This window comes from Bison bison, unplaced genomic scaffold (assembly GCF_000754665.1).
Source record: "Bison bison bison isolate TAMUID 2011002044 unplaced genomic scaffold, Bison_UMD1.0 scf7180017858770, whole genome shotgun sequence".
NCBI lineage: Eukaryota > Metazoa > Chordata > Mammalia > Artiodactyla > Bovidae > Bison > Bison bison.
The window spans coordinates 133,320-205,408 of NW_011489342.1; the positions used below are offsets into that span (position 1 = coordinate 133,320).

At 39.1% G+C, this 72,089-nt stretch overlaps 2 protein-coding genes across 4 annotated transcripts in view; one reads left to right on the plus strand and one right to left on the minus strand.

The window, feature by feature from the left end:
* The first annotated feature begins 2,641 nt into the window (after window positions 1-2,641).
* Window positions 2,642-41,911, plus strand: NT5C3A (5'-nucleotidase, cytosolic IIIA). 3 transcript variants are annotated; one of them, XM_010828997.1, is made up of 10 exons: window positions 2,788-2,870; window positions 26,580-26,634; window positions 32,469-32,567; window positions 33,548-33,617; window positions 34,600-34,646; window positions 35,603-35,688; window positions 38,263-38,352; window positions 39,468-39,630; window positions 40,289-40,489; window positions 41,048-41,905. In XM_010828997.1, the coding sequence occupies exons 2-10, from the start codon at window positions 26,599-26,601 to the stop codon at window positions 41,147-41,149; spliced, it is 894 nt and encodes a 297-aa protein (XP_010827299.1). In that variant the 5' UTR covers window positions 2,788-2,870; window positions 26,580-26,598; the 3' UTR covers window positions 41,150-41,905. The 3 variants fall into 3 exon arrangements, with proteins under 3 accessions (XP_010827286.1, XP_010827299.1, XP_010827293.1); XM_010828991.1 differs by lacking the exon at window positions 2,788-2,870 and adding an exon at window positions 21,241-22,634 and having other exon boundaries at window positions 41,048-41,911; XM_010828984.1 differs by lacking the exon at window positions 26,580-26,634 and having other exon boundaries at window positions 2,642-2,870.
* A 3,551-nt stretch (window positions 41,912-45,462) lies between these two features.
* Window positions 45,463-72,089, minus strand: part of FKBP9 (FK506 binding protein 9, 63 kDa) — a 29,523-nt gene continuing 2,896 nt past the window's right edge. Inside the window, exons 4-9 of the mRNA XM_010829004.1 lie at window positions 68,455-68,644; window positions 64,205-64,350; window positions 56,141-56,327; window positions 52,204-52,349; window positions 50,517-50,680; window positions 45,463-47,112 (exon numbers count right to left, since the gene is read on the minus strand). Coding sequence (XP_010827306.1) covers window positions 46,936-47,112; window positions 50,517-50,680; window positions 52,204-52,349; window positions 56,141-56,327; window positions 64,205-64,350; window positions 68,455-68,644 — 1,010 coding nt within the window. The 3' untranslated portion in view covers window positions 45,463-46,935. The remainder of the gene's footprint in view (window positions 47,113-50,516; window positions 50,681-52,203; window positions 52,350-56,140; window positions 56,328-64,204; window positions 64,351-68,454; window positions 68,645-72,089) is intronic.

The following is a 72,089-nucleotide window of genomic DNA, read 5'->3' on the forward strand; positions in this document are numbered from 1 at the left end:
GCATTGCCTTTCTTTGGGACTGGAATGAAAACTGACCTTTTCCAGTCCTTGTGGCCACTGCTGAGTTTTCCAAATTTTCTGGCATGTTGAGTGCACCACTTTCACAGCATCATCTTTCAGGATATGAAATAGCTCAACTGGAATTCCGTCACCTCCACTAGCTTTGTTCGTAGTGATGCTTTCTAAGGCCCACTTGACTTCACATTCCAGGATGTCTGGCTCTAAGTGAGTGATCACACCATTGTGATTATCTTGGTAGTGAAGATCTTTTTTGTACAGTTCTTCTGTGTATTCTTGCCACCTCTTCTTAATATCTTCTGCTTCTGTTAGGTCCATACCATTTCTGTCTTTTATCGACCCCGTCTTTGCATAAAGTGTTCCCTTGGTATCTCTAATTTTCTTGAAGAGATCTCTAGTCTTTCCCATTCTATTGTTTTCCTCTATTTCTTTGCATTGATTCCTGAGGAAGTCTTTCTTGTCTCTTCTTGCTATTCTTTGGAACTCTGCATTCAGATGCTTATATCTTTCCTTTTTGCTTCTCTCATTTTCACAGCTATTTGTAAGGCCTCCCCAGACAGCCATTTTACTCTTTTGCATTTCTTTTCCATGGGGATGGTCTTGATCCCTGTCTCCTGTACAATGTCATGAATCTCAGTCCATAGTTCATCAGGCACTCTATCAGATCTATTCCCTTAAATATATTTCTCACTTCCACTGTATAATCATAAGGGATTTGATTTAGGTCATACCTGAATGGTCTAGTGGCTTTCCCTACTTTCTTCAGTCTAAGTCTGAATTTGGCAATAAGGATCTCATGATCTGAGCCACAGTCAGCTACCTGTCTTGTTTTTGCTGACTGAATAGAGCTTCTCCATCTTTGGCTGCAAAGAATATAATCAGTCTGATTTCGGTGTTGACCATCTGGTGATGTCCATGTGTAGAGTCTTCTCTTGTGTTGTCGGAAGAGGGTGTTTGCTATGACCAATGCGTTCTCTTGGCAAAACTCTATTAGCCTTTGCCCTGCTTCATTCTGTATTCCAAGGCCAAATTTGCCTGTTACTCCAGGTGTTTCTTGACTTCCTACTTTTGCATTCCATTCCCCTATAATGAAAAGGACATCTTTTGGGGGTGTTAGTTCTAAAAGGTCTTGTAGGTCTTCATAGAACCGTTCAACTTCAGCTTCTTCAGCATTACTGGTTGGGGCACAGACTTGGATTACTGTGATATTGAATGGTTTGCCTTGGAAACGAACAGAGATCATTCTGTCGTTTTTGAGATCGCATCCAAGTACTGCATTTCGGACTCTTTTGTCGACTGTGATGGCTACTCCATTTCTTCTAAGGGATTCCTGCCCACAGTAGTAGATATAATGGTCATCTGAGTTAAATTCACCTATTCCAGACCATTTTAGTCCGCTGATTCCTAGAATGTCGACGTTCATTCTTGCCATCTCCTGTTTGACCACTTCCAATTTGCCTTGATTCATGGACCTAACATTCCAGGTTCCTATGCAATATTGCTCTTTAGAGCATTGGACCTTGCTTCTATCACCAGTCACATCCACAACTGGGTATTGTTTTTGCTTTGGCTCCATCCCTTCATTCTTTCTGGAGTTATTTCGCCACTCATCTCCAGTAGCATATTGGGCACCTACTGACCTGAATAGTATTACATTTGATGTATCCCACATTTTCTTATCAGTTCATCTTTTGATGGGCATTTCAGTTGCTTCCACATCTTGGCTATTGTGAATAGTGCTGCAATGAACACGGGAGGGCTAAAATTTCTGAGAGTGTCTACTTCCGATTCTTTTGGATATATACCCTGACATAGGATTGCTGGATCATATGGTAATTCTATTTTTAATTTCTTGAGGAACTTCCACACTTTTCCCACAGTGGCTGCACAAATTTACATTTCCACCAACAGTGCACAAGGGTTCCAATTCTTCACATCCTCACCAACATTTTTAATTTTCTGGTCTTTTTGACAGTGATTGTCCTAACTTGGGTGAAGTGATACCTCATTGTGGTTTTGATTTTCATTTTCCTGATGATTAATGATATTGATAAGCTTCATAAGCTTCTTTACCAAAAATTGTCTATTCAAGTCTTTTGCCTATTTTTTAATGGGTTTTGTTGTTGTTGACATTTTTAACATAAACTGGATATTAACCCCTTGTCAATTAAACGGTTTGCAAGTATTTTCTCATATTCTGCAGATCGCTTTTTACTTACTCCCTTGTTACCTTTGCTGCACCCTGCAGCTTGTCGTAGCACTTTACAGCCAAGCTACTGCGCAAGTCAGATAGCAACGCCCCAGATGCCTTCTGGGGGTTGTAGTCCTGAGTATGAGAGGAGGGTGGAAGGCCGAGAATTATTTTTCAATGTGGTTGGCATCAGATTTCTTGTGGCGGGGCTGGAATGAACCACTGCCTGGTCCTCATTAGCAGAGGGAGAGATTTCGATCAGTTCCCCTTTTCTGTCCTTGAGCAGTTCTTCGGACCCGGGTTCTGAGAAGACCCTCTTCCCCACCTTGGCTTCCGGTGCAGGCGAGTTCCTCCTGCTCCCTCCAGCTTCCCGCCCCAGGGCCCCCGTGGGTTGGGCCTCCCTGGGGGCGGGGCTCGTGCAGGAGGGGCGGGGCGTCCAGGCTTGTCCACCGGCCGGCGTTTCTGAGGCCGGTGGCCACCCAGCGACCTCTTCTCGAACCGCGAGGCAAAAGAGGCCAGGTCCATGGATCGAGCGGCGGTGGCAAGGGTGGGCGCGGTAGCGAGCGCCAGCGTGTGCGCCCTGGTGGCGGGGGTGGTGCTGGCCCAGTACATATTCACCTTGAAGAGAAAGACAGGCCGGAAGACCAAGATCATCGAAATGGTGAGTGTGGGGGCTTGTCGTGCCGGGGCGCGTGAGGGGTCGGGGTGGTCCGTCCGGCCTCGCCTTCCCGCGCCGACCTCTGCTGGAATGCTGGGGGCCCACTGGGGACCCGTTCGTCCCGCCTGGGACGACCCCACGGGCCCGATGACCTGGTCTGGACCCTTGACGGCAGCGCTCGGCTTCCCGTGGGCTTAGTTATGTCTATTTGAAACAAAAAGGCAGCAAATAGGTAATTCGGGGAAAAAACTACCTCCCGCAGCAACACCCGCTTTTTCAAGAAATGGAACTTCCTGGGGATGTTTCGCCCTCCTCCTGGCATCCCGGGTCAAACCGTTGCAACAATCCAATTCTGACGGTGGTTTTTGCATCATGGCCAGGATGAGCTCGGTTATGACAAGATGTAACTTGTCCGTGGTTAAAGAAATGACAGTTAACCCAGTTGGAGCTCAGAATAGTTTATTTTGTATTTGAAATGTTACTCCTTCCTGTCTCAAACTGCTGGGAAGTATCTTTGTGTTCATTTTTTCCCCCCACCAAACCTCTTACATAACGTTTTAGAAATTTATTTCCAATTTTATTGTAAGATAGTATTTGAAGAATTCCATTTGAGGTGCATTATAGGCAATATTTGCTCCAAAGTTGGGGATATTTTGTGTTTTAGTTAGAGCCCACTCATCAAGACAATTTTTCTCAGTGAGTTGCATTCTTTGAATAGTCCTGTGTATACTCCCAATAATATACTACACACATGAACTTCTAGGATCTAGTATTGACAGATCAGAGGACAGTTTACCACTGTACTAAATAATGTAATTTTAGGTTCATGTCTGGGACTACGTAGCTTCAACTTTATGTTCTAATTGAGCACAGAAACTATTTGTCCCAATCTTTGCTCTTGGCCCTGGGCTGAATACAAAAATATTCTTTCATAAATAAAAGTTTAAAAAATGTTAATTCCCCACATGTTTCTTATGCCAATAGTTTTGCTTATTGCTAGGATTAAATTAGTCTTAGATTATTATTGCAGTCTTTTCTCCATTTCTGTACTCATAAGAGCAAATATTGTTAATCTCAAAATTTTCATTTTGTTTATGTTGCTATCCTGCATAGAAAACATTGGTGGCTTCCTTTTGTTCCAAACCAAAAATGTATAATATATGTGTGGGGGAAAAAACCCCACATTGCCATACCTTCTTGTATGTACTTGGACTGTGCGTTGGTCTATCACTTCTCTTCTAAACCAAGTAGAGGTAAAAAAAGTCAGTGCTTTCACAAAATCCACAATGAAGCCATAATCTTTAAATATACATAATGTGTAATATTAATTCAGGCATAAGGACAAGTAGTATTGTGGCTGCAGCATAATATACAGATGTGTGTTTGGAAGGAAGAGATAGGGAATGTGGACAAGGAGACAAAATTGTAAAGGAATGTTGTAAAGCCATTCCAAACAGTTTGCCCTTTATTTTTTAGGCAGTGGGGAGCCATGAAAGGTAGTTGGACAGGATAATTGCATGTTCAAAAATTTATTTTATAAAGATCACTTAGGAGAAGGTGAAAGGGGAGTGCCTGGAAAAAAGGAAATAATTTAGGAGGATGTTGGCAGTATTCCTTGTGAAAGATGATTAGAGCCTAGACTAGAAAATGAGAGCTCAGAGGATGAACATTTCAGAGATAAAATCAACAGGACTTGGCAGTACAAACTCTGGACTCATACAAACCTAGCGCTGAATCTAGGCTTTCTCATTTATCAAGCTATGTGATCTTGAGCCGGCTTTTTAACTTCTCTGACCCTGCTCACCTATTAATTGGAAGATCATAATACTGCCTACTTCATGGGGTAGTTAGGAAGTTACATGAAATAACACAGTGGGCATAATTGCTATCATTTGGGAGCTTATCATTATTTAGGATCATTAAAGAGATTAATCACATTGTGGGGATTGCAAACTAAATGGTAATAACGGCTACATTATTAGCCAAGATCAAAAGGGGGAGAGAGAGAGCAGACAGGGACAAAGTGGAGCAAATTCACTTTGTCCTGTTTAGCCAAGTAGAAATGTCCATAAATTAGTTACATTAAGTAAAGAGCTTTGAAAAGCAATTATTGCCATATAGTGGCCCATAGTAATATACAGTATATACTTTACCTGTTGCTATTATTAGCAACAGCAACTGAAAGTGTAGTGCTGGAATTGAGAAGCTAGATTGGGATTAGCACCAGTACTTTCTGAAATGTCTAACTTCTTGGCAGTAATAGTGAAAATGGTTATGATTTCTCATCCAAAACTTTGCAGCAGGATGAAAAGAGAAACCTTGAGAATACTGACAAATAACGGGTGTTCAGTGAAGAAAACAGAGATCTCAGATGTGGAAAAAGAGAACGCATTACCAAAAAGAAGGGTCAGAGTCAGCAGTGTCAGTCTGCACAGGTCACATGTTGAACTCAAAGCTATGTGCGTTAGACAGCCACTAAAAGAACAACAAAGTGAAGAAGACCAGAAAGTGACTATTAAATGCAAAAATACTCATGCCTTCAGCGTATGTTGTTTTTTGCTTAGGTTTTGAGCGGTTGGCAACGTGACCATTTTGGCAGGCAGGACAGTGAGAATGCTTAATGAAATGAGAGGAGGAAAGGGAATAATCAATCAAGCTGAGTACTAGAGAAGATAGGAAGGCTGGGGATAGAGAACACAGGTGGACAGGTAACCTTTTAAAGAAATAAGGAACAGTCCTCTCTCTTTAAGAACGTGCAATAGTCACTCACTATCCTTGGGCGGCTGGTTCCCACTCCCTTGAATACCAAACTCCAAGGATGCTCAAGGCCCTTTTATAAAATGGTAAATAGTTTTAATTATAACCTATGCACTATCTCCAATATAGTTTAAATAGTCTCTGCTGCTGCTACTGCTAAGTCGATTCAGTCGTGTCCGACTCTATGCGACCCCATAGACGGCAGCCCACCAGGCTCCCCCGTCCCTGGGATTCTCCAGGCAAGAACACTGGAGTGGGTTGTCATTTCCTTCTCCAATGCAGGAAAGTGAAAAGTGAAAGGGAAGTTGCTCAGTCATGTCCGACTCTTCACGACCCCATGGACTGTAGCCTACCAGGCTCCTCCATCCATGGGATTTTCCAGGCAAGAGTACTGGAGTGGGGTGCCACTGCCTTAGCCCAAGTCAAAAAAAAAAACTTATATATGTATCTGTATAATCCCTTAGCCAGATTCAGTTTCATTGCTCAGAGTTAAGTACGCTCTGAAAGAATTTTATTAACTTGCCTCAAACATAGTATAAAAAAGGTATACTTCTAATATCTAATACAGTGTAAATATTATGTAAACAGTTGTAAATACAATGTAAGTGGTGTGTAAATTGTTGCCAGGGAGAAGCAAATTCAAGTTTTGCTTTTTGAAACTGTCTGGACTTTTTTTCCCACGTATTTTCAGTCCTTGGTTGATGGTATCACTGATGTGGAACATACAGGTATGGACGGCTGACTGTACCACTCACTGGTGGTACACTGGTTTAGAGGTGTTTATTCCAGCATATTTTAATTTACATTATGTCTTATTTTCAGCCTTACACCAACTGCGTCTACTTACTTCATTCTTTGTTTCTGTCCAGTTGACTTAATTTCTCCTACTAAATGGCACCTCTTTCCAATTTTTATATATCAACTCTTTTCCTTTTTTCTTCATTAGCAGAGTATATTCTAGTTATACTTTTTACCAACAGATTAACACTTATTTTTCTCCAATAGGAAACTAATTCCAAAAAAGGAAATGAAATGGTTTAATGTCATTCAGGTTTTCTCATATCCTTTATTGAATTCTCCCAAAGTAATTGGAAGGGGGCAGTCAAAGGTACAAACTTACAGTTATAAGATAAATAAGCACTAGAGTTGTAATGTACAACCCTAGCTAACACTATGACTGTGGCTAACACTGCTGTAGGATATATAGGAAGGTTAGAGATTAAATCCTAAAAGTTTTTATCACAAAGAGAAACTTTTTTTTCTTTTGCTTTCTTACTGTATAAGATGAATGCTGAGTAAACTGATTACGGTATTCATTTCACAATGTACATATGTCAAACCATTATGCTGTATACCTTAAATTTATAATGATGTATGTTACTTATATCTATATAAATCTGGAGTGGGGAGATTCTCCCGAAGTAGGCGTATCTAACAAATGAAATAAAATGGGAACACAAAACCAGAATAAATGTATAGTCTTAACACTATTCCCTAAAGAGCAACAGAGAAGGTGGAAATTATTTGGACAGCAGGAATAAGGGAGATGGAACTGCCACTTGAAGCTCCCCAACCAGTTTAAACTGTCATTTCTAATTTAAACACGTCTCAAGTATTTATGGCTTCCTCGTGAACATCAGCAATTATTCCTTAAATAGCTGGTGCTGTTTTTGAAACCTTAGTGTGTTTCCTTCCTAGAGATAAACTTCTAACAAAATCTTCCTTTCTTCTATCTTAAGATAATATCAGATGTTTTCTGAGTGCTAGTCTGTAAGTGGAAAGCCCACTATTGAATCTAAATTTAGATATATTTAGAATATGTATATATATTTAGAATGTATATATATTTAGAATGTATATATATAGAATATATATATAATTTAGATATATTTACAAAAAGGGTAGGGAAAAACCAAGATTTAAACAACTGCTTCAGGGGGTTAACACTATCACATAGGCTTTTAAAATATTTTGATAACTCAACTTTAATTTTTATCAGTACAGAAATTTATGACTTCTTAGCACATGTTTTAAATTCTTGATTTGTTCTGTGAAGCGTGTTCCCTGAATTCCTGTGGCATTTCCTGATGATTTCTCATAATTTAGCAATTTATGCACCCTCTTATATTGTTTACTATAATGTATGTTCTGGTATGTCTGGATTGGTGCCTGGTTTTTTTGTCATCCTTTTTTATTAGTTGCACTTGACTAAGAGAAACAGAGACCCCAAATCAATGGCTTTATTAAACAATACAGATTTTATTTTTCTAGTGTACAAGAAATCCAAAAGATAGCAGTTACTGGTGTTAACTAAGGGGTGTAAGGTATGAAGAGGCCTTTGAAATGTCCTTGGCTTTTCTCACGATCACAAGCTGTAGTAGTCCTGGCCAACATCTCCATCTTCCAGACAGCAGAAGTGAGGGAGCAAGGAGGAGAATACTTACTCCATAAGCAAAACTTTTTCCTTACATGTGCTTGGAGGGAATAGTGTCATATGGTCACCATAACTGTAAGTAAAGCTGAGGAATTTTGTCTGTTTGAGCAATTTAACCACCCTCTGACAAAATGGAGATTCTGTTAGTAAGAAAGGAGAGGGCATGTATGAAGGTAATCAGCAGTCTACCAGGCTACCCTGTAGTACCTGTTCTTTTTTCATATCACTGACCATTCAGTAAGTATTCAATATTTGATCAAATGAAAGTACATATAATATTACAGGTGGTCAGTCAGCTGATAGAAAAATAGACCATTCCAAGTACTTGGTAATAATAGCAATAGAGGATATAAATTCTGAATAGCTTTGATCTTCTGTCTACCCAAAGAGTAAAGATTTATTCATCCACACCTAAAGTAGCTAGATCTTAGTATTAATAGTTCCTGAGATATGGCCACTGCCTTCATAACATGCTGAGATTTAGAAGCTAACCAGCTAAATAGGTGTCACTGCTAAGTCGCTTAAGTCATGTCCGACTCCATAGATGACAGCCCACCAGGCTCCCCGTCCCTGGGATTCTCCAAGCAAGAACACTGGAGTGCGTTGCCATTTCCTTTTCCAATGCATGAAAGTGAAAAGTGAAAGTGAAGTCGCTCAGTCGTGTCTGACCCTCAGTGACCCCATGGACTGCAGCCTACCAGGCTCCTCCGTCCATGGGATTTTCCAGGCAAGAGTAGTGGAGTGGGTTGCCATTGCCTTCTCCGAAATAGGTGTCACTACTAGCTTAAAAGCTAAAGTCCTAACAGTATTTCTAGAATGAAAGAATATAAATGTTATGAGAGAGAGATCAACAGAAAGCTTTGTGGCGTTCAAAGGAATAGGAGGCGATATTGGGTAATGTTTGATAGACATGGTGATATTTGAGGGGTAGAAATCATAATGTGTCCAGTTTGAGTAAAATATATCTTCAAATAAGGAAAATACACTAAACTCTTAACTTTGTCAGAGAAAATATCCAAGGTCATCTTGAATCTCCAGATTTGCAAGTATGGAAATGTTTGTGCCAGGCATATGATTTTTGTCTTCTCAAAGCACATTTGTCATGTTTCCTGAGTGTTATCCTATGTAGCAAGTTAACCACATTTTCAACTGCAGTGACAAGTTTGATATCTTATCTAGTGAGCTATTTTCATGTTAGCTAGAATAGTTCCTGAAAAAAGTTTTAGCTTTACAAACTGGGTGTTTTTGCTTATTCTTTTTGTTGTGAACTCATTTACATGACAGATGAAGCCATCCTTGGACCAGATATTAGGTTGACCAAAAACTTTGATCAGGTTTTCCATAAGGTCTTATATACTAATATTTTTAATTTATCCAATAATTTTGTTTTCTGGCTAAAAGGTATCATATCCTTAAATCCTTTTACTGTCTTCATTTAACAAGTCCCCCCCTCTTCACATGATTCTGAGGCTTACAAAAATTTGAGAACCATTGAAGTAAACAGTTCAAATTCCTGCCACCAGCATAATTACAAATTTTACAAGTCACAAAACTTCCAGGTTAATTGCTCACAAAGAGTGAAAATTGAGGCTGCCAGAATTTACTGTATGAAGAAGAGAAAGCAGAGTGATGAGAACATAGGAAAATGAGCACTTTCATTTACTCAGGAGGTGGTATACATTGGTTAAGTAAGTAATAGTGCATGGTTAAATTATGGTACACATATATAATAAAATATTGTGCAGCTTTGAAAAAGAAAAAAGTAAATCTGTATGAGTTAACGTTTTAAAAAGCTCAAAAGATAGTAATTAGGGGAAAAAAGCAAGGTGTAGGACAGTTGTAGTTCCAGAAAAGATATACATGTATGTGCTTGTTATTGGAACTTCTTGAGAAACTATACCAGAAGCTGTTGATGGTTGTTGCTGGTGACAGTCGAACTTGGGAGGGTGAGACTATGGAGGAAACCTTCAACTTTATCATCCTTTAATGTTTCATAATGTTTGAAGTAACATGAGCATTTATTTTATTTATTTTTTTAAAACTGGTTAATGAATAGCAATAACATTTTAAAAGGTGTGTGTTGGACCACATTGTAGAAACATCTCCATTATCAGGTATTTGTAAATAATTTGCTAAAGATCCCTTGAGCTTGTTTTTTGTTTTTTTTTTAAATTTTTTAATAAATAACATCTGGAATGTGTTTTAATATGAATAATCTATTCATATTAATCTATTCATATCTCAGTGTAGCTGAGATACACTAAATTAGCATTGCTAGATCAGAAGGAGAAGAGTGTAGGAGAAGAGAGAAATAATTTTCCCTCCACCTTTCTAAATTCTCCACTGGGGACCCCATAGCAAGACAAACTAACAAGAGAGAAACTAACAAGCTCACTAACATGTACAATACCAAGGGAAAGTGAGTAACTCCTGGATGGCTTAGAATTATACCATCTGAAGCTAAAGGCAAAAAGAAGAGTGTAGAAGAGGTGTGGAGGAAGCGAAGTTGATAAACCTGACCTAGGTTGATACTCAGATTGAAGTGCATTCTCCATTGATAGATTTCTTGTGCTTTAATCATCTTCTCTTCCTCGTACAAAGGGCGATGCAGACGGAGATTTCTTTTATTAAAAAATACAAATTTCCCTTGGTGGTTTAGTTGCTAAGTTGTGTCCGACTCTTGCAACCCCTTGGACTGTAGCCTGCCAGGCTCCTCTGTTCCTTGGTATCTCTAGGCAAGAATGCTGGATTGGGTTGCCATTTCCTTCTCCAGGGAATCTTCCCGACTCAGGAATTGAACCCAGGCCTCCTGCATTGCGGGCAGATTCTTTACCAACTGACCTACAAGGGTAATGTCTACTCTGTTTTCTAAGCTTCTCTGTGTCTGCTGTTTCTCTGAAATAATCAGCTCAAAATAATCCTTATGCAAAAAAGGTACACCTTGGGGTGGCAAATCTGCCACCCAGGAGGAGCAGGAATTAAAATAAGCCTGGAGTAAAGAGAATGACTGTGCTCTCTAGACGGCCATCGGAGCAGCAGAAAGAGGAGGGCTGAAAGTTGACATGTTGCAGAAGTGAAATATACAGGATCTGAAAGGGAGCAGAGTTTGTAACCCCAAAATACGCCTCTGTGGTATCTGGGTTATTTTAGGCTGTTTCTCTGTTTTTTTTTGTTTTTTTTTTTAAGGAAAAAAAACAGCTGACGCGAGAGAAACTCTGAGAAATAAGCAGAAGTTACTCTTTGATAAGAGCAATTTACACTTCTAAGGAAAATTTCCATTTATAGGGTTGTCTCCCTTTCTGTACCAGGAAGAGGGCAATGACTGAGTCTGTTGAAACTCTTGGGCTTCCCAGGTGGCTCAGTAATTTAAAAAAAAATCCACCTGTTGATGTAGGAGAGGCAAGAGATGCGGGTTCGTTCCCTGGAAGATCCCGGGAGGAGGAAATGGCAACCCACTCCTGTATTCTTGCCTGAAAATTCCATGGACAAAGGAGCCTGGCAGGCTGCAGTCCGTGAAGTTGAAAAGAGATGGACACAACTGAGCACATAAACACATAAAAACTCTTAAAAATCTCAACTCCACATAACCATACCCTTGTTTATTGAGCTTTGCCTGAAAACCTGGCTTTTCTTCCCCCGCATCTTTTGTCTTTAGCTAAAGATGGTATGTAGGTGATGTGCTGTGCTTAGCTACTCAGTCGTGTCCGACTGTTTGTGACCCCATGGACTGTAAGCCCCCAGGCTCCTCTGTCCATGGGGATTCACCAGGCAAGAATACTGGAGTGGGTGCCATGCCCTCCTCCAGGGGATCTTCCCAAGCCAGGGATCAAACCCAGATCTCCTGCATTGCAGGTGGAGTCTTTGCCATCTGAGCCACTGATGGCTTGGGTCATTTTGGAAGTTAACTCAGTTTTCTTGGGTATCTCTGATGTATACAGGAAGTATACTGTATATGTTACTAAACTTGTTTTTCTCCTGCTAATCTGTCTTTCATTACAGTGGAGTCTCAGCCAGTAACCTAGAAGGGTAGAGGGAAAATTGTTTTCCCTCCCCCACAGATTTAATAATTTTGCAAAGTGTTTTGGATTATCCTAAATTTTCATAGCAGTTTAAATGTTCCCTATAATTTATTTAAATCATTTCCATGTATTCCTCTTTTACTTGTTTTTAAAATAATTATTGAATTAAGCATACAGAGAATCTGAAATCCTACTTCAATCTTTATTCTCCTTTAATAGGTTGTAATTTATGTCTTCACATAATAACTTATTTGAAATCTAATGTCATGAACCTTACCTGATAGATAGTGCAGTTGCTCACATGGACTGCAGTACACCAGGTCTCCCTGTCCATCACCAGCTCCTGGAGTTTACCCAAACTCATGTCCATTGCGTCGGTGATGTTGTCCCACCATCTCATCCTCTGTTGTCCCCTTCTCCTCCCGCCTTCAATCTTTCCCAGCATCAGGGTCTTTTCAAATAAGTCAGTTCTTCACATCAGGTGGCCAAAGTATTGGTGTTTCAGCTTCAACATCAGTCCTTCCAGTGAACACTCAGGACTGATCTCCTTCAGGATGAACTGGTTGGATCTCCTTGCAGTCCAAGGGACTCTCAAGGGTCTTCTCCAATACCACAGTTCAAAAGCATTAATTCTTTGGCGCTCAGCTTTCTTTATAGTCCAACTCTCACATCCATACATGACTACTGGAAAAACCATAGCCTTGACTAGACAGACCTTTGTTGGCAAAGTAATGTCTCTGCTTTTTAATATGCTGTCTAGATGGTCCCCCCTTAAAAATAACAGCGATCAGGGAACTCATGCAATTCTGCTTTTCTGCCAGCAGGTGGCAGACTTCCCCTCTCATGGCACAGTGCTTCATTTCTAAATTACCTTTCTTGTTAATACACTTTTATGTTTACTCTTTGTTGCTTTAACCTGAAGTGAAACAGAAGGTACCACCCCCACAACGTGCCATTTTGGTGTGTGAAATATTTGGCGTTGAAGGCAGTCAAGACGCAGCCGACTCAAGAAAAGCATTTTACCTACTCCTTACCTGCGTAAAAATTGAGAAAGGGGTCCTCCACCATGAGAGAGCTAAAGATCACAGTTTTCATCTGGGACATTTCCCTACATAGAGGGACAAATGTCTGCTTACCAAACGTTTGATCTTCCCCTCTTCCTGGGAATTGCCTTCCTCTTCTTTGAAGCCCCAGACCCCTGCCTTTTTCTCAGCTCAGCATTGTATAATATATAAGCCTTGATCAATTGCCTGGCTGTCTTTGGGGCTCATATCTTTGTGGACGCTCTTGTAGCTACGAAATTAATTTTTTCTGCTAATCTTTCTTTCTGGTACGGGGGATCTCGCAGGAACCTAGAAGGGTAGAGAGAAAATTATTTTTCCTCTCCTAAAAACTATTAAGCTTTGAAATTTAAGCCAAGTAAGACAGTATTTTGCTATTACAGATGTAAATACCATTTGTCTCCCTTTTTCCAATATGTGTTCTTCGTTTTCAAGGTGCTAATAGGTTAGAGTTGTTTAGCAGTTGAGGAGAGTTGCTCAATGTGTTTGGCAAGTTCCTGCTTGTAATTAGGTGGAAGTAGATGATCACAGGTTTAACATGATGTGGGTTCCTGCAAGATACTTCTTGCCTCTGTTGTATTTCCTTTGAAGACTTGTCATGGTACAGCCTTCTCATTTACCTTACCTCAGATGTCCTACTTGGAGTCTGGGTTCAAAGTAACACCATCAACAAAAATAATAATAGTTGTGTTATTATACAGTCTTCCCCCATGAACAGTTTGTCAGTTCATCTCAATTTCTTCAGTCACACTTTTAGCGTTCAGAGAGAATGAGACACGTGATCAATTTTAATATAGGGAGATAGGAAAAACTTGAGAACCTAGCCTAGCTTTATAGCATAGTGAAATGTTACAAAGAAGAAACCCACCAAAGTTCTCTAAGATAAAAAGGGACTACACCAGCATTAGAACTAGGAATTAATTAGAGACTGAGTTGCATTTGGCTTAGTTTGGCACTGTCTTATGATCTTGTATGTCCAGATAGTGCCAAACTATTTTTGCCACATGCTAGTTATTCAGTAAATGTTAATTCTTCTATCTTCTTCCTTCTATAAATAAAGCTATTCTTTTCCCATCTTGATTTTAGACATGATGTTTTCATGTAGTATGTTCATACTAAGTAATGCATTTAAAAATTATCTCTGATTTTATTTGATAACAGTATTTTATTTGAGACCTCAGATTTGGAGATTAAAAACTGAATGGTTTTATTATATCATACATCTTTCTCAGAGTTAAAAATATTAAAAAGAATGAGAGATGTACAGCATTATGCCAAATTTTGAGCAACGTTTTTTAATCTGCATTCCTGCTGTCATCTTTGTAGATGGTTCAGCTGGCCTGGGAAGCACACGTGGAGGATTGGCACATACCATCACGTCATTTTCAGTTAATTTCACTATAATTGTACAAGAAGTATGAGTTACTATAAAGGATAAAGCTACATGCGTTTGACTCACTTTTGAGTCCCCTCTAGTATACTTACAGCAAGCACAGGTCTTGATCATTATAGATTTAATTAACTCATGGGGTCTATACCATGTGTGGATTTCCAGTCATTTGATTCAGCTTTAGGGGAGTTTTGATGATTGACTCATGAATGCCTGAATTACAATTAAGCTTTTTATAAGGAATTTCTCCATTTTTAAATTATTTGCCTATTTTATACTTAATCTCCCATTGATTCTTCCTCTTTTTATTTCTGAGATACTTTATGCTGATATAAAATTAGTATATCTAGATGAGGGGGGAAAAAAGTAATCTGCAATTTTCACCAACCAAAAAAACCCCATATTTTAGTAAATGTACTCCTTTCTCTTTCCATGCATATAACTGTTAAGTATCATTTTTCCCATGGGGTCATAGTTGATAACATTGTTTTTAAAAAGATGATTCACTTGTTAATTTATTTCTTAATAACAAACACCCCTATTTTAATATTATGTTACTTCAGTATTGTATATGAATATCATCAATTATTTAGCAAGTTCTTCATTGTTGAGCGTTTAGCTTGTTTTTCGTGTTCTGTTATGATAAATAATGGATCAGTGAACATTCTTGTGGCATCTATGCCTGTCCGTGACTGTTTAAATGGAATTGCTGGAGCAAAGCCTTTTGAGTATGCTGCCAGGTTACCCTCTGGAAAGGTTGTACCAAGTTATATTTTCACCAACAGTATATCCAAGTACCTAGCTCCATGTTTTCCTGGAAGTAGGTATCTTTTTTTTCCTCATCTTTGCCAAATGATAGCTTTTTAAAAACCATGTTTCTATTACTTTTGAAATTAAACTTTTAAAATACTTGACCATTTATTTTCTTCTTTGCTGAATCATCAGTTCTTTGTCTTAATTTGCAAGAATTTTTATAAAATGCTTTTGGCCACGAGAGTATGTTAGAAATACATTTTTCAAGTTTTTTTCTTTTAATTTCACTTCCATTTTTGAGTTGCTAAATATAACCCTGCTTTTCATACCTTTGTGCTAATTCTTTATAGAATGTTTTGCTGACCTTAATTTGCACATAAGTCCTCATTTACACATTATGACTTCATTTTATAGCCAGGGTAGGAAAATATAGCATGTTGTTTAGTTTGTATAGCTTACTCACTAATTTATCCTCCCACTCATGGAATGAGGAAGGCTACTGAAGAAAAAATGGTAAAATATTATGATTTTGTCCCAGTAGATAATTTTCATTTCACTTCATAAATATGACTTAACATATACTGCCCATTGGTTCTAAGAGGTATATAGTAACATTATATACACTTTAACTTTCTTTTATTTTGGAACATATAAGTTTTAAAAAATAATCTTTATTTTCTTCTAAGTATATTATTCATTACAGAAAATTTAGAAAATACCAAGAATATGAAGAAGAAAATATAGTCATTTGTGACCCTGTCATTTCTCTTTGATAACTATTAATTGATTTTTGGAATATATTTGATTCAGTCACATTAAATGGTTATTATATTAAATTTAGTTTGTTACTGGTTTATTATTTAAACTTTTATATGTTTATTCAAAGTGAAATTAGGTATGTTTTCTCTATTTGTCTCTTTCTGAGAGACTTTTGTCTTAGAGTTTTGTACTAGTTAGTTCAGAAAAGAAATTGGATTGTCATTTCATGTGTTATAGTTTATCTGGCATGGAGCTATCTGTTAAAGTTTGAAAGAGCTCACAAATACAAAACTGACCACAAAGCTTTTTAAAGGCCACTTTCTACCACACTTATTTTTATAAGTTCTAATAAGCAACTGTTCCACTGTTGGTTTTGTTTTGGTTTGATTTGGTTAGTTAAAGTATAGCTGTGTTAGTTTCTGGTGTACAGCAAGGTGATTCAGATGTATTTTTATAGATATTCTTTTTCAGATTCTTTTCTATTATAGTTAATTACAAGATACTGAATGTAGTTCCCTGTACTATACAGTAGGACCTTGTTTATTTTATACGTAGTATAAAATTAGCTTTTCTGCTAATCTCAAACTTCTGATTTATCCCTTCTCCCACCCCTTTCCCTTTTGACAACCACAAGCTTGGTTTCTGTGTCACACATTTCATACTGAATGTAATATATGCTATCAAGAGGCTTCCCAGGTGGTGCAGGGGTTAAGAATCTGCGTGCCAACGCAGGAGATGCAGGTTTGATCCCTGGGCTGGGAAGATCCCCTGGAGAAGGAAAAAGCAACGCACTCCAGTATTCTTGCCTGGAAAATTCCATGGACAGAGGAGCCTGTGGCACTACAGTCCATGGCATGCAAAAGTCAGGCATGACTGAGCGACTGAGCACACATACGTTATCAAAACTTTTCTAAGTTACTTGGTTTCCTGGGTTATTACTATTCAAAGAAGTTTTCAGGGGGTTCTAGTTTATGTTTTCTTCTACTTGAAGAGAAGTTGCTCAGTCATGTCCAACTCTTTGCAACCCCATGGACTGTAGCCTACCAGGTTCCACCGTCCATGGGATTTTCCAGGCAAGAATACTGGAGTGGGTTGCCATTTTCTTCTGCTTATAAACTTTTAAAAACTAAAGTTATCAACCACTGATATCATCCATTTAATTTTAAATAATTCTTTGTTATAAGTTATTAGTTTATAAACTTGAATCTCTTTCAATAATTTTCTTCATTTTTTTTTTTACCTTATTATTTTTTGAGTTTGTTTAGCATAGCTGAAAGAAGGGATAGTAAGTTCATTCTTTGTACTCTCCTTTTAGGTGTGCTGGATATAATACACCAATAATAAAAGCCATTAGTAGCATAACTGTTTCTGACCATTTTTAATAGAACCCACACCAAACTAGTAATCCCAAGCAATACTGTTTCCTTTCAACATATAGAATACCAACTGTGTGATGTGGAAAGAGTCCAAAATTAAAACAAAAGTTTTTCTTGCTGTTACATTTCAGGTGCAGAAATTTAGACATAATAAAACGGGAACATCAATTTCAGTGCTGAGCATCTTGAATGTTTACTACTATTAATAGCACGTTTGAGAGGAGAGGAAGGAAGAACGACTTCCTTCATTATGGTATTGTCTTACACACAGTTTTCCTGAACTTGACCTACTTATTACAACATAATGTCATTTCCTCTAAAGGAGTTTACAGAATTTATTACTTTTTAAGTGAAAAAATAAAAAGATATAGACTATGTTCAAAAACTTCATTTGAGTTTCTGAATATTAAGTTCCTCAATCCTAGATTGTTGCATAGAGTTTTTAAGAAATGCATTGAGACCAGACCCATGGGTTTTCTGCAGTTGGTGTATATGTGTGTGAATTCATAAATGCAGCAATAAGCTGTGCTAACAGTCACCAAATAGGATATGTTTTTGAAATTACTTTAAACAAGAATAAAACTTATAGGAAAATCTTTATTTACTGTTCATTTTCCCAGCATGCAGCAGTTATTTTCAGCTCTGTTTTTGCTCATTAAATATTTTAAGCCATATTCATATAAACATTTATATCATTTATTTCAGTTACCCTGTTGAAGTTAGTTGACTCGTTTTTTTCAGAGAAGTTTTGATAGAAGTCAGATACCTAGACAGGTGTTTTGCATGTTTAAAAAAATGGTCTTGCTGTTTACATCATGCAACAATTATCAGGAACAAGTTTTGCAAGAGTCCTTATAGAGAGGATTACATCTCATCTATGAATTGTCTTCCTTATATGACTTTATTGCTTGGTTTGGAATAACTTCCTAGGGTGTCAGTCAAGTTCAGGGTGAAGTTTAAAAATACATTACATAGAGGAATGATAATTGGATTATGATAAACTTTAGTTAAGTCATAGGCTGGATTATTGAGAAATAACTGTATACCACAGGTTTTATGTGGGATTATCAAGTGTTTTTTTTCATATACAACTGTTAATTAATGCAATACCTTTATTCTCTTTAGTCCCTGACCAAAGAATAAAAATAAAATCAATTAATAAGTTATTAAGATTTAAATGGATAGATTTTCTCTGGACTTTGTTTTTTTCTTATTTCAAAACTTTTGATGGCAAAGTATGCAGTGATCATTTTTAGCTTTTCAAGTTAATTGAAAATTGACAACATCTAAACATTGTAACCAGTTATTCAGAAGTACAAATGAATACCCCTTTCTATAGTGATAAAGACAGCCAGTTGCAGTGTTATAAGGGGAGAAAAATCTGCCAAATATTTGACTCCTGCATGATTCTTTGCTCTTTGGTATATCAGTTTCAGGTTTAGAGTTTCATTAGGAGTGGTATGAGTAATTACTGTTTCTACGACAGTGAATAAAGAAACTCCCAGGCAACAAGGCCCAGTCATTGTGTCCAGAGATGAAAGTCCACTGTGTGCTGTTAAAAGAGTCTGCCTTTATGACTTTATGACTTTTTCCTGGATCTGTTAAATCTCCTCTCAAAAAAAAAAAAGATCCTAGAGCTATTTGAAACAAAATTCATTTTCTTTCATTCAGTATTTTGCGTCTGTTCTTCCTTTTTTCTGGCAAGTTTCAAAACATTGTTCTTATTGATACACATCTTTAGTCCTCTCATGTAAGTGTTATGCTGATATTATTTCCTAGAAACAGTGCTGATGTAGTAAGAAAAAAAAGTCTCCCAGGTCATCTATGTAAGTAATAAGTGACTTCTCCCAGATCTTAGATTCCTAGTCTATAATGAAAAGGAAAGTATTATCTTTCTGTTAGGGTTTTAATGATTAAATTACGCAGGCATACCTCGTTTTACATATTGCATTTTTTACAAATTCAAGGTTTGTGGCAATTCTACATCAAGCAAGTCTGTTGGCACCATTTTCCCAACAGCATTTACTCACTTTGTGTCTCACATTTTGGTAATTCTTGCAGTGTTTCAAACTTTTTCACTGTTACTGTATCTGTTATGGTAGTCTGTAATCAGTGAACTTTGATGTTACTGTTGCAAAAAAATTCTGACTTGCTGGAGGCTCAGGTGATTAGCACTTTTTAGCAGTAAATTATTTTTAAATTAAGGTATATAAATTGTTTTCTTAGACATAGAGGGACACCTCACCAGACATACAATCCCATCCCCATGGCATATACTCACCTACTGGATGGAATTCAAAGGCAGACATTGTCTTCTACATACAGTCAGGAAACAATACTCATGTTTTGTCTCTTCTCTACTCTCCTTAGAGTAACAGGACAGAACACCAAAAGAGCCAAAGCCGTCTATCCCTTAGAGACCAGAATACCCCTCTTGATAAGAAACTAGCCATCTTGGTTCTCATGCTGTATTTTGTTTTGTTTTAGGGTCAACTGGCTGAATTCTCTGCTTTAGAAATATTCTTCAAAATAATCCATCCATGTGATGTTGACTGGTTCTGATTTTTTTTTTTAAACTTTCTTTTCTGATTATGGACATGATTGGGTCAACTACTATAACATTTTAATAAGCCATTTTTCCCCCAAGGAACTCATTTATTTTATAAAGCTCAGAAAATAAAAATGGCCCTTTACTTCCATTACTGATACTGTCTTTTGTGTTCTACTTTAGATTTTCCTGTGCTTATTTAAAGATTTTCCCCCCAAAATTGGACTCTGGCTATCGATACTCTCACAACTCCTTTCACTCAATAATAGATCATGTATATCACAGTTTATCTGTAAATATTGATCTCACAGAGCAGTACTGTGTGTTGATTTACAGGCATGGATTCTGAAGTCACAGAAACCTGAGTTTGAATCCATTTCTGCCATTTGCCAGCTATGAGGATAATAGTAGCCCACACCTTCTCAGGTTATAAGATGAGATGAGATGAGGTATGTCAAGTGCTTAAAAGTGTCTGGCACTCAGTAAACATACAGTAGGTTGTAACTATTTATAGTAATCATCTTTGAGAACTGTATAATTTTTATGTGTATGCCACAATTTATTCACCTCCCTTGTATCAATAAACATTTAGATACTGGGCATTTAAGGTGTTTACAGTTTCCCAGTATTATAAAGCAACTCTGCCATATACATCCTTACAACTAAATCTTCATACACTGCCCTATTTCCTTAGGGTAAAGTCCTTAGGACATAAAGTTGGTCTGTACAAAGGGAATGTGTATTTCTAAAGCTTTTAATAGTATTTCTAAATTCCCCTCCTAAAAGGTTGTGGAACTCCAACTCCATCATTTTTTGTTGTTTTCCTTGGAGATGAAGAAGGAAATGGCAACCCATTCCAGTATGCTTGCCTAGAAAATCCCATGGATGGAGGAGCCTGGTGGGCTACAGTCCATGGGGTCGCAAAGAGTCGGACACGACTGAGTGACTTCACTTTCACTTTGGAGATGATGCGTTTGGAGTGATCTTTTAAAAAGGTATCTTTAAAATTCTTGTCAGTGCTAAGCATTTTAATATATTAGAGGACAGTTTAGTCAACACATTCATACATAGAACAGAGGTGTTTTCAGAATGGATCACCTAGCTGCCCTTAGGCCTGCATTGTTGTTGTTGAGCCACTTAAGTGTCTGACTCCTGCAACCACTTGGACTGTAGCCCACCAGGCTCCCCTGTCCATGGGATTTCCCAGACAAGAATACTGGCGTGGGTTGCCATTTCCTTCTCCAGGGGATCTTCCCAACCCAGGGATCAAACCTGTGTCTCCTGCATTGACAGGTGGGTTCTCTACCACTGAGCCACCAGGGAAGTCCTGAGCCTCCATTACTAGAATATAAAAGATTATCCTCTAAGAGGAATATTATGTTGTCAATCTTCTCATCTTATTAAAATAAGATAGTAATGCCAAATTTTTAACATTTGGTAGATATCAAGTTTGGGTAATTTGTTAGTGGCCTTTTTTAAAAAACAACTTTTAAAACTTTTTGTATCATTTGTAGTACAGAGTGCTGCTTCACAAAGTTTGATTACTGAAATGTTATGTTGGTTCAGGTTCCTTTGAGTATAGACGAGAAAAGGCTAGTATACAAACTTATTTACATGAGTGTAGCATAGCCCTGTTCCTGATGATAAAGCTTCCCAGAGCCAGTAACATAACTTATCTATCAGGCCCTGCCACATGGTATTAGCATATTTAATCCTACGACTCAGGTTAAAAACAAGACTGATTTCTCTTTAAAGGTTAAAAATATTTATATTCACAACGGTTTGCTTTCATTTCCAGCAGGAAAGGAGCTTTTTCAATTTCTTAACCATAAAAATTAATTTTCATTCTGTTCAGATTTTTTAGTAGATCCGTGCATGGTCTTGTTGAAATTTACAGTGTAGGAAAATATGGAGAAAAACATAAAAATCACTTTAAATCCCACTACCCTGCAATGAAGATTGTTAACAACTTAGCACACTTTAATGCAAATATTCTTTTTCACATGTCTTACACGAGCTAATCGTTTTAAAACTGTAAAATACACATGACAGAGTTTACCCTTTTAACTGTTTTTAAGTGTACAGTTCAGCAGCATTAAGTGTATTTGACATTGTTATGAAACCACCACCACTGCTGCCGTCCATCTCCAGAACACTTTCCGTCTTCCAAATTGAAACTCTGTACCTGTTGAGCAATAGCTCCCTGCTCTCCCCTCCCCCAGCCCTGGCAAACAGGACCTGATCTTTTTCACTTTGTATTAAAATATAATATTCGTACAGAGAAGTACACATACTACAAGTGTGCTGACAGTTGAATCACACGATGAGGAAGAGGGTGTTTTCAAGTCTTAAAACTATTGAGGTTCCTCTTTTCTTTGCAGAGCAAGTTGGCGGTGCTCTAATAGTACAAATTTACCTTCTCTTTCTTAACTGCCACATTATTTTATTTGATCCTGTTCTGTAGACTGGTGACTAGTGCAGAGCTAGCAAGCCTGTCACCCAGAGCATAATAAAGCACTGTGTAGTAATGCGTCACAAGACTGATTTTGCATAGAGCATATTAGCCAAGGCTTCTGGGACCGCCCTCGGCTGCACCTTGTGCTATATTAGTACTCCTCAGACAGGAAGAATTTTCTTTTGCTGCTGTAGCTTGTCCGGTTACTTTACAGGGTAAGTGTCTACAGTTCATATAAACAGTGAGTTTCTCTTGTTGAACTTCATCTGATTCTTAACTTGATTCTGTATCTTGTTGAAATTTTAGGCATTTAAAAATCCAAATTAAATTAAAATAGAACGATCCTGTGTAACACAAAACTTCTTTATAGTTTGCAAAGATGTGAATATGGAGAACTTTGCAGTGTCTTGGGTCTCAGAAATTCTAATTTGTAGGATCTAATTTTAAGAACATCTTGTTTCACGCATTGATATTAAGAAAAAGCCATGTACCCTCAGAAATCTCTTCAGGGGGAAGAAAAAATCTAATTTTGTTGTTCATTTAGTTGTTGTGTGACTCAGTTTTGCTGATAGCCACGTGATTTGTGTACCTAGGATTAGGAATTTTTTATTATTGCTAATAATAAAGAGAATTAATTTTTATTTTGTGCCTATAAGCTTTATCCAGGATATCATGGAATGGCTTTATATTAGTTATGTTTTATAAATTGATAAAAGCTGGATTACTGTCTGTAAGGATTAAAACATACTGTATGATGAAAATTAAGATTCAAACATATACATTACCATCGATTCAAACATATGTATTACTATAAGAGCCTAGAATGTTGTGGTTAACTGAGATTTAAATAATTGAATTGCCTTATCTTTTATAGTTAGCTAATGCAGCAGACCACTTCTTAAAGGTATTTACTTGGTTTTTATTGGCAGTCTGTATCCAAGCCCTACATCTCCGGATATTGTTTACTACCTATGCTTTTGTTGTAGGACAAATTCAAGGACAGAGTAACTCAAGAGTTTTCTGAGGGTAATCAGTATAAATTATCTATTTTCCCTGTGCCTCGGTTTTCTTATCTTGAAAAACACGATTAGGCAGTAGGGCAGAGGAGGTGTGGAGGATAGATGAATAAACGCTAAGCTCTGAAATTGGGTATTTTCATAAGTATCTATAATATTCTGAGAAGCCACGTTTTGCTATTTAAGAAAATTGGTATAAATTTCCAATTTTTAAATAGCTAAGCTTTGAAATCTGTTTTCTTCTACCTTCTTTTACTCTCCCACCTTTTGCTATTCAGTTTCATTTTTGTTTTATGTTTGTATCAAGAGACAGTTTCACTTTCCAGTTGGTACTTTTTGTTGTTGCTATTTTTTTACTGCTGCCTTGAAAATCTAATTAGGGAGAATTCTTTAAATGCCCCCCAAGAAACTGATTTTATAATGTTTTATAAATAATGAATTTATAGTTCGATTTTCCATGTGCTGATCACCCTAAGTGTCATTATTAAAAAACCACGCTTAGGACAAGTGATGTATGTTGCCAGAGATATGCAGTAAGATTTTTAGGACTATTACTGATACCCTGTCATATTATAGTAATACATACCTTTTCTTATATAAGTAGTATACAGTTTATCATTCAAAATTTCATTACTTTATTGTATAGTTTAAATGTTTCTGAAAGTAGCAAACTTAAAGCAGAAATCACAGCTTTTTAAGCTAATAATATCAATAAATTTTAATATTTTTTCACTTTCCTATAAGACAGTCAAGAGGGGCTTTAAAAGTATTCAATTTACATTCAGATACTTTAAAACTGTATAAAGGCAAGTCAGATTTTTAACTTGATATAGACATTTTCACTCATTGATTTATAAATAACTTCAAGGGGTAAAGATAATCATCTCAGAATGAAATACCACAATACCTAAAACTTGTCAGTTCTCAAGTTTATGCTATTCAAGTGAAGTTCTTACCTCTCGCTTCAGTCTTTAGCCTTGTCCTACATATTCCTTGTAACGAACACTGTTACAGTAGAGACTTTAAACTCATAGCAAAAGAACACAAAGTAATTATTTTTCCAGTTTCCACATGTTCCAGTCCACATTTAAAGATTCCAAATACTTTGAAACTTCAAAACTTTCTTTGGAGTTCATAGTTCAAGGGTAATATTTTCTATTTTTGAACAAGTCTTCTGCGCTCGATTTGTTTTTTTTCAGCAACTCTTCTCTTGAAGCATCTGCAACAGATGACTGCTGGCAAAGTAAGCCAGAACTTTATATACCAAGTATAGGTTTACAAGCCTATTGGTTTAAAAATACTCTGCCCTCATTTTCAGTGTTGTCCTTAGAATACTGCCAGAATGCTGACATTTATACCTTAGTCTGTACACTTCTGTAATGATAGTGATTTTTCTATTAGGACTGTAGTATCACTTGTGTGAGATTATCTGTGAATAAGGATAAATTCTGGTCAGATTGCCATTGAGGACTAGGAAGAATGAAATATTGTCACTTGAAATTTTTGTAGTATCTAGTAAGCTATTGAGGTTTGCTTAGTCCTAAAGTTGGCCTTTATTTATTATCAGATCAAATTTCTGATCACTCTTTGTTTACATTTGTATTTTGTTTAAATAAAATTAATGAAGAGATCATGAGAAAGATGATTAACTCTTTTACCTACTAACACTGGCTTTTTTTTTCCCCCTTTCCTTTTCTACTGAACGTGAATGAAAGCTCCAAAAAGAGCCATAGTTGAGGATGGAGAGTGGAGAGGAACTGGGTCTGCTGGGCTACACATAACAAAAGATTTTAGATGCCCAGATAGTAAAATGTATTCTTCACTGCTTGAATTGTTTTCTTTTAGGTTTTTCAAATGTGTCAGAATACGTGATTTTTTTAATATAAGCTTCACTTTGACTTTTTCACATTCTCCTTCCTCTTTTTCAAGCTAATAAAATGGTTTTATTTAAATAGTGCCTTCTGAGAAATCTAGAAACCCTTTTCAGATATTAAACATTGAAGAAAAGCCATAAGCATTTCATAGTTTATATTTTGGATTCCATAAATGAAGAAACAGACTTGCCAGGTAATTTCAATGACAATATTTTTCACATGTGAAAAAATGGAGGTATCCTACTATTTAAATATTGTTTATCAATATTTAAGATATTTAAAATATCATCAATTATAAGATCATTTAAGATGCCATCAATTATAAGATCATCAACTTACTAGCAGCCCTTCTGAGAGGTGTGGGAAATACTTTTTCAGGAAAGATATTTCCCAGTTTTATGTACTTTAAATGAAATAGGAGGTGGGTTTTAGAATTTGAGAATTTTTTTTATATCTGCTACACATGTTTTAATTATAAAGAACATTCATCTAATGTTCAACTTCTGTTACCAGAGTCTAAGAAAAAGTCAGTTTTTCCTCTCAGCTAACTTACCCTTTTTAAGTAGTGCTTTCATTATAAAATTTTGCTTATCTGGAATAAAGTGAAAGTAGAGTCATTGAAGAGCAAAAATAAATAATCTTCCTTAAGATTTATACTGCAAAAATGAAACTTAGTATAATAAGATGTCTTATCCAAAACCCTTAAATGATCATTCAGTTAAACACTATCACTTACCTGTTTTGTGCCAGACACTATGCTAGATTCAAACACAAGTCAAATCTTAGTCACAGCATTTTACAAAATTAAAGATTTTAATATGAGAAAGTTGAATAAATTTGACTTCCGTGGATTATGTTTCTCCTTACATTCTGTTTGTATATTTCTTCACTGATTCAGGATTAATAATGCATAATTTTCCCACAAACTTCGTCCTTACATGTAGAGAAGATGTTGATAAAGTACTCATGCAATACAACATTTTTTCCAAATATATACTTCACTTTAACTCTTTATTCAAATCTTATTAAACCATATAAGTTCTTATAGGAGAGCTGCAAGTTCTCCATACAAAATTTTTAGCCCCAAAGTTTGTCAGATAGAGTAAAATCTTTGCTGAGCTTCTTAGGAAAGAAAAAAGCTGCCTTCAATAACTTAGTATTACTGTCAAACCAAAAGTGTATTAACGTACAGGAAGAGCCTGAAATGTATGTGTGTCACGTGTACCTTTTTTCTCTCTCTTTTACTGTGACATCACCTGGGAAAATCCAGAAGATTGGATAATCAAGAAATGCTTAATCAAGATTCTGCTGTACATGTGAAAATGGTGGGTATTTGAATATTTCCAGTTCCATTTATTAATGGTGAATCTGCACCACTTTTACCTCTGTCTTTAACCAGATAATTAATTATGGGACTGTAACTTTACACAGATCTTTCTTCACAATGTTAGACACACAACAGAATTTCAAATACTTGTTGAATTGAATTTCCTTGGAATTTTTTTTTGCTTGAAATATAATGTGCACTAAAATGTTTTTCAGCAGATAAAATGATTACCCCATTTCTTTTTGTGCTAAATTTTCCTTGCTCAGTAACAGCACAGTTATACAACATGAGATCTTTCATCTTAGGCCTCTGAGTTAAAATTTTAACTAATTTAACTAAGCATTTAACTAATTTTTTAAAACTTTTTGAACAGCAGTAGCTTTCATTGCATTATAGACATTAGGATGAGGTAGGGAAAATACAGGCTTTGGCTTCAGAACTGGCTTCAAATCTTAACTCAGTCTTTATTAGCTGTGACACCCTTGAATGCAGGCAACCATCTCACCTTTAAGAAATACACATGAAACCACCAGCCTCCTGTTGTCCTTGTTCATATCTTTTCCCAGCTTTATTAAGATGTAATTAACGAATAAAATTATAAGATATTTAAAGTGTCCAATGTGAATATTTGATATGCGTACACATTGTGAAAGTTTACCCCCTTTAGTTACCATATCCATGACTTCACAAACCTACCTTTTTTTTTTTGAAGAATATTTGAGTTATACTTTGGGGTAAATTTCAATTATATAATAATAATCACCATGTTATACATTATATCCTCAGACCTTATTTATCTTATAATTGACGTATCCTTATACATATTTAATGAAAAAGTATATATAAAGTACTTTAAAAGCACATGGTAAGCACTCAGTGAATGTTAATCTCCTATATTATGTTAGTGTTTTATGAAAGTAGGATTTATTTGTAAATGTGGGGGAAATTATGTCTATCCTTATTCAGTCACAAAATTTTAAAAATCACTATTTCTTTCTCTCTTTTAAAGAGGACAGCTGCCCCATGATCTCTTTCTTATCTTCTCTTTCTGTTCTTTTTGTTCTTCCTTTTCTCTATTTTTTCATGCTTTTTCTTTCTAATTTTCTTTTTCTGGTCTGAACCTATAAACCAGAACTTAGCATGCAAGCAGCTTTGTGTCAACATTAGTAAATCTCTTGTTTCATTTAACTTTCCTCATCCACTGTGTGATAGGAGGTTAAAATTTATTCAGAGTGCTGATTAAGCTTGTCAGCAGTGTACTTAGAGCTCTTAGGATGAAGCATATGAAATTGCTGATTCTTTAATACATGAAATAACAGTCCAATGTTGGCAGTTTTATATAGTTCAGTCTAATACTTGAACATGATCTTTGCATCTGTTGCATGATTGGCATTTGATTTATTGATACTGAGCATAAGTATCTCTGAATTAAGTCAGTCTAAACTCATTTTCTTGCTTGAGTTGATTTTTTTTTTATGAAAATGAATACAAGTGATATAAAAAATCCTACCATATAATTTGTTGTTACCAGGATCCTAGGACCTTCTACCATGTGTCTCCTTTAGAAGCAAGTTGCAGTGTAGTTGGGGCTTCCCTGGTAGCTCAGCTGGTAAAGAATCCACCTGCAATGCAGGAGACCCCAGTTCGATTCCTGGGTCAGGAAGATCCCCTGGAGGAGGGCATGGCAACCCACTCCAGTATTCTTGTCTGGAGAGTCCCCATGGACAGAGGAGCTTGGCGGGCTACAGTCCATGGGGTCGCAGAGTGGAACACAACTGAGAGGCTAAGCACAGCAGAGCAATGTAGGTAACTTACAAAAGCACTGTGGAAGGAAAACAAGCCTTTTGAGATGATAGATGTTTAAATAATTTTCATTATAGTCTGGATTTATATAATTTTTACCTTTGGTGTGCTCTTCTAAAAAATTGATAACATCTTTTTAAGTTGCCAGCTGTACCCTCAAGTTCTAGAAAAACAGAGCTATTTATCCTTTTCCCACATGAGACCCTGTACACCTCCCCAGTCTCAGCACACCCAAATCCTGCTTCTCTCCAGAAGCCCAGCTCCATGGGTCTCCCTCCTTTGACCCCAGCAGAAGTAACCTTAGTTTCTTCTTTTTCTCTTGTATTGTATATGGACATCTTGACAATGTTTTTATTATTTGGATTATTTGTATTACAATCCATGTTAGAGAAGATGAATTTGAGTATAAGATGTATATCTTACTCAAATTTCTGTATCTCTTACAGGGTTGCTTAACAGAGTGCCTTACACTTAATGACTATATGGTAAATGAAGGAAAGAATTTGGCCTACACTACTTTAATGTGGAGACAGGCCAGATATGTGGTAGGCAGGAGAGACGGCTATCAGTCAAATTTTGCAGTGCTTAATCTTCAAAATAAAGCAAGAATCATCTAGGTGCATGAGTGAATAAATGTACCAGTCTGCATAGGTGGCTTTAAAAATCTATACTTTTTATGTCATCACACAAAAATTGTATTGCCCACTCCTTTGTACCCGTAATAAAGACTTCTGTTTGTACCATATTTGACCATTGGAAAACAAAGGAAAAATATTTTCATTGAGAGCTTCAGACAGAGATTAAGTAATTCAAACTCATTTTTATGTGAGCTATGTTTAGAAATACACAGGTTGACATCATTAGGACAGTTTTGTGACTACTGGGCCGTATATTATCTCAGTGTAGCCACGAGATAGTATCAAATAATCACATTATTTGTTCACAAATACTATGAACAAAACTGTATAACTTTGGTATCAATTTCTTTAGAAATCATACCTTCTGAATATGGAAGTAGACTAATAATTAGGAGTTCATTTCATCTGTACAAGTACAGTATATTTAAGATTAGCCAGAATAAGTGTATTTTAGGTTTTCCTTAGTTATCTTTAGCATTGATTCACCTTAGGCTCTCATCAGCCAGAATACCCTGATTCTTGTCAGGAAAGCTTTGCTCCTTCCCCAGCATTTTACATTATGACCTTATAAAATAAATTTGTTTTCTTTTGCTCATAAATGATGGAAATTTTTAGTCCCTTATTTATTTTTCATAGCATTGTATTATAATCAAACTGGGAAGTTTTCACACAATTTAAAATAACTTGCCCTTCAAATTTCAAGTATCATTATTTTATGTACCACGAAACAGGTGGGTGTATTGTGTCCAAGAGGACTATGAGGGAGGGATTTGAGGGGTAGCAGAAGTATGTGACATGTGATGAAGTGCATACTCCTGTAGTCTGCTTCATGGTGTTCTGATATTCTGATATTCATTGATACATTTCATACAGTAAATTCTATTTCTTAGGCTGTATTCTAAAATATTTGAGGAAAATGTCTAAATGTCTAACATCTCAAGTTTTTGAGAAGTATTCATCATATATTTCAGTAATATTATATGTGTACTGTGAAAAGGGGAGATATGGTGTTTTACTGTATAATCCAAGGCAAATATAATTTTTATATTTCTTATACCTGTGTCCTCCGCCCTCTTGTGTTCTCTGGAAACAGTAGCTGCCCTTTCATCTGTCTTCACCACTCTTATTTCACTGTGGTACTGTTTGGGTATTCACTACTCATTTATCTGAAAATGAATGGTTTTATGTTGTGCAGAAGCAGGAATATGAACTCCTCTAGCCACTAGTTCTCTTTATTTTCACTGTAAAATAAACCAATCTAATAGTTGAGAGCCTAGCAGAAACCAGCCTAATTAGAAGTCCTGTTTAAATATGGCTTTTTAAAATCAAATGTATTGTAGGATGTGATTGCTTGAGGCAGGACATCTTCCTTAGTATGGACACACTGAAACAAAATTTCTCATTTTTTTTGGTGAAAATAGAGTAAGTAACATATGCCCTCTGTTGCTTTCAGTAATGGGTTAGTTATTAAATAAAGCATATGCTATTTATTATGCATCTTCCAGTTAAGGCAGATGTAAGAGCAGAATTTGATTAGGGGATCAATTTACTCGCTAAGGTATTTGTAAGGGAGCATCAGAAGTGACAGCACTAATTCCTAAAATTCAACAGGAAAAGAGTATGAGTATCATATCTCTAGTTTCTTATGTCTGATACAATGTAGACACATGGTAAGTATTTATAAAATGAATGGGTGTTAATGAATGAAAAAACAGGAATATAGGAGCAAGTGCCTATTGATTTTTCTCATGTTTAAAAAAATCACAATAAAGTAAATAGTGATTTATTTCAGTTCAGTTCAGTCGCTCAGTCATGTCCAACTCTTTGCAACCCCATGGACTGCAGCACACCAGGCTTCCCTGTCCATCACCAACTCCCGGGGCTTGCTCAGACTCATGTCCATCTAGTCGGTGATGCTGTCTAACCATTTCATCCTCTGTCATCCCCTTCTCCTCCTGCCTTCAATCTTTCCCAGGATCAGGGTCTTTTCCAAGGAGTCAGTTTTTCACATCAGGTGGCCAAAATTTTGGAGTTTCAGCTTCAGCATCAGTCCTTCCAGTGAATATTCAGGACAGATTTCCTTTAGGATTGACTGGTTTGATCTCCTTGCATTTATTTAGATGATTTAAATAACCTCTATTCTTTTGAAACACTTTAAAGTCCATTTAAGTTAAAAGGATCACTGTATGAAGGTTGGATTGTATTGCAGGTTACCCTCCCACCCTATTTAAGTATGGCTTTTTGAAATTAAGTATATTATAAATTCAGGTCTTTCATTCATGAAGAAAAATTTAATGTTCCTACTTCTGTTTCCTGTCCACTTCTGTATTCATCCTCCAATCTCAGGAAGACATGTTAACTTTTTTCTGATTTTCTGATTTTGTCCAAGGGACAGCTTGGAACCTAACAGATTTACCTGGTCAGATTCTCTTATAGCTGAGATACAAGGCCTGGGGAATTTTTCATAACTGTGTCAATAACACACATGAAATATGTTAATATTGGAGATAGCACACATATAATAATAGAATATAAAATAAAGTTTACTGGATACAAGCCACTGTAGAATCTTAATTTGAGGTTCAGTTATTGTCTTTTTGTACTTGGAGCTGACTATTAAATGACTCGTAGTTTCCTCCCCCAAGTCTTCTTTGTGCTAATTTTCCTCTGATCAGTTTCATTCTCTCTGTGACATGGTAGAAAAAATAAGCTGTTTACATAATGTTAAACTGTTGAGCAAAACTAAAGCCTGCATAAACCAGCTTAAGTAGCAGCCTCAGCCCAGGTGGTCTAATATTTAGTAGTAATCTTAATTTGGAATAAATCCATTATAAAATTTATGTCAATAACAATGAAGTTTGGGGGGGTAGAGTACAATAAAGGAGTAAAGATCTTGAAGCAGCCTTTCAAATTAAATACATTGATATTAATTTCAGAAAGCCAGATGCAAAAGTATATAATGTGAATGAGATAAACTATGTGCATATACATGCATGTTGCAATCATAGAAATGAAATTAATGGAAAACATTAAAATGCTTACTTGTTTAGCTTTGGGCAGTAGAATTACAAGCAATTTTTCTTTTTTATACTTCTGTTTTTTTCTGTTGTGAACATGCATGACTTTTATAATTAGAAAAATTACATTTTCTGATAATGTATTTCAAATGTAGTTTTGTCTTAATCTTCTAGATAGAAATAACTGATGTGCTTTAAAATGTTTTGGCTAGATAAATGGCAATTTGTTATGGTGGTTTGCTTTTTTTAAAATAATGCCTCAACAGTTTTACATCTTTAAATAATATAAGCTTTTTTATATTACTTTGCTTGGTATCAAAGAAACCTGGGGGAAAATAAATTAAAAATAGTTAATTCATTTATTTGATTCTTAGATGCCAGAAATCCAGAAAAATTCAGTTCACATCAAGAACCCTACAAGAGTAGAAGAAATCATCTGTGGTCTTATCAAAGGAGGAGCTGCTAAACTTCAGGTGAATCATTATCAAGAAGCCTTTAGCATTAAACCTCTATATTTCATTTTCAAGCAGACTCATTGATTTTATGTCTTGCTACAATCTGAATAAAGAAAGCTTAGATAGACAAGCTTTCCCTGTCCTTTTGGAATGTAAAATCTAAGAGATGTATCTGGAATTGGTCTAAAATACGCAGAATACCCCACTGGAAACAACAAAAGTTAATAACCTTGAAATAATTTTAGCTTTTCTTTAATATTAAGTGCTCAGCTAACTAGTACTATGCATTAAGTATTAAACCATCTTAAGTAAATTGATTAACTATGATTAATAATCTTTAAAATGTGGACAGTTTCAAGGTGTTCTTTTAATATAATAAATCACAGTAGTCAAAGTAATGTGTAACTATTAGGAGATAGCTAATTTTTCTAATTCTTTTTTTAAAGGAATGTTTTACATGTAAGTTAAATAATCTGGATATTCACTAAAAATGTATTCCCTTTTTTAAACATTTCTGAAAAAACTATTTAGCCCCGTCTCCTAAGTTTCAAGAGCTGGTAAACTATTGCTGTGTCTCATTCCTTCATTCATTGGTTTAGTTTATTTAAACAGACAAATCAAGAACGCACAGTTTCAATAACTAGAAGCATGGCATAGTTTATTTCCACTGCACTTCTGTACACTGACCAAGGAGGTTGAAATTGTGCAATGTTTTATTGCTATTGGAAATAGTATTGCCTGCAGTTTCAAATTCCTATACTGATTAGTCAGATTTTATTTGGGACTGTGCTGGGGTGCTTAAGGTTCACCCTGTAGTTAAGGAAATTCTCAAGACTTGACATATGAACTCCTTTAGGAAACTCAGTGTAGACAGAATAGCCTCCAGTGGAGGGCAGGGCCAGACACTCTAGAGGAGTCTCATTCTTCTAGAAAATGTGCAGTAAGTGTCTGGCCTTGGTGGCTGTGATTTCATAATGCCTTTTCCCCTTTTCTTATAGATAATAACAGACTTTGATATGACACTGAGTCGATTTTCCTACAAAGGAAAAAGATGCCCATCATGTCATAGTAAGTGTGGCATTCATAAATAGATTCACAAAAGTAATCATTAAGTTCCTTTTTTAACCTGTGTTATCTGAGATTTCTTGTGATTTTTTCTTCTTTATGAACATTGAAAGTGAGAGGGGTCTTCTTTTTTTATTATATTTTGAGGATTTGTTTTCCCCATGTTACATAAATGGCTATTTTCCTGTACAGTTTTGGTTGCAAGAGGAATGAAGACTTCTGAAATTTTCTCTCCAAATGTGGTCTATTTATTCAGGAAATATTTAAATGAATTTAAACTTTGAAATAGCCTAAAGAAACAGATTTATCAAATACTTTGTGTTTTCTAGGAATGTTATTAAATTTTTGTATCATTGATAAGTAAAAGAGTGAGTTACTAAATAAATAGCAACTTAAAATGTGTTGCTGGAATAATATACCTTTTTTGTTTTCCAAACTTGGAAGTGAATTTTTAAAATAATACTCCTCAACCTGACAACCAGAGATATTAGCCTTCTCTTACTTACTGTTGGAACATGTGTAATTTGAGAAATCATTGATAAATTTATTTTAAAAACCACTAAAAATTACACCCTTTGGCCCAATAATTTTTCTCTGGGAAATTTCTAAGTAATCCCAAATGTCAGGAAAAAGCTTTAGATCTAAGCTTTAGATTTTAAAATCATTAGATTTTCTGGGAATGCCATGTGGATTATAACACTAAGACCAGAAGTTGTAATGATCATGCTTCTTGACCGGGCATTTAACAATAGTAAGTTATTTATATTACTGGTAGCATCAATCAGAGTATTTCTTTTCTTTTTTTATCTTTTAATTGAAGTACAGTTGATTTACAGTGTTGTGTTAATTTCTCCTCCACAGCAAAGTACTCAGTTATACACATATATATATTCTTTTTAGTATTATTTTCCATTATGGTTTATCCCTGGATATTGCATATAGTTCAGAGTATTCTTTTAATGCCTAGTTTGCTTTCTTTCTTTAGATGTCATTGACAACTGTAAGCTAATCACAGATGAATGTCGAGAAAAGGTAAAGACTAACTGTAATCCAGGGTTACTCAAAGACGTCATTACCTTTTTGCTGAGAATTTTTTCAGGTTCATTCACACAAACAAGAATAGATGCAAAAGTTCTTATAGCCATATCTGGCACAGAGTAAACACGCAATAGATCTTAGGCTTATTGTATGGATTATATGCTCCCAACTTATTTTAACAAAAAAAAGTAATAATAACTTTTTAATAATAAAACTTTCATGAGAAACTTTTAAACTGATTACCAAAATAGTCTGATGTCCTTACATTACTGCAGAATTAAAACAAAAATATTGTGATGGAAACTCCCTGGTGATCCAATGGTTAGGATTCTGTGTTTCCAATGGAAGGAGCAGAGGTTTAGTCCCTGGTCAGGGAACTAAGATCCACAAGCCTTGCAAGCAAAAAAAGAAAAAAGTACTGTGGTTTTATGTATTTTGTTCCCTTAAATTGATAGGAAACTGCCTCAGTTCTCTGTTTTCCTTGAGTAGGTTTCTGCCTATGTCTATTTTAACAAGACTCCAAATATGAATCAAATTTAATACCTTCATAAGAGAACAAAAGATTTTTTTGTAGTGATAATTTGATTATTTCAGGTCACTGAATTACTGACCTGAAAGTAAGGTAACTTCTTGTAGATATGTTTGAAAGCGAAAGTGAAGTTGCTCAGTCGTGTCTGACTCTTTGCGACCCCATGGACTGCAGCGTACCACGCTCCTCTGTCCATGGGATTTTCCAGGCAAGAGTACTGGAGTAGGGTGCCATTTAGTTACATGTAAACTAAGATCAACAGAGATCACTTCAGCGGACATATGCATTGGCTAGGCATGATCTTCACCATATAAAGCAGCGTGCGGAAAACATTTGTTTACATTGCTTTGTTTTCTATTAGACTAAGCAGCTTAATGACAACTCTGTAATCTTAATGATTAAATTATTTACTTATTTCTAGTTACTGCAACTAAAGGAAAAATATTATGCTATTGAAGTTGATCCTCTTCTTACTATAGAAGAGAAGTACCCTTATATAGTAGAATGGTAAGTGTGCATTGGGTGATGGGAGGGTTAAAAATATAAAATAACATTACAGTTACAACTAATGGTTTATTTTTCCCCTGTACTGTACATAAATAGATTCATAAATTAGCCAGTGAGTTAGAGCAGTGATTAAATATGACAGCATGAACTCTGATTCTCTAATCACTGCAGCAATCTAGAATTTGTTTTAAGATGAAGATCAGTGAGAATAAATTTAAAGTCATACCCTCAAGCCTTAAATTAAAAACAATTTTTTTTAAGTATATGTGGCTGAATGTGCAAAGAAAAAGAATTAGGATTTAAGTTAACTCTGAACTCAGTTGAAGCCAGCAGATGACATAGTTACTGAGAAATGTGCTTCTGATGTTGGTCACATTAATTGAAATTGCAGCATTCCAAGCAAATTACAGCGAAAGCATTGTGTTGAGTCCGGGGAGAATGCTATTTAAAGAAATGTTGACAAACTTAGTCTGTGTCATAGGAGTCCACTAAGATAATCACAGGAATTTGAGGAAGATTTCAAGGAATAGAGATGATGCTTTGATTTCAGAGGCAACAACTTATGGTTTTGGAGTCTTAAGAGAACAGGAATGATGTTACTGGTCTTCATAATCCCGTTACCTAACCTGAATACCTTGCACACTTAATCAGTGTCTATGGTATGAAGCACTGAAAAGAGATTAGATTTACTTTACTTACCTGTCCATAAAAGGAATTGAATCTAGACTTGGAAGGCTTATACCAACTTATTTCAACATGATAAAAGAAAGGACTGTTCCGCAATTAGACTTTTCTAGCAATGGTATAAGCTTCCTTGGGAGAATGAGCTCACTAAAAAGATGGGAGCTGATGCAGGGAAGAAGGTCACCTAGGAATATTATAGATGGATTTTTAGATATCAGCTATAGAGCTTCTGAAGGCTTATTATACTGAGATGCTGTAATTATAGGTGGTTTTATGTAATTACAGAGCACCCATATATAAAACTTTCCATAGCAAGAATTTTCTCTTTCTCACTAGGCAATTTAGGCTACTCATGAAAATTTAGATTACAAACAGGTGGGAAAAAATGGCTTTGCTATTCATTCTTACTGCTGTCAGAGAAGTGATTATGCCTTCCTAGCTTCAATTCAGTTCTTCTCTGTAGACTAAAGAAAGATTTACAACTAGTATCCTTTCATTATCTAATTAACATTAAAACTAAACCAGAGTTTGAGAACTGGGAAATATGGTAAGAACATTGTATCACATTTTGAGACACATGGGGTATACATTCATTAGTGATGAACTTAAATCTCTAAAATTTAAATTCAAAATTACAATGAATGAAGTACTTATTTTCTTATGCAGAAGAACATTTTTAATAAAGATAATAGTGTTCAGTTCAGTTCAGTCGCTCAGTCGTGTCCCACTCTTTGCAACCCCATGAACCGTAGCATGCCAGGCCTCCCTGTCCATCACCAACTCCCGGAGTTTACCCAAACTCATGTCCGTTGAGTTGGTGATGCCATTCAGCCATCTTATCCTCTGTCGTCCCCTTTTTCTCCTGCCCTCAACCCTTCCCAGCATCAGGGTATTTTCAGATGAATCAGCTCTTCGCATCAGGTGGCCAAAGTAATGGAGTTTCAGCTTCAACATCAGTCCTTCCAATGAACACCCAGGACTGATCTCCTTTAGGATGGACTGGTTGGATCTCCTTGCAGTCCAAGGGACTCTCAGGAGTCTTCTCCAACACCAAAGTTCAAAAGCATCAATTCTTCGGTGCTCAGCTTTCCTTATAGTCCAACTCTCACATCCATACATGACCACTGGGAAAACCATAGCCTTGACTAGATGGACCTTTGTTGACAAAGTAATATCTCTGCTTTTTAATATGCTGTCTAGGTTGGTCATAACTTTCCTTCCAAGGAGTAAGTGTCCTTTAATTTCCTGGCTGCAATCACCATCTGCAGTGATTTTGGAGCCCCCAAAAATAAAGTCAGCCACTGTTTCCCCATCTATTTGCCATGAAGTGATGGGACCGGATGCCATGATCTTAGTTTTCTGAATGTTGAGCTTTAAGCCAACTTTTTCACTCTCCTCTTTCACTTTCATCAAGAGGCTTTTTAGTTCTTCACTTTCTGCTATAAGGGTGGTATCATCTGCATATCTGTGGTTACTGATATTTCTCCTGGCAATCTTGATTCCAACTTGTGCTTCTTCTAGCCCAGTGTTTCTCATGATGTACTCTGCATATAAGTTAAATAAGCAGGGTGACAATATACAGCCTTGACGTACTCCTTTTCCTATTAGGAACCAGTCTGTTGTTCCATGTCTAGTTCTAACTGTTGCTTCCTGACCTGCATAGGTTTCTCAAGAGGCAGGTCAGGTGGTCTGGTATTCCCATCTCTTTCAGAATTTTCCACAGTTTATTGTGATCCACACAGTCCAAGGCTTTGGCATAGTCAATAAAGCAGAAATAGATGTTTTTCTGGAACTCTCTTGCTTTTTCCATGATCCAATAATAGTCTTACTTTGCCTTAATTGATATTCTCCTTTTCTTTGATAATTTGACATTCTCTTTATACTTTCCAGGTATACTAAATCACATAGTTTGCTTGTTGAACAGGCTTTACCAAAAGCCAAACTTAAAGAAATTGTGGAAGAATCTGACATTATGCTCAAGTAAGTTTCTTAGATGTTTTGTTGTTAATTGTCTACAGACTTGAACTACTGTCATATATTTATTCACATGTGTTTTTTAATTAAGGCAATCTATAACAATGTTATGTATAAAAACATATCCAAAATATGCCACTTGGTGAGATAAAGAATTTAGAATAACAGATCATTTCAAGGCTAAAAATTTATGAAACCATGATCCTTTTGAAATATTTTATCAAAATACTTTTGAAAGACATGATTATGAAAGGAAAGTTTATAAATCAACTTGAAAAGGATTTTAAACTTATAATTGTTGCTGTTACATGATCTGTTTTCTGAATTCTCAGACTCCCTTGAAAACTACTATTTCCAGGAAGGGTGAATATGTTTTAGCAGATAATAAAAACATTTGTAATCATGAATTATATAAACATTTTTAAGTTAATTTCGGTACTCTTGACCACCTCTTAAATTTTTCAACTTGATAGGCAAATATGATGATGCTTTTTTTTTTTTTAATGATACTACATTTTAAGGTGATCTGCTTCTAAGGAGGAAAGCATTAAATTGTCATAAAGAGTGTGAGGACAGCTAGTAAGTATTCCTTTGTAGGCAGCTTAATCTATAGTCCATTAAGAGTGAAATAAGTTTTGATTTTAAGATAAAGACATTACCTGTAGCTGCCAGATCTTAGGTAAGAGAGATGCCAGATGTAAAGAGAATACAGCTGAGTTCCTGCCGCTCTGCTTTTCCTATGATAGAGAATAGATGAACAAGATGGCAAGCAGGAGCTCTTCTAGCTCACCATTTGTGGGTTTTTCAAGGTGTGGTTCATCTATTTGCTGTTAAATGGTATACATAGTGAACTGTAGATTTATGTCCATATTCCAAGTAAGTCTAAAATCATCTAATTTGTACTTAGAATTTACTGAAAGTAGGATTAAAAAGTTAACCAGATTGAAAAACTTGTATTAGTATCATCATAGACATCAGTAACAGCCCTCTTGGGTAGTATTTTGAAATGAGAATATAAATGAGCCATAGAACCAAGTAGAACTATTTCACTTTTTTAACATCTAGGTGAAAAGGAGATATATCTTGCTTTTTAACACTCAGTTCCCACCTCCATCTTACAGGGAAGGATATGAGAATTTCTTTGATAAGCTGCAACAATACGGTATTCCTGTGTTCATATTTTCGGCTGGTATCGGTGATGTGCTGGAGGAAGTTATCCGTCAAGCTGGTGTATATTACCCAAATGTCAAAGTGGTGTCCAACTTCATGGATTTTGATGACAATGTAAGAATATCAAATCATTCTTATAATTTTAATATCAGAAAATATTTTAATCATGTAAATACATTTTAATTTACTCTTTAGTGTATTATATATTTGTTAAATTAGGCCAACTTGGTGGGCCTTCTATGGGACTTATCTCTCCACGGGTATGTCTGTGTCCGTGTTTTAAAGTAATATACCCTTCTTTTTTTTTTTTTTTTTGCTCAGAGCTTTTGTGTAATAAAGTTTTATTAAAGTATAAAGGAGATAGAGAAAGCTTCTGACATAGGCATCAGAAGGGGGCAGAAAGAGTACCCCTAATATACCCTTCTTAAACTTTGTTCCTGAAGCTGCAATCTAATAAGTAGTAAAACTTCTTTAAATTTAATGCAGCAATTCTGAACATTTAACATCTATAGATAGAGAAAAAGTGAATTAGAACTGATGTTATTGAATGAGTTCTAAGAAAGACAATATATTATGATAAACTTAAAATGAAACTGTTTAGGTCGGAAACAAATGAAAAGTAAAAACTGGGTTTTCAGCACATTGTGTTTAACATGTGAAGTGGTCTCTAGAAAGTCACTAACTTCTCAGAGCCCTTCTTACCTATCATGAATGTGAAAATACAAAAAGTAGAATTTGCAGAACCTATTTAAAGGATTTATATTTTTCACAGGGGCTGCTCAAAGGATTTAAAGGAGAACTAATTCATGTGTTTAACAAACATGATGGTTCCTTGAAGAATACAGAATATTTCAATCAACTAAAAAACAATAGCAACATAATTCTCCTGGGAGACTCCCAAGGGGACTTAAAAATGGCAGATGGAGTAGCCAATGTGGAACACATCCTGAAAATTGGGTATCTAAATGATAGAGTAAGTATACAGATCTGTCATTTAATTTTAAGAAAAAACAATTTAGGATGAAACTTGTAGAAAGTTGTTACCACAGGTACCTGAGAAAGTAGTTATTTTAAAGACATTTCAGTTGCTCTTTATCCCTTCACTTTGATGATGATTAAAGGACTTGACATGCACATACGCATGCTGTAGGTTTTGGTGGGGAGAGAGAGTATACCTTCTCAGTGAGGCATCTCTGGCCTTTCCCCACTGGAAACTGGTATCATTCCCTAATCAGAAGAATCAAAAATGTCTCTAGATATTGCCAAATATTCCTTGGGCACTCTCTTCCCAGTTGAGAACCATTGGGCTAGAGAGAAATTATTTTGGAAGAAAAACCAAAGTTTAGAAACTCTGTGTCAATGAATTAAAAAATTTTTTTAAAGTATTCATATCAAAGCTTTTACGAAAACAAATTAAGTTACTACATTTTACCCAAAAGATGTGATGTAAATAGTGAGATTTATACTGAAATTATTTACTTCTCCTCCCTGCATGTTAATTTTTGTGACTTTTTTTTTGATTGTTGATTAGGTGGATGAGCTTTTAGAAAAGTACATGGACTCTTATGATATTGTTCTAGTAAAAGATGAATCACTGGATGTAGCCAACTCTATCTTACAGAAGATTCTATAAACAACCATTCTTCAAGACCTCTCGCCCATGGGTGCAATTGATGAAAGAGCTGCTCATCTGTTCATCTGGCTAAAAGACTTTTTTTATTTATAATATATTCTTGCTCCTGAAGTTTTTCCTCTGTATTACTGAAGTATTTTCAGATTTGTTGAATCCATCAACTGGAAGTTCCTATTTCTCCACCTCTCTCAACACACTCCTCACTATATATTTTTTAACAGATTTTAAAAAATTCTTAGAGCTAAAATTGGAAAAATAACTCCCTAAATTTCCAGAATGACTTTTGTAGCTTAATGTTATTATGACATTTTCAAGGAATCTTTTTATATTGGGAAAGTTTGTAGAAGTTTTAAAAGTTTTATGAAATGATGAAATAATGTGCATGATTTTAAGTGTTGTCATTTTTATAATTTGGGTGAATTACGCTGATGGTATTAATCATCTCCTAAAACTTATGTCTAGTTCTTTTGTTTGGTAAAAATCAGTATTTACCAAAAAATATTGGTACTTGATGTTTGAAAAATATCCATTGGTATCGACATGTCACTAATTATTACAGAATGTTCTGTATCAAAGCACTGACGATAAACATGAAATGAAAAACCTTTGTAATTCTGTCAAGACTATTATTATTCATTAGCAAAGCCTGCCATGATTTTCTTGCATATATGTGTGATATATGAATCCTGATATCTTTGTCATAGTGCCTACTTATTTCAGATTTATACACTATAAGAATAAAAAAGATTTTTACAGAGAAAATTTAATTTGCCCTTCAGAAAATAGTGGGGCCTGGGAAAATTGTTTTCCCCCTGTGAAAATATTAGTAAAAGAGGTACTTTATTGTACATCTCAGTGTTTCACAAACAGCCATAGGCAGAAAAAATGTCGCTGGGTCTCATGGTGACTAAAATAGCGTACTTCAGCATTAGGAACCAGTATGCTTCTCTGCAGCCTGACTTTCCATTCCAAATTTTGGCTGCCCTGTAATTGGTTTACACAAGGCTAAGTCTTGCCATTGTGATAAATTTGATCCTGACCCTAGCCCTTGAACTGCAGTCTGTGAGCAACTAGTTGGTGTTCTTAGCATCTGAGCCATGATACAGACAAAGCATGTCCAGCTGGTTCTGATATCCAGTATGGGCAGTAATGTCTAGTCCAGTCATACGTGGTAGAGAGGCAAGGTCTTGTGATGCAAACCTTTTTCCTGCATCCCATCTGTATTCTCCATCACTGCTTCTCTTTTTTATAATAAACAATGAAACAAAGCACACAGTGGCAGAAAGTAGACGGTCCCCACTTAGGTATTTCCAGAATGGAACTCAACACCAAGCTTCTTGCTTTAAAGCAGATAGCATGGCATGTGTGTGCGTGCTAAATCGCTTCAGTCGTGTCCTACTCTATGACTCCATGGACCGTAGCCCACCAGGTTCCTTTGTCCATGAGATTCTCCACACAAGAATACTGCAGTGGGTTACCATGCCCTCCTCCAGGGGATCTTCCCCGCCCAGGGATTGAATCCCAGTCTCTTTGTCTCCTGCATTGGCAGGCAGGTTCTTTACCACTAGTGCCATCTGGGAAGCCCATGGCATGGAGGCAGGGTGGGGTGTCAATTACCTGGAGGACTTTTTCACATAGAAAAAATTGGGACTCCCTTATCAAATGATAGCTCCTTACTCCTGTGTTTGCTATTAGAGCTTGCCATATTGGCTATTTTCCAAAGGAGTTTATAATATGCGTCCACAAACAAGCACACTGTGGTGTAAGTGTAAGGAATACTAAAGTTCTGACCTGCTTTCTTGTCACTGCTCAGTCAGTCACCTCCCTTTAAAATAAAAGCCACAAGAACAGTCTCTACAGCTTCTTCTAGCCACTACCAATTTAGAAATGTCAAGACTTGCTGTGGGATTAAATGTGTAGGGTGAGAGAGGAGCACTGGCTTGGATGGACGGTGCTGGGAAGGGAGTGGGAATATACACTCTATTTTGGACACACTGAGTTTGGGATGCCTATGAAATGTACAGATGATACCGTAAGTGGACTAGAGCTCAGAGAAGAAAATTTGAGTACTGTAAATCTTATCTGCATTTAAATGATATTTAAATAGGGCCACTGTAAGCTGCAAGGAACTCCCCTGCTGCTGCTAAGTCGCTTCAGTCCTGTCCGACTCTGTGCGACCCCAGAGACGGCAGCCCACTAGGCTCCTCCGTCCCTGGGAATTCTCCAGGCAAGAACACTGGAGTGGGTTGCCATTTCCTTCTCCAATGCATGAAAATGAAAAGTGAAAGTGAAGTCGCTCAGTCGTGTCCGACCCTCAGCGACCCCATGGACTGCAGCCTACCAGGCTCCTCCGTCCATGGGATTTTCCAGGCAAGAGTACTGGAGTGGGGTGCCATTGCCTTCTCCAGAAACTCCCCTAAACTACTGAAATTCCAACATGAAGGATGACCACACAGTATCAAACACTATTTTGATAATATCCAAAAACAGGAGTAAATAATTGGGAGTAGCATTCTTATTTTATAAAAAAGACTTCAGAGATCCAAGAGAAGAGAAGAAGGCTTCAAAGAAAGCCACTCTGTTCCTAGAAACCTGATATTAAAGTGCTTACATATAATTTTGCAGTCAGGCCAACTTCCCTGACAAAATGACGTATGTTCCGTTAGCAACGGAAAGAATGGAAGTGCCAGGCGGCACTCAATAAGCTAGATTTAGAAAGCTAAATACTGCGTGGTATCATTTATATATGTAGATACAAAAAAATAAAAAAGTTGAAGTCAGAGGGGAGAAGAGGTGATTACCAGGGCCTAGGGGGTGGGGGAAATAAAAGGATACAAACTTTCATCTGTAAGATAAATAAGGTCTGTGAATCCAGTGTATATCATGGTGACTATAGTTGATAGCACTATCATATAGTTGAAATTTGCTGACAGTAGAAGTTAAATGTTCTCTAAAAAAATGTGATGTATATGTTAATTTAAGTTGATGGGAATCCTTTCACAATGTATATTTATGTCAAATCATCACAAACCGTTGAAATGTCTTAAACAGTTTTTTAAATTACACCTCAATAAAGCTAAAAAGTAAAAGCCAATAAGACAAAGACCCAAGAAGAGCCAGTATTTCAGTCTGAATCTAAAGGCCAGAAAAGACCAGTGTTTCAGGTCAGCAGTCAGGCAGGCAGTTTAAACACAAAAACAAATACCAGCTAAAGTTTCCTTCCATTCTTGAAGCTCTAAGGCTCACAGTCCTTAAATTCCCCAGAGAAACTTATTTTTTATTCAGCCAACCTGCTACTGTAGAAAATAGCCAGTGAAGAAATTCAAACAGGACCAGCTAGAGATCTAGGGTAGAGAATAAGCACAAGATATTCATCTCCATGAACATGTGAGTATAAAGATGTTACAAATCAAATGCATTCCAAAGGGCAATTCAACAGATCATTAACCTATCTAGTGCACTCAAGGAATTCTGTTAAATGAAAAAGCTGCATGACTGTGTGCTCCACAGAGGAGGGTTAAGGAACATTAGTGACAATGGCGGCGGCAGCCGGGAAGGCCATGGGCACCTCTTTCCCCTCCCAAAAGCACACAGAATCCCTGAAGCTGCCTCTGCAAAGAGTAAACCAGGGACTTCCCTGGTGGTCCAGTAGTTGCAAGTCTACCATGCAATGCAGGGGACACAGGTTTGATCCCTAGTCGGGGAACTAAGATCCCACATGCCACAGAGCAACTGAATTGTGTGCCATAACTAGAGAGGCCGTGGGCTGCCACTAAGACCTGATGCAGCCAAATATTTTTTTTTTAAGAGTAAATCAGAACACCAGCCCCTGAGCTCCTTGCCCTCTGGCTTCAGATTGGCTTCAGCTGATGGGAGCAGGACGGAGAAGATGAGTGTTTCCTCTCTCACCACTCTGCCCACTGCCAGCCACAGTTCTGGGGGTGGCTGTGTCCCTCCACCCACTCCTACCAGGCAGCCCCGCCCAGGCTCCCCCTGACCCTTCAGTCCCAGCATTAGATCGGCTTCCCACTCTTGACACCCAACAGCAGTCATGGGTACCTTGGCATCCTGACTGCACCGCCCCGCCCCAACCCCACCACACTCGTGTAAAGAGTCCTTTCATTCACTTCTCTTCAGACGTCCCACTTGAGTGTATGTTTCCAGCCAAGACCCTGACAGATACACCCCCTTTCTACTGTACAGCGATCTTCCACTTCTTTCAACTCACTCCTGCTGGGTTTTTAACCAAGGGGATTCTGGGGGCATGGCGTATTCTTATGGGAGAAATGAACCTTCAAATAAAACACAAAACCTGATAATTCAATATTTTATATATGAAAAATTCATTTTCCAACATTTGTTCCACTGAATGAGTGCACAGCATTTTCAGGAACTATCTCAGGGCTACATCAGTACAAAATAGTTTAAATTAGTCAAACAAAGTCGCTTCAAAAGGAAAATCATTGGTTACTTCAGGGTGAGTGCCACCACCATGAGGGGACATAGGCAGCAAGGTGGTTACTGCATAACATGACAGGTCAGCAGGCACAGTGTCCTACACAGAGAGGCCCCAGGCCTTAGGGCACTTCCTTCTCCGGGACAGAGGGGTGACAGAAATACATCACTTCGTTTATGCTCACCTGTTGGGATGACATTTCTGTCTTGGCTACAGTGAGATAACTCGAGTGTGGCTGAGCCATCAGCCCTACTTGTATCTATCTGATCAAAGGATTCAGGGCGGGAAGAGAGGGTGCTATGGGATAGAGTGATGAGAATAAGAAAGAGTAAAGCAGACAATCTTACGTGACAAATGCAGAATCAATTTCTCTGCTCATGGCACAACATGCCTTATGTCTGGTCCACTGATTTTCTTTGTAACCTCCAAGTTACCTGGCCAATAGAAGGACAACAAGGTGGGATGTGATTAACCAGAAAAGTGTGTGTGTGTGTGTGTGTGTGTGTAGGCATGGTGGAGACAGGGCATTACCAGGGGGGGGTGTGTGTGTGTGTGTATAGGCATGGTGGAGACTGGGCATTACCAGGTGTGTGTGTGTGTGTGTGTGTGTGTGTGTGTGTAGGTAGGCATGGTGGAGACAGGGCATTACCAGCTGTGTGTGTGTGTAGGCATCGTGGAGACTGGGAATTACCAGGTGTGTGTGTGTGTGTGTTTAGGCGTGGTGGAGACTGGGAATTACCAAGTGTGTGTGTGTGTGTGTTCAGGCGTGTTAGAGACTGGGATTTACCAGGTGTGTGTGTGTGTGTGTGTAGGCGTGGTGGAGACTGGGCATTACCAGGTCTTGTATAGGCTGCTAAGAAGTTTCCTGGGGCTGTCTGGGAATGCTGCTGGGACCTGCCCTCTCTTTTCTAGCCACCTGGAGAACACTTTGAAAACACCAGCAAGTTAACATTTTTAATCCTCTTTATGTAGATATCCCAGACACATTTTCCTCTGTTCCCTCCAAGATGATTACAACTTCTGTATGATGCTGTTTTCCTTTAATAACAAAGCCACCCACCCAGAAGGCTCACAAAACAATAGCTGACAATGCAGCACTTTGACTATTCTACACCACCCATGCAAAGGCCCCCGCACTGATTTTATGTAGTGTCACTGGCATCAGCCTAAAATTCTCACCATGAATATCAACCCACCCCGATGTATGTCCCAGGAGCTATGTGATCCGTCGACTACTTGCTGACCATCCCCTTCTGAGAGACCCGCGCACCCTCAGTGCACATTCTGCCACAACAGGGGCTTGGTATCACGCGAGTGGCTCATGGCAGGTTTAGAGTTCATCGTGTTTTGTCTCCTGGTCTTTGAGTTTAAATTCCTCAGCCGTGACCTTCCCATCTCCATTTCGGTCCTGGTTGGTGAACATATTCTTCACGATCATCTCAGCATCGAATCCAGGAGCAAGTTTCCCTTTTCCAGATGCCACCTGGGCATGAATGTACTCTGAGAACTGGAGAGAAAGAGGCAGTACAGACCATGAGACAGGGTAGCCAAAGACACCAAGCTGGAGCCTGAACAAGGCGGTCCTGGGACAGTGGGGTTGGAATTTGAGTCTGAGCCAGCACAACAGACAAAATCTTCTGAGCTATACGATCTAGATTTTTTTCCTCCAGCACGCGTGCTCAGTCGCTTCAGTTGTGTCCAATTCTGTGACCCCATGGACTGTAGCCCACCAGGCTCCTCTGTCCATAGGATTCTCTAGGCAAGAATACTGGAGTGGGTTGCCATGCCCTCCTCCAGGGGATCTTCCTGACTCAGAGGTAGAACCCGTATCTCCTGCATCACCTGCACTGCAAGCAGATTCTTCACCTCTGAGCCACCGGGGATGGCTTTAACCTCTGGATGCATGTTAAAAACCTTGGACAAAATGACTATAGGAGTGCTTAGGTTCCAGGCAGCCAGTACCTAGCAGTCACTGGAACTATCCTGTTTCCCTAAATCAACACTTAGTTTTCCACCTACGACTGATCCCCTAATCATCCTTGCCTCTGAAAATTCATTCATTCATACAATAAAACCTTACTGTCTACTGTATGCTGAGCAGCATTCTAGAGCCTAAAGATTCATCAATAAACAAAACATCCTGCTCTTGTAATTCTAGCGTACACTAGTGGAAAAGATACACTATTAAAAAGGAACATTTAGAATATTTTGCAAACACTAAAAAAGGAACATTTAAAAGGTAAGTAAACTACATATTAAGTTAGAAAATAAAATGCTCCAGAGAAAGGAAAGAGTCAGCCAAGTCAGGAAGATCAAGAGTACAGCCAGGGGAATTGGTTTAAGTATCAATTCGGTGGTCAGGGTAAATGCACAGTGCTAAAGAGAAGTGTGTATTGAGGCTTAAAGGAAGTGAGGGAACAAGCCTAGCAGTTACCTAGGGGAAATGTCTGCTGAGCAGAGAACAGTCGGTGCAAAGGCCCCGGGTGGACACATGCCCAGTGTGTTTACAGCACAGCAAAGGGAGAGTCGATGGAAGGAGGGCACAGCGAGCAGGTGGTAGAGGGCTTTGTGGGGCCCTTGGGGGCCATTGCAAAGACTTTGAATATAAAGGCATGTATGATTAGGCCAACAAATACAGCTGTTCTCTTACTGCTCGGCCAGCCCTTGCTTCACCTACACCCTACTCACAAGAAACCCTGCCCCAGCTAGTGATTGCTCTCCTCTTTATGCCAAAACAGCTCCACCTGCTAGTTTATTAAAGGGAAATATCTGCCCTCATGATGGTCTTAACCTGAGGGCCTGTGAGGGTTGTGTCCTAGCTGCTGGTTTCCTTGGTAACTGATGAGCCAACCTGACATTAATTCCCCTATTAATGGTAGCCTCCTTCACCTCCCGGAGAAGGCAATGACACCCCACTCCAGTACTCTTGCCTGGAAAATCCCATGGACAGAGGAGCCTGGTAGGCTGCAGTCCATGGGGTCGCTGAGCGTCAGACATGACTGAGTGACTTCCCTTTCACTTTTCACTTTCATGCATTGGAGAAGGAAATGGCAACCCACCCCAGTGTTCTTGCCTGGAGAATCCCAGGGACGGGGAGCCTGGTGGGCTGCCGTCTCTGGGGTCGCACAGAGTCGGACACGACTGCAGCGACTTAGCAGCAGCAGCAGCCTTCTCCCCCGGGTAGTAAAGGTTCCTGCTATGTCCTATCTGCCATATACTGTGGGGGTGACACTCCAGGACCTTTGCTGCAGACATGGAAGATCCCTGTTCAATAAGTTGTTGATGTCTCTGTCACCATCTCCAGGCTCTTTCTGCAGTCTCCAGGCTGGACAACTACAAGGGTTTGGGGCCTGCAGGATGCTGCCTGACGGGAGGCTTCTGCAGAGTTCTGAGATGAAGCGGGCCCTGTTCCAACTCACGTTTTAGAAGGACCACTCTGGCTGCTGTGAGGGGCAAGGGTGTGAGCAGGAAGACCTCTGCAGAGGTCCAAGTGGGAGGTGATGGACACTGGATTGAGGTGCTATGGAGCGGAGGTGATGAGAAGTGGTCAGGTTCTGGGTATATTTTCAAGAAAGAGCTAGAATAATTTCCTGATGGATTTAATCTAGCCTGTGAGAGGAAGAGGAGAGATGACTGGGTGCTCTCACCTGAGCAACTGGAAGGGAAGTGCTGTCATCGAATGAGATGGGAAAGGCTTTGGGTGAAGCAAGTTTTTGTGGGGATATTGGGGGTTCAGTGAATGACGATGTCAAGTGGGCAGCTGATACCTTAGTGTGAAGAGGACAGAAGACAGGCCCGGAGCTGCCAATCTAGAAGCCATCAGAATGAAGATGATAAAGCCTTAGGATGGGAGGGGGTCACCAAGGGATGATGTCAACGGGGAGGAGAGCAAAGTTCAGGACTTAGCCTGGGGCCCTCCACTCTGAAAAGCCCTGGGAGAAGCAGCTACCAGTGAGGCAGAAGGAACCTGGGGAAACTGTGAGGTGGAAGCCAGGAAAAGAAGGCATCTCAAAAAGGAAACAGCTGTGCTAAAGCAAGCTTGCGAACTGACCATTGGGTTCAGTGCCTGAGCAAGAAACCAAGTTCAGTGGCGTGGAGGATAAAGACCCAACAGGACTGGGTGTAAAAGAGATTAGGAGGAAAGGAACTGGAGGCAGGAAGGACAGACAACTCTTGAGGCTTCTGCTGTAAAGAAAGCAAAAAAAATAAAAGAAATGGAAAGATGCATTAATAAGGAAAAACAGCAGCATGCTCTTAAGCTAATGGGAATAGTCCAGAAGTTGGGAAAATGTGGATGATAGAAAAGAGAAGGGGAGAAGGCTGGAGCCACATCCTTGAACAAGGAGATGGGAACAGGCAGAGACCTGAAACTCCCCAGAGCTGCGACAAGACAAAGACTCTCTTGCCCAGCTCCACAAAGGGTGTCTCATTCAGGAGAAACAACACAGGATCTAGACGATCAAGACATCTACAAACCACTGGATGGCTGTGCAAACTTGGGCAAGCCATTTACCTTCTCTGTGCACAGCTGTTTTCTTCTGAAAAATAGGGGTGATTACCTGGCTGTCATGAGGGCTAAGCAAGATAATATATGTGAAAAACACTTAGAACCATGCAGGCCGCAGTGAGCACCCAGGAACGAAGAACTGAGTCCAGATCCGTGAGCCGTGGAATCAACCCCTGAACTTCTCAGGGCCTCAGTTTCTTCAAAGAGGAACTGTGAGCTTCGACTTAGAGGACTTAGTGTGTGTGTGTGCAAGCGCCTGACACACGAGCATGCAGTTTACAGATCACAAGGAGCAAGCAGCGGTATCCTCACTCTGAGTGGGTTCACATTCAGGATAGGTGCCCCAGCCCAGGGAGCTTCCCTGAGCTCCTTGGGCCCCACTTGTATTCAACAAGGTCAGTTACCTCTTCCAGGAGGACTTCTCCATCACCATCCTTGTCGATCTCTTCAAAGAGGTTGGCTGACACCTCACCGTTCCATACGAACATGTACCCCTCTGGCAGGCCAGCCACGAGCTCCAGCAGCTCGATGTCAAACACCAGCACGGCACTGCCGGGCACTTCTCCATCTGCCACAGGACAGGGGTGGAGGTGGCATTAACAACAAGGCAGCGAGCATGCCCCTCTGCCCCCCGCCCCAACACCCAGGCTCTGGCTGCCTCATGGATGGAGGAATCTCTTGGGACAGCAAAAAGTTCAGCCTCAGCAAGTGGTTTTTCCAAACTGTAGGTAGTGAGTCTCAAATCAATTTAAAGAATGAGACCAACGTTTTTTTAAATTAGTGAGAGAATAAAATCAGAGTACATTATACATAAAAAGGATAGATACTATTTTATGGAACTTAGTTTTAATCATATAAAACTAAATCTATATGTATTATTGTTGTTGCTCAGTCACTAAGTCATGTCCAACTCTTTGTGACCCCACGGACTGTAGCCCACCAGACTCTTGTATCCGTGGGGTTCTCTAGGTAAGAATACTGGAGTGGTTTGCCTTTCCTTTCTCCAGAGGATCTTCCTGGAGCAGGGATGAAACCCTCAGCTGCTGCATTGGCTGGCAGGTTCTTTACCACTGAGCCACCAGGGAAGCCCATATGTATACATATACGAGGTATAAATTGTATGCTTATGCATAACACTAATTGGGAGATAAAATGTAATTCTTACTGTGTCTTGGTGAAAAGAAGTTTAAAAGCAACCAGCAGAGACTACAATGGTACAACTTTTGAATAACTTTAACCACAGAACTTTAAGAATAATACATTATGCCTTAAAATGATGAGCCATAATGTGATTTGTAAACACAAATTCTAGAACAGTATATATAGTATGGGCCCAAAATAACTTAGAAGTATGTGACTATAATAAATGTAATGTGTATTATTTTAAATTATATATTGTAATTAATTATATGTCATGGGAGTATAATCTTACAGGATACATTTTTTTTTAAGTGTTTTTTCTCAGATTGGGGAAAATAGCATAGAGTATATCTTCTCCAATTATTTAAAAAATTTGAAAAAATCAATCCAAAGTGCCTATCACTTCTGTAAATTAGCACTTCCCATCTACTCCATTTCCAAACAGCAAAAGTACAAGAACTGAAAAAGAAGGGGTTCCCGCCAAACCCCATGAGGAGGGTTCATTTTGGCCAAAATCATGAATCAAACCATAATAGCTGTGAGGGCAAATACCACCAGTATTTCCAGAACTTGACACCAATCTTTTCCACAAGGAAATCTTCTTAGATAGCTTCTTAGATAGCATTCCACTGTCCCAGGAAACAGTTTCCCAAGGAAGCGCCGAGCTCATCTGGGAAGCCCTTTCAGTGACATTTCCCACACGTGAGTCTGAAGAGTCAAGGGTTTTTTGTTTTTTTTTTCTCCCACAGAAACCCCTGCTTAATCCCATTAACATGGCACTCACACCAAATTCATGGGGTTTTGAAATAAAAATGCTAAAGACTTGAATAAAAACCACAGCTTTTCTGGGTTGGGGTTTTAAATGGAAGAAGCATATTGTGTTAGAACATCAAAAAGCACAAAATACAAACAATGACCATGTCGCAGATGCCTTTTCTACTACAGACTCACCCACGCCAGCCTCGCCGTAGCCCAGGTGGGGCGGAATGATCACAGTCCGCTTCTCTCCAACGCACATCTCTCTGAGACCCATATCCATTCCCAGCACGACCTGTCCAAATCCTAAAACGATGTTATACGTTTTGCCTAAATTCCACCTGAAAATGAAACAGAAGAATCTCTGGTTAGGCCATCAACCCACTGGTACTTGAGCATGTCTTCCTGAGAACATGTCACTTCTGTGATCTTTCTGCCAAAGATACAGAACTCCTGTGGAATCATAAGGACACAAACCCACACTGAGGGACAGTCTGCAAAACAACCAGCCTGTAATCACCAAGTTTCAAGGTGAAAATTAAGGGACGACTGAGGAACTGGTTGAGAGTTTTGGGCATATTGCAATGAATCCTCTTGTTATAAAAGACCTTACAGAACATTTGGCAAAACAAGTGGGATATGCGTAAATACCTGCTAAGTCACTCAGTTTTAGTCAGTGTTCTGAAATTTTAGTCAGAAATTTTCATGAAAATTTTAAAAATATGTAATGTAGTTAAGACCCAGATTTGCATTCAGCAAGACCTGAGTCTGAATCCTGGTTCTGCCGCTTAATTTGACAGAAATATAGTTTTACAGTTTCCTCATCTATAAAATAGAGATAATAACAGCTATTGCACAGGATATTCTAAATAGCAAATAATATGCTTGGCACGGAGGAGAGCAAGCATCAGGAGCTCAATAAATGGACAGCCTTGAGAGTGCGACATGCTTGTGCCTGTAACACTCTATGACTTCAAAATAATAACAGTTAACTTGGGCCATGCTTTTAATGAGCCTTGATGCCCAAAATCCCAAGAGAATCCAAATAAAAGTCACCTCAATCAGTACTGAAAGTAAATCTATTTTCAAATTGATGCATTCCTATCACTTCCTAAAAGCAAACAATGGGAATATTCTTCAAATCCAAAGAAACATCTCCTGGCTATCTTGGTGCCCCCTTGATATCCATCACCAGGTGGTGACAAGGAAGGTACCGCCCCTTTGGTCACCTCCCCTTCTCACGCTTCCTAGCCTCCTGCAGGCGAAGGGCCAAAACAGCATTGGCATCTGTCCCACCTGGGGTGAAAGGGAAACAAAGCCAGTTCCAGAACACTGGACGCCTTGGCCCCAGGCCTGAGGGAGGGCTCGTCCTCTGCCCTACCCCAACACAACCCTCCTTTGTCAGCAGCACAGAGGCGCCCTCACACTGCCTCTCTCCAGGGACCCTGGGCAACTTCCCATGGGACAGTTGGGTTTCAAAATCTTACAGAATATCCAAGAACTCATTGAGTTATCAAATAACAAGTGTTTATTCTTTTCTGAGGCCAGTTTCAACACACATGAAGAGAACCCTCTAAACAAGAAACTTGTTTTTACATGTCATCTCTGAAAACCCAGCTCATTCTTTTCCCTCAAGTCATCCTTTTATTTTTGATTTGCCAGTTTCTGTCTCAGACATTCTCCTCATTCCTTCTGTGTATTCCCGGCTTCCCATTCGCCGCAAGCTTCCTGCTTCCTGCCTACAGGCAGCCCTCTCTGGCTCTCCACCCACGTTCCCCTCTCTCCCTTCCATCACAGACTCTCCCAGTCGCGATCAATGAGCAACAACAGCCGCACCTGCCAAGCTGTTAATAGAGCCCACGTGGGCTTGGGGTGGGGCCAGACCCCATCCTCCAGAAGAAGCTCCTCCCACACACAGGTAAGCCTTCTCCTGCCGCACTTCCCACGACCCTGGTACTCTGAAACTTCCACCCAGGAGAGAACCCGCAGGGCCGCCCAGACACTGCTCTTTCGTGTCAATGTACACGTGACACAAATGACTCCCGTGGTTCAGGATGGAGTCTCTGGGAAGAGGAAGGAGTGTCACGTGGCTCCTGCATGCTCTGTAAGAATATTGTGCATCCGCCAAACAGGCCTCAGAAGCAGGAAATCGGATTCCCCCACCCCACAAGAGACGCATATCCTGATCCACCAAAGAAATTCCTTTGTTCATTTCCCACCCCCACTTCCCCTTTCCAAAGCTGTAGGAGGACCAACAAGAATAGGAATGTCAGCCCCAGCAATGACAGCTGGCCATCGGCCTTACAGGCTGTCCTAACCTTGTTTTCCCATGCACAAGCTCACTGAACCCAGAACAAATGCAAGCCATGCTTCTTCCCCACTGTCCTCCACAAGTTTCTAATCATTAGTGCAGTGAAGTTTGTTGTAAGCTAGATTCTCCTGTAAATCTGGGCCCCAGGAGCTAGAGCATATTTCATTGATTCTGTAATGCACATTTTTTCACATTTTAATTTCTTCTTGATTTGGGATACATCTTACAACAGACATCATGTTGTTATTTTTTGACAGCGTTCTTAGTTTCTTGAGATACATAAAATGATGCTTCTAACAACCAACACATTTTAGATCTGATGAAATACATTAAATGCTTTAGGTCTCAAAGCACCAGAGAGAATGCTCTGAGCAGTATGTCCCTCAAGCTCTCCACACCTGGCCACACTCTGTCACCTGAGGCTAGAAGACAAAGGGATGGGTAAGAAGGAGATAAGACCCTCTCCATCTAGAATAAATGCAGTAGCACATATTTATATGAAGCTGTTCTTTCTCCTTAAGACTAAACTTAGGATTCTAAGCCAGGCTCAGTACAAAAATGGATGTATTTATATGGAGACACAAAGAAAGGCTGAAAATGTTTCCTTCCCAAAGAGAATAGCATATTACCTTGGCTCAGATGGTAAAGAATCCGCATGTAATGCAGGAGACCTGGGTTCGATCCCTGGGTTGGGAAGATCCCCTGGAGAAGGGACCAGCTACCTCCTCCAGTATTCTAGCCTGGAGAATTCCATGGACAGAGGAGTCTGGCAGGCTACAGTCCATGGGGTCGCAGAGTTGGACGTGACTGAGCGACTTTCACTTCCAAAGACAATCTAAAGATTCAGATACATAAGGAGCAAAGCTCCTTTTACCTGCATGATACTAGTATACACTGTTGATTCCTAGTAATATGGTTTTAGATTCATCTCAATTAATATTTATAAAATACTTCCTTTGCGTTCTGTTCTGGGCTAAGTGTAAGGAGTAAAAAGATGAATAAACATGTTGAGTATCTAAGGTGTTCAGACCAGCAACAGTGATAGAAACAAAAACAGCTACAAGGTGTGTGCGCAGCTCAATCTCTCAGTCATGTCCGACTCTAGTGACTCCATGGACTGTAGCCCACCAGGCTCCTCTGTCCATGGGATTTCCCAGGTGAGAATACTGGAGTGCGTTGCCATTTCCTCCTCCAGGGGATCTTCCTGACCCAGGGATCAAAGCCACGTCTCCTGTGTCTCATGCATTGGCAGGCGAATTCTTTACCACTGAGCCACCTGGGAAGCCCCCAACTAAAAGGCAGGTAATACATAAAACATTATGAGACTACAGAAGTGAGAACAGTTGATTCTTCCTAGGAACTAGGCAAAGACCTTGCGAAAAGGGAAGGCACTGAGACCAGGGCAGAGGTTCGCCAGAAGGAAGGATGAACGCGGTGCACATCCTGCACCACGGCACACGGCACCCCTGGGCGGCGGAAGACGGACCTCAGCAGAAGATGAGACTGCTGAGGCAGAACGGAGCGACAAGAGAGCCTCACGTGCCTCCAGAGAGACTCTGGAGCTTGGATTTTATCTGTGGGTTAATTTTTAAAGACAGTAGTTACGAGATCTTTTCAGACAGTTTCAAGGGGACAAGATGAGACCGTTCAGAGGGAACTCTTAGAACAAGGTACCGGAGTAGTGACGTACACTTAAGACACACAGTGCAAAGGCAGGGAAGCAAAAGCCCTCGATGAGTATCGGGACAAGGAAAGGGGGGCCACGGGAATACCGACTGTTATCCGCCAGGCTCACACCCCACCGATCCCTGCTGCCCTTACGTGGAATCCAGCAGGGTCCCATCCAGAAGTGAGGCATTGTAGTGATACTTGAGGTAATCCCCTTTCTTACTCAGCACTGAGCAGTCAGGGGGCTTGTAGTGGGAGGTGATGCTGATGGAGTCTGACGGGTTGTGAAAGTCAATCACGTGGATGTCAAACACCAGCACGGCCGAGCCAGGGATGTTCCCTAGAGGACAGACACAGGCAATTAGAATAGTAGCAGCACACCTGACCCCTCGTGTCACCAGGTACGCGTCACAGACCTCAGTGAGAAACGCAGGGACCCAGCTATGTAATCCTAGGGATGCTGGAAGAACAAAGCTAGAAGGGCTGTTAAAATGTAAACTAACTCAGTTTTATAGATGGGGAAACTGAGGCACAGATTTGTCCAGGGTCCACAGTCAGGAGCACAGTTTGGACTAAAAGTCAAGACAGTGCACTACTGCCCCATGGAATGGTTAAGCCTGAAAGACTTACGGCTAAGTTCATCAGAGATGAGAAAACTAAAGCTCAGCCAATTAACACTTGCCCCGCTCCTGCTAGAAGAGGTGAAATAAGAAAATCAGTTAGAGAAATAAAATCACTTTAGTGCCCTACCACTGCTCAAGAGAAGCAAAACAACAGTAACTTCATGGGGGGAAGTTCAGTTCAGTCGCTGAGCTGTGTCCAACTCTTTGCGACCCCACGGACTGCAGCACGCCAGGCTTCCCTGTCCATCACCAACTCCCGGAACTTGCTCACACTCATGTCCATTGAGTCGGTGATGCTATCCAACAATCTCATCCTCTGTCATCCCCTTCTCCTCCTGCCTTCAATCTTTCCCAGCATTAGGGTCTTTCCCAGCATCAGCATCATGGGGGAAAATACCTAGCTAAAACTGGCCCATATACACCCCTTAAGATATACACCTAACAGTTCACAAAGTGCTTTATGACACGTCCTGTTCTACACGAAGTTATTGCACTTCCACTTTTGAGAACATTATCTCACATCGTATATGAGATAATGTTTTACACTGTGTGTGTGTGTGTGTGTGTGTGCGCGCTAAGTCACTTCAGTTGTCTGACTCTTTGTGACCCAGTGAACCATAGCCTGCCAGGCTGCTCTGTCCATGGGATACTCCAGGCATGAATACTGGAGTGGGTAGCCATGCTCTTCTCCAGGGGATCTTCCGACCCTGGGATTGAACCCACATCTCTTACATCTCCTGCAATGGCAGGCAGGTCCTTTACCACTAGAGCCACCTGGGAAGCCCATTTTACACTTTACAAAGCATTTTTCACATACATTCTCTTATTAAATCTCTGCAGCAACCTTATTGGGTAAATATTATCATAAATTCAGGAACAGCAATTCCTGCATGAATCTAATGACCGCTTCTAGGGAGGCATCAGTTGTTAACCACATTTGCCAAATCATTTCAGAATTTAAATGTAAAAGATTTGTGAACAGTAATACTTATAATCAAGAATGTATAATATTTTCATTAGCATTTTGCAGACAAGCAAACCAACTCATATATAACTTGTTCAAGAAAATAACACAGCTATCAACAGAATTCAGTAAAGATACGTGAACATCAACAGCCCCTCCTCACCCCGCAGATCTTCCAACTCCCACCATGTACTTTTCTGTTTTTTGTCTGCTTTCTCTCTAACACATACTTAATGGATAGGTGCTTATTAAGTACCAGGCACTCTTGTAAGTGCTTTAGATGTATAGTTTATTTAATCTCATTATAATCATATTCCCAACCTACAGATGAGGAAACCGAGGCACAGGTTTAGACACCTGCCCGAAGTTACCAAGGTGTAATTAGAGAAGCTTGTGCGTCCACAGCAGAACACAGGTGCCTGATATTCACTAGTGATGGGGAGTTGCTAATGTGAGCAGTAACAAGATGCAGGATCTTTTCCATAGGAACCAGGTACTGCCAACTGCCATAGGAAGGTGCTCAGAAACCAGAGTCAAGGGCCGCTCTCTGCAGGAAACAGGACATGCTAACAGGGGTGAGTGGCTGTGGAGCCATCTCAGTAGTTTCTCAATCTTGGTTATCCCTTACAATCAACTGGGAATGAACCTTGAAAACATTATGCTCTGACACAGAAAGACAAATATTGTATGTTTTCAATTATGTGAGACACTTGGAATAGGCAAACTCGTGGAGACAGAAAGTAGAATGACGGTTCACATGGGCTGGAGGGAAAGAGGGTAATGGAGAGTTTGGGATGATGGAAAAGTTCTGGGTATGTTGATGGTTATACCACATTGTGAATAAATTCAATGGCACAGAACTGTAAACTTTAAAAAGTGTTTAAATGGTAAATATGTACATTTCACCACAATAAAAATTAATTCACCACATTCACAGAATAAAAGAAAAAGTCATGATGACCTGAAAAAAAAAATCACCTGGGTGCCCTCTAAGATTCAATTAGCTTATCTAGTGCAGTGGTCTGTCTCGGTCTTGGGCGCTATCAGGATGTCCTGCAGAACTGGGTGAAAATACAAAGGGCCAGGGCTTTTCCCCGGCAGCACCTTTGGTTCTGTAATCTTTTAGCTCTCAGGCGATTCTCTTCTGCGACAGCACCAACATTTGAGAACAGCTGAACTAGAGTGCCGCCAGGCATAGTATGTTCTGTTGTTTCCCAGGGCTTTTGTGTTGCTTTGTTTTGCCCCTCTAAGGGGCAGCCAAGTTTAAGGAACACTGTGCTAAATGGTCTGTAAGTGAGCAGCGGATGCTGTTTAGGAAGCCCTTGAATCATGGTGCTGGAGAAGACTCTTGAGAGTCCCTTGGACAGCAAGGAGATCAAACCAGTCCATCCTAAAGGAAATCAACCCTGAATATTCATTGGAAGGGCTGATGCTGAAGCTGAAGCTCCAGTACTTTGACGACCTGATGCAAAGAGTCAACCAGGGAACAGAACCTGAAGCTGGGAAAGATTGAAGGCAAAAGGAGAAGAGGGCAGCAGAGGATGAAATGGTTAGATAGCATCACTGACTCAAGAGACATGAATTTGAGCAAACTGCAAGAGATACTGAAGGACAGGGAAGCCTGGCATGCTGCAGTTCATGGGGTCGCAAAGAGTTGGACACGACTGAGTGACTGAAAATCTCCATGAAGAGGACCAGGCTGCAGGCCATGGTTGGTATAGGAGATTGGTGAGAAAGAAAGCTGCATCTTGAGCAGTTCCATTAACTTCTCTGAAGAAAGTATGTGGATGAAGCCCAGAAAGGGACAAGGACCTGATGGCACTGGGCCAATGCAAATTTAACCTCCCTGTGCCAACTGTATGACTGAACTACATTCAAGATGGCTGTTCTCTTGCTCTCTGTCCTGCCCCTGCTTGACCAATTCCTGCTTCACTCACATCACTGTCCAATTATCTTAATCACAGTGCTTAATCAGTAACTGCCTACAGGTGTGGCCGGTGCCAGATGCTGGTTTTCCTAGTAACTGATGATGAGCCAACCTGATGACAGTTCCCCCTATAAATGGTGGCCCATTCTCCCCAGTGTAGGGGAGCAAAATTTACCACCCCAAAACATCTCTTTGACATGTGCATTATTTCAAGTTGAGAGCAAGACCCAAAAGACTCAAACAAAAACCCTCTTTTATCTCCTACTTAACTGCCTAAAGAATGTAGATAGAGGACCTGTTCGGGGGTAGGGGAGGTGGGGAGCTATACCATAGATTACTACAGTATGAATTAGGTGTGTAGACAGGGAGGAAACTAGCAGTCTGTTAGTTAAAATTTCTCTCAGGTCCCAATGTCTGTGTGGCCTAACAAATATCTGTATACCTAACACTTGCTTTACCTTCTCCAAGTCAATCACCTTCCTCCCTTTTGAAGTCTGAAAACACTACACCCAACATCCTCTTCTGTCTTTAGCTAAAGGTGATGTTAAGGCGAGGGCTTCAAACATTTTGGTGAGTTACTCAGTTTCCTTAGATTCCTCCCATATATACGTCCTTAAACTTTGATTTTCTCCTGTTATTCTGTCTCATATCAATTTAATTCCTAGACCAGCCAGAAGAACCTAGAAGCATAGAGGAAATGATTTTCCTCCCCATTACCAGCAAACTTGAAATCTAGCTTTTCATCATGGCACCAACCTCCTCTTTGAATAAACCCATAACCAATGCAGAAAAGTAGTCATCAATTTTCTCCACTAGATAAGCTTCCTCAAGAAGAGACACAGATGACAAAAAAATAAAGCCGACTGGCACTTTGGACCAGAAGGAAGCTCGGTGACTCCTTGGAAGCATGGGTTTCCTCTGAGAGCTCTGGGACTTCCGGTTGGAGTCCTCAGTTCTCCATATATGGGTATCAACAAGTCACAGCCTAATGGAAAGGCATTCTTCCCCTCCACTTGTGACACAGGCAGTAAGAGCCCTGGGTCCAATTCAGCTCCATACTAATTAGCTATTGTGGACTCAACCTCTTTGGGGCTCATGTTCTTAACTGAGAACTGTTTTGAAGTTTGAACGAGCTTATATATGAGAAGTCTTTGAGAGTATGGGTCAAACATTAGCTTCTCTTTCAACTTTTGAAAAAGAGTGCTTAAAAGAAAATGTGCTCAAGAGAGGGGGGAGATATATGTATACTAATAGCTGATTCATGCTGTTGTACAGCAGAAACTAACATTATAAAACAACTATCCTCCAATTTAAAAAAAAGGTAATGTGGAAGTTGGGGGGCAGAAAACCATTGAGGAAGTGATGCTTCCACAACCCTGCAGTAGAATTTATTCTCCACTTCACGGTCGGGAACATATCCAGGTGCTCTAAAGTTAGGGCTGAACCCCATGGAACAAAGCAGACAGTAAAAAGGCCCAGAGCCTTTACAGAAGGACCATCCCCTCCCCTCCATCAACCCTGTAAGAGAACATAACTGCAACAAAATGAAATGCTGATCAATTGGAGAACCCAAGAAGAGCCCAGCATTTCTTCCTTCCGCAAATATTCCCGATCCTGTGGTATTCGGTAAGGAAGCTACAGATTTCCTCTGGGTCCTGACACCCTTCTAAGGTCAGTCCCTCCATGATTAAAGTTAGGTCCTGTGCAAATCCTGCAGAAGGCTAGAGGTACTTGTTAACCAACAGGTCAGAGACAGATCCTGTGCAAGAGCACCTGGGTGTTACTTGCCAGGGTGCCCCTCCCTCCATGGCAACACATGATTCAGGGTGAAGCAGCCTTGTGCCCAGAAAATTTATGAGACTTTAAATGCTTCCCAGAACTTTATATAATTCTTTGCAAACTATCTCATACTTGAGAGAAAGCCAAAAGTAGAAAAATAATTTAACCAAATGTTTTCCATCAGCAATATTCTTCTTAGGGAAAGGAAGAATTAGTTCTAAGGGCATACAAAACAGGGTACTCTGAAAGTATTTGTTTATTCCTGTATGTGTTTGTCTAGAAGTAGATATTTGCATGGGGCTTCCCTGGTGGCTCAGCAGTAAAGAATCCACCTGCAGTGCAGGAGGTGTGGGAGCTGCGGGTTCAATCCCTAGGTTGCAAAGATCCCAGAGGAGGGCATGGCAACCCACTCAAGTATTCTTGCCTGAAGAGTCCCACAAACAGAGAAGCCTGGATGGCTGCAGTCCACAGGGTTGCACAGATTTGAACAGGACTGAAGTGACTTGGTACAGCACAGACATTTACATAATACAAAAAAAAAAGACCATCAAGACACTAGACAAACAGGACAGGAAGTGAGGCCTGCTGAATGATCTTAAGATCGTAAGCTGTGACTTCTTGTGGCTTTATAACAGAAATTTAAGTCAGAGAAAAAAATACAACCAACCTGGGGCTTCTTAGACCTTTCAAACAAATCCTACTGGGAAAATTCTGAAATCCATATGATAGATGCAGTAGTAGAAGTCAGAAGAGGGTTAACAAAATGAATGTGTACAGCCAGCCAGGCCAGCCAGCAAAAAGAACACAAAAGCAAAACAATACTGCATCAACTATTCCTAAGTTAGCAAAGTTCCTGGTATATTAGAAAAAAAGAAAGGAAATATGGTTTGGAATAGATATGCACATTTGCACAAATATGGTTTATGCAACCATTAAAATTCTATGCAACCTGTTGGCATAAAACACTGTTCACAACATATTAGGTAAAGAGAAATTACAAAGTAATATGTGTAGATGATCACAATTTTTGTCAGTATTTATTAGTGTAAATGGATATGTATTTCCTTTTACCAATACAGATTCACATATACTCAAGATACAGAAGTATACAACCACTTTATAGTTGTATTAGTTTCCTAATGCTGCTGTAACAAATTACCACAAACTTGGTGGCTTAAAACAACAGAAATGTATTCTTATAACTCAGGGGTCAAAGTCTAAACTAAAGTTATTGGCAGGGATGCGTTTCTTTTGGAGGTTTCAGAGGAGAATCTGTTTTCTCATCTTTCAAGCTTCTCAAGGTCACCCTTCTTCCTCGGCTTGTGGCCCCTTCCTCCAGTTTCTCAGTCAGCAGCCTAGCATTTTCTCCTCTCTCTGGTCTCTTATAAAGATCCTGCTGCTGCTGCTGCTGCTAAGTCGCTTCAGTCATATCTAACTCTGTGCGACCCCATAGACTCTGTGCAGCCCACCAGGCTCCCCCGTCTCTGGGATTCTCCAGGCAAGAACACTGGAGTGGGTTGCCATTTCCTTCTCCAATGCAGGAAAGTGAAAAGTGAAAGTGAAGTTGCTCAGTCGTGTCCGACTTTTAGCGACTCCATGGACTGCAGCCTACCAGGCTCCTCCGTACATGGGATTTTCCAAGCAAGAGTACTGGAGTGGGGTGCCATTGCCTTCTCCATATAAAGATCCTAGGAAGTACATTAAGGCCATCTGGATGATCCAGGATAACCTCCTCATCTCAAGACCCTCACCTTAATTATATCTGCAAAGTCTCTTTTGCCATGTAAAATAGCATATTCACATGTTCTGCAGATTAGAACATGGACATCTTTGTGGCCAGTATTCCATCTACCATATTAATAATGCTTATTCCTGGCTGGTGAGATTATGGGAAATTTTTGTTGTTGATGAGCTCTGTTTTCTTTTTCTAAAGTCAACATATATGATGTGATTTTTTAAAAAAGTTTGCTCTTTGGGTGACAAATATTCTAAAACTGGATTAATATGATAACTGTACATCTCAATACATTTACTAAAAGTCATTGAGTTGTATACCTAAAATAGGTGAATTTTATGGCATATTTCAATAAAGTTGTTAAAAACAAAAACCAAAATACAATGCACAGTATAGCAAATACAGACAACAATATTATAATCATCAAACTTGCTCATTATCAATTATCCCAACCCCCTCAAAAAAATGGTAATTATGTACCATGACAGAAGGGCTTCCCAGATGGCTCAGTGGTAAAGAATCTCCCTGCTAATACAGGAGACTCAGGTTTGATCCCTGTGTCACGTTCGATCCCTAGGTCAGGAACATCCCCTGGAGTAGGAAATGGGAACCCATTCCAGTATTCTTGCCTGGGAAATCCCATGGCCAGAAGAACCTGGCAGGCTATACAGTCCATGTGGTCGCAAAGAGTCGGACACAACTGAGCGACTGAACACACGCCATGATAGAGGTGCTAATTATCACTACAATGGCAATCACATTACAATATATAAACATATCAAAATAGCATGTACACTTTAAATGCACACAATGTTATATGTCAAATATACTTCAACAAAAGAAGCGGGAGTTGGCATTTACTTTCAAATAGCTCAACAAAGAGAAAATAGTTTTACACATACAGAAAAAATAAATACATAGCAAGATGTTAACAACTGGTGAATCTAAGTGGAGTTCATTGCACAGTTCTTTCCACTCTGATGTAGTTTTAAATTTTTCAAAAGGAAGACGGGCAGGGGTAACAGGGGGAAACGGCAGAGCACCTCTAGAAACTAGAGTTATATTTGAGCATTCAAGTCTGAGGCTAGACTTTAGCTTCTATGCTTTGGCTCTCAAGAGGCCCTATTCCAAGCATTGTGGAAGCAGCAATTAGTGCTCTCAGTTTATCCTAGAAGCACCCAGAGCTCACCTCTTCCTTCCTCACCATACCCCAGGTGAGGGGGGACCACGATCCTCCGCTTCTCTCCGATGCAGACGCCAAGTAAACCTTCATCAATCCCAGGAATCACGTAGCCCTGCCCAATGTACGTGTCAAAAGTGCGGTTCCGCGAGTAGCTGGGAAAGAGGAAAAGAGCTTGGTCACAAGGGACGCCGCAGTTGCTGTGGAACAGGTTCCATGAAGCAGCCAGAGCGCGGAGGCCTCCAGACCAGAGATGCGGTGCACCCTAGAGCCGGAGGATGAGCCAGGAAACATGCTTCCCTGAAATGGCGAACAAGGGTCCACACACGGCGTGGGAGCTGCTTCCAGCAGAAATGCTCACATAAAGAAGCCCTCCAGCACTTGGCTTTAGTCAGGTTATGAACTGGATGCAGGTTACAAGAAGCAACCATGCAGGAATGTAGCTAATGGAAACGACTGTACTCTTGGGGACCATGTTTAGTCAATGAAAAAAGCATCAAGAGGTCCTTAACAGAAACTAAGAATTTATCTGTGAGCTCCTGTAAACAGTTTTATTTAGAAGTTTTAAAGTCTTCTATTACTCTAATATAAAGTTTCAAAGGAAAGCCAAAAAAGGGAAAAAATTTAAAAAGAAATTAAGAATTTCTCTAAAGAGGAGAACACCTGTTTACGTGAGACATGAATATTTGGACTGCCAGAAAAGTAGTATATGTACTGAGAGCAGTTTAACTCTCCAGTCTCCACCAGGGCCTGGATGAACCCTCCCTGCTGTAATTGCTGCTCATCAAGCCACCTCCGGGTGAGTACCTGCCTTTCTCAATGTCTCTGGCAGGAGACCCAAGCATTCCGCTCAGTGGAGAGATCCAACCTCTCTGGTTCTGATTACACTTTGAGTTTGGAGAGAATTGGGATAAATTTCCCAAAGCCTGGTGATTCCAGAATAAAATAATAAAACTTCAAACGTCAGGTCTGCTACCAAACTGACCTGCAATGATCTGCGCCCATTACCCACCCTTACATGGCGCAGATGTGGCAAAAAGCTTGTCCTGAAAGAGCCAGTTCACTATCAGTGTCTCTTCAAACACAGCCCAAGGATGATGGCCTCAGAGAGAATGGCCAGCAGTGGGGGCAGGGAGATAAAAAGGCAGAGCTGTGAGGCGCTCTTCCTTCTCAGCACCCCTCAGGGACCACAGAGCCACAGAGCATGAAGAAATGACAGTATCAAGTGACTCTCCTCAGCCAGGAAGCAGATTATTTACATAATTATCTGCATTTCATTGTATATGAATGGAAGACCTATTACATCATCACACTAGTTCCCTGTGAAGAGGGGAACTAGGAGGTTGATGGTCAAGGAGAGGGGGAAAATTCTTCCTTGTTTATCCTTTTATACTTCTAGAATTTTAAATCATGTCAATGTATCACTTAATAGGAAAAAAAATGTTTAAAGAGAAAAAGAAAAAAAAAATAAAGAGAAAAAGAATATTCTCTATCATACAAATTAAAAAGTTACCATAGCTAAAGGTGTGATAGTGGCCCAGGAATAATAGCTAGATCACTGGAAAGGGATAAAAATTCTAGACCAAGACTCAAAGTGTATGTAAGAATGTAGTACATAATAAATGTCAGATTTTGGATGAGTGAGGAAAAGACAAGTTATTCAATAGTGCTGGAAAAACTAGCTAACCATCTGGGAAAAAAACATTTAGATCCTTATGGTCATACTGAACACCACAATAAATTCCAGATGGATTACAGATTTAAACATGAAAGAGTTTACAAGCATGGAGAGAGTCTGTGGAAGGTTTTTAATATTTGCCTCAAGTGGTGAAAATGGAAGGGGTTGATGTGAAATTATTACATTTTACTAAATATCTTTGCATTGTTTCACTTATACAATAAGAACATAATAGTTTCTCAAATAAAAATTCTAATAGAGAATATTTTAAAGGATAAAAAAAAACAATGAGAAAGGCATGAGGAAAATACAGGTAGATATTTATATACCCTAGGCGAGGGGAGAACTTTTAGCAAGTTATCCAAAACAGAATATATATGTGTAAGAATTTACATAAGAATAAAGGAAGCCATAAAGTAGATGTGGAATGCATTTAACAACATAAAAGGTTATATTTAAAACAGAACAAAAATCACAATAACCAAAATTAAAATGCAAATAAATAAGCAATATGCCTTCAACAATATGCAACCATAAAAGAGTTAATATCTTTAATGTATCAAAATCCAAATTAATAAGAAAAGGACAAATGCCAATATCCTCAATATAAAAACAGGCAAAAGACACAACCAGGTAAATCACAAAAGAAAACATCCAAATAGTCAATAAACATTTTAAAGAATTTCAACCTTAATAGCAATCAAATAAATTCCGATTAAAATTATAAAATTCTATTTTTCTCCTATAAATTAGCAAAAATAATTTATAAATGATACCTAATGTTGCTGAGTTTGCAGGGAATGGGGTACTCTTAGTGATGTAAAACCTTCCTTAAGGATAGCTTAGTAGTTATATCAAAAGCTGTAAAAATACACATAACTTTAGATCTAGAGATTCTTCTAGACATTTATCCTAAGGAAACAATTATATTATTTAAGATTTTACTACAAAAGTAAGTACTGCAGCTCTACTTAGAACATCAAAAGGTAGAAAATAATGAGGACTGATTACTAAATTAAAGCAAATCTTTATAATGGAATATTACTTAGCTCTTAAGATGAGTTAGATCCCAGTATACTAAAATGGAAATCTGTTTGAAACCTAAGAAAACTGTGGTTCCATTAATAAGGGAAGAAATCTGGTATCTACTTGGAAAATGGCCTTTCAACTAGAAATATAATTCCAGGGAACAAAAGACAGAACCAAGCTCATATGTGACTCAATCACACACATGTGCACAAACACACACATACAGACACACTGAGTTTTTTTGATAGAAAAAGAATAAAAACAACTCCATGTCATCAGTGGGGAATGGTTAAATAAATATGGTATGGTCACCCAATTCACTACACAGACAAAAAAATGAGTTCTCTCAATGCATTAATATGGAAAAAGTCCCAAAGTGAAAAAAAGCAAGGGGCAGAATAGTGCATATAGTACATAGCATTATGTTCCGTATGGATATATAATACATAATGTTATATATGTGTGCATATAGTATTCTATATGCTATATTCTATAAAGGGAGAAGATATTAATAATATAACAGTTGTATTTGATTATATCTGCATTAGAAAAAAATCCACACGCTTGAAGAATAAGAAAAGAAACTTATTAATAAAAGTGGTTAACTCTAAGTGGCTTGTGGAGAGGGGGATGTAAGGTTGGCAGGGGTGATTAATACAACATATCTTAATGCATATTTTGTTTTAATTTTGAACAATGTAACTATTGCCTTTTTCCAAAAAATCAAATGAAAAATTTAAAAGAAGGGATCCTAGGAGCAGGAAATGACTTATGCAAATAAAAGTATACCATATAAAAATTCTTCTGTAATGTTTCCAGATGACTAATTAAACAGGAAGCCTCTTACCTCAGAGAGACAAGAAGACTGCTGTCACTACTTGTTTGCTCTATAGGAAGCTAAAGGAATGTCTCCCAAACAACACAAACCAAATGCCTGTTGCCTGATCAAGACTGCAAGCTAAGCATGATAAACAATACAAAACTGAGTAATGACAGGCTCAGTAATTAGCCTCCTAATTAGTATCAGGATGGGAGGAGCATAATGCAGTCAAACAGTTCCTGCAGCAGATAAGTCATCTAAGTTTGCAAAGCGCTTCCACCCACCTTCTCTCTTTAATCTAACCATCTCTTTGAGAGCTAACAACAGGCAAAAAACTGATGCTCAGAGAGGTTAAATGCCTCAGTGCACCACATACAGGGCCTGGAATCCAGGTCTCCTGATACTAGGTCTGTTCTCTTTCCATCCTACGGCCTGGACTTCACTTCCAGTCACTTCCCGTCTCAGACTCAAGAGCTGGGTTTGTACTTGGATCATTGAGCACGGTCTACAGGGGTGGTGGGAGTTAGCATGAGCCCTCCTGCTTTCCTACAGAGCCCAGGAAGACTGTTCTAACAGCCTCTGAAGGAATTCAGTATCAAATAATACAAACCTATATGGAAGATGAAAATACTAACTCCAGATCAGCACTGACAAGCATACAGATCATGGTCCCACCAGCTGTAAACTGTAGTTAATAGATGTTCTGGTCAGTGAAGGACCCTGTTTGCTCACCTGGAATCAAAGAATGTGCCGTCCAGGAGTGTGCCGTTGTAATGATACCTGAGAAAGTCCCCGCTTTGACTTCGCCGCTCACAGTTTTCAGGCACTACTTTATTCTCAATGGAAATGCCATCCTTAGGGTTATGGAGGTCCAATAACGCAACATCAAACACCAGAGATGCCTGACCAGGAATGTCTTTCCCTAGAGTGGAATGAAGTAAGATGATGAAATCAGGACACAAGATTTAGGAAGTACTGTAACTACAATTCAACACCCACAGCATTGGTGTTACACATTCCTTGAAGTTTTCAAGCCAAGGAAATAAATGTTCTTTCATGTCTTGGGTGGTTCCCCATGGAACCTTCTGTCTCACTATGGTGTCCAATCGTGGGCTGACAGGTATAATTTGAAACCTGGCTTCCTCAGAAACAGGAGCAAACCAATATTAATGACATGGAGACCACTGTGACCACATTTTCTATGCTTGTGCTTGCAAATCAAGGCCTTGTGTGGGAGGTTATGCACCCACATGCAAACCCAAATACATACCTCTGTGGGCTTCTATTTGTGTACAGATGCAAATCGCAGACATTCCAAAGCTCGGACATGGTTCTGGAGAACACTACCTAGACTTGTTCTTTGGAACTCGTAGTCAATTTTCAAAAAATTTATTTTATTGAAGTATAGTTGCTTTATAATGTTAATTTTTGCTGTATAGAAAAGTGATTCAGTCATATATTTTTTTTTTCATATTCTTTTCCATTATGGTTTACTGCAGGACACTGATTGTAGTTCCCTGTTCTATACAGTAGAAGCATGTTGCCCCTTCATTCCATACACAATAGCTTCCATCTGCTAATTCCAAACTCCCCATCCATTCCTTTCCCACCGCCCTCCCCCTTGGCAACCACAAGTCTGTTCTCTGTCTGGGAACTTGCAGCTAATTTTTTAAAGAGGCAAAAATTCACTCCTTTAAATGCATCCAAAACAACATATAAACAAAACTAAAGTTAGCTAAGAGGGGGGAAAAAATGCCACCCACAATCCAAAATAGAAATAGTCCTCAAATCATGTCTATCTCATTTCAGGGTGGTACTGCTTCTCTTGGATATTCCTGGCAGTGAGGATTTATTGAATATGTGCAATGGGATAATGCACATGAAGAGATTACTGGGCACTAACTCTTCTTGCAGAGGTCAACATCCACCAATACCTGACTCTAAACCCAGGACTCTGGGATAAAAGGAAGTTAGTGACCTGACAAACACCTCTGTCAACACTCTTACTTGCCATTTGTTATGCCGTAAAAGGAGAAGGCCTGGGCAAGCGAACCACTGGGCATCCTGAGCCTGTGCTCCTTCAGCTGTCTCTGTTGCAGAACCATTCCCCCATCTCCTTTCCTTCAGAGGAATGGTGAAGTCTGCTGAAAGTGGGCTGCCAAGCTGGCCTCTGGAATGCCAGGTGTGATCAATGCCTCAATTGCAGGTGTGGGTATGGGAGGGTGTGTGTAGAATGTTAATCTTTTGTACTTTTCTCTATCTTTTAATTTAATAGAAAATAGAACACCTTAAAGTTTCACTTAACCCTGAAAGTGAAGTGAAAATGTTTGTCGTTCAGTCGTGTTCGACTCTTTGTGACCCCATGGACTGTAGCCCACCAGGCTCCTCTGTCCATGGAATTTTCCAGGCAAGAATACTGGAGTGGGTTGCCATTTCCTTCTCCAGGGGATTTTCCTACCCAGGGATCAAACCCACATTGCAGGCAGATTCTTTACTGTCTGAGCCACCAGGGAAGCCCTAGTGTTTAAATTTTTCTAGCATTATTAGGTACTACCTGAATGTTTGCTTTTTTATAACAATTTTCAGTTCAGTTCAGTGGCTCAGTCATGTCCAACTCTTTGCAACCCCATAGACTGCAGCAGGCCAGGTCTCCCTGTCCGTCATCAGCTCCCGGAGTTTACTCAAACTCATGTCCATTGAGTTGATGATGCCATCCAACCATCTCATCTTCTGTCATCCCCTTCTCCTCCAGCCTTCAGTCTTTTCCAGCATCAGGGTCTTTTCCAACAAGTCAGTTCTTCAAATCAGGTGGCCAAAGTACTGGAGTTTCAGCTTCAGTATCACTCCTTCCAATGAATATTCAGGACTGATTTCCTTTAGGATGGACTGGTTGGATCTCCAGTACCTGGTTGCTGTCCAAGGGACTCTCAAGAGTCTTCTCCAACACCTCAGTTCAAAAGCATCAATTCGTTGGTGCTCAGCTTTCTTTATAGTCCAACTCTCACATCCATACATGACTACTGGAAAAACCATAATTTTGACTAGATGGACCTTTGTTGGTAAAGTAAGGTCTCTGCTTTTTAATATGCTGTCTAGGTCAGAAGCAATTGAAGTGACTTAGCAGCAGCAGCAGGAGAAGGCAATGGCAACCCACTCCAGTACTCTTGCCTGGAAAATCCCAGGGACGGAGGAGCCTGGTAGGCTGCAGTCCATGGGGTCAAGAAGAGTCGGACACGACTGAGTGACTTCACTTTCACTTTTCACTTTATGCATTGGAGGAGGAAATGGCAACCCACTCCAGTGTTCTAGCCTGGAGAATCCTAGGGATTCTTGTGGGGCCTTGTGGGCTGCCGTCTATGGGGTTGCACAGAGTCGGACACGACTGAAGTGATTTAGCAGCAGCAGCAGCAGCTAGGTTGATCATAGCTTTTCTTCCAAAGAGCAAGCGTCTTTTAATTTCGTGGCTGCAGTCACCATCTGCAGTGATTTTAGAGCCCAAAAAATAAAGTTGGTCACTGTTTCCATTGTTTCCCCATCTATTTGCCATGAAGTGATGGGACCAGATGCCATGATCTTAGTTTTCTGAATGTTGAGTTTTAAGCCAACTTTTTCACTCTCCTCTTTCACTTTCATCAAGAGGCTCTTTAATTATTCTTCACTTTCTGCCATAAGGGTGGTGTCATCTGCTTATCTGAGGTTATTGATATTTCTCCTGGCAATCCTGATTCCAGCTTGTGCTTCATCCATTCCAACATTTCTCATGATGTACTCTCCATATAAGTTAAGTAAGCAGGGTGACAATATACAGTCTTGACATACTCCTTTCCCAATTTGGAACCAGTCTGTTGTTTCATGTCCAATTCTAACTGTTGCTTCCTGACCTGCATACAGATTTCTCAAGGGGAAGGTCAGGTGGTCTGGTATTCCCATCTCCTTCAGAATTTTCCAGTTTGTTGTGATCCACACAGTCAAAGGCTTTGGCATAGTCAATAAAGCAGAAATAAATGTTTTTCTGGAACTCTCTTGCTTTTTTGATGATCCAGTGAATGTTGGCAATTTGATCTCTGTTGCCTCTGCCTTTTCTAAATCCAGCTTGAACATGGGAAGTTAATGGTTCATGTACTGTTGAAGCCTGACTTGGAGAGTTTTGATCATTACTTTGCTAGCATGAGAGGTAAGTACAATTGTGCGGTAGTTTGAGCATTCTTTGGCATTGCCTTTCTTTGGGATTGGAATGAAAACTGACCTTTACAACTTTATTGAGATTTAATTCCCATACAATTCACCTACTTAAATTTATGCCTGGATAGCTGAGCAGAATGTCAAAGTATAAAGCATTTAAAAATAACTATTTTAAATAAACTATT

Excerpts from the sequence above, each read along its gene's own strand:
- NT5C3A (XM_010828984.1), top strand. The coding sequence starts at position 2,733 with ATGGATCGAGCGGCGGTGGCAAGGGTGGGCGCGGTAGCGAGCGCCAGC. Across the intron at positions 32,568-33,547 it reads GAGGAGCTGCTAAACTTCAG|ATAATAACAGACTTTGATAT; the intron begins GTGAATCATTAT and ends CTTTTCTTATAG. Across the intron at positions 38,353-39,467 it reads GAATCTGACATTATGCTCAA|GGAAGGATATGAGAATTTCT; the intron begins GTAAGTTTCTTA and ends TCCATCTTACAG.